This window comes from Actinia tenebrosa, unplaced genomic scaffold (genome assembly GCF_029948245.1).
Source record: "Actinia tenebrosa isolate PJP-AT-01 unplaced genomic scaffold, QUT_ActTen_1.0 PGA_scaffold0__85_contigs__length_37466705, whole genome shotgun sequence".
Lineage (NCBI taxonomy): Eukaryota > Metazoa > Cnidaria > Anthozoa > Actiniaria > Actiniidae > Actinia > Actinia tenebrosa.
In genome coordinates, this window is record NW_028292569.1 from 4,803,606 (window position 1) to 4,865,096 (window position 61,491).

The following is a 61,491-nucleotide window of genomic DNA, read 5'->3' on the forward strand; positions in this document are numbered from 1 at the left end:
AATATTAAAAACATTTCCAAACGCCAATTTACTGACAAAAAAAAAGTATTTTGTATTTGCATTGCATTTTGCGTTATTTTCTATTTTGCCTTAGTTGTTCTTGTCAAGTATAAATGAATGTAAACTTATTAGTTTTTCAAAAACTTAACCAAGATGAAAACTGGTAAAATTGAATTTTCAAAATACTGTAAGCTTATGTTTTCAAGCTTCTCGAAAAAGAGTTAAGACTTTTATGAATGAAAATACGGTTCTTGTAAAAACATAAAACTTTTGATGCGGATAATTAACCAAACATCGTTATTAGTGTATAAGAAGTAAAAGTAAGCTTATGTATTTTGCTCACCTTTTTTTTTATACCAGTTTTCAAGTCTGTTTCATAGTCTTGATTTGTCCATAAAAGTTCGGAAATCTCCAAAATTTCGATTTCAATGAAAGACATCCGAGGTAAATTTAACTAAACCTGATATTGTATTGGATTATTTGTAGTTATCTTTCGTTTTATAAGTAAAATTAATCAGGAATTTAAAGCTTAAAAAATGTCGGCCATGGAAAACTTTGTCGAAGAATCTTCCAAGAAAAAACTAGCCCCTGGGGGGTGGTGAGTTGTGTCCAAAATTCATATAAGTGGGATCGGGAGAGTAATTGTCGCGCAAAGAAAAAGATGTAGTGCATTTTGATTCGTTTTCAGTGCATGTCTTTTTATTATGGGAGACATTATCTTAATATTGAATTTAAAAAATTGAAGATTTTTTTCCCGATTTTAATTTTATCTTTTACATTCATTCAAATTGGGCTCCCTGTGACTTGTGTATCGGGAGCTCCGCTTTTAGGCAGTGCCTAAATATATTTAATACTATATCATTTATGTTACAGATTTAATATGGGAGCAATGCACAGATGATCTTTTTGAGCCAGAAGTAAATGGAATGGTTCTGATCAACCATTCGTTCCGCTTGCTTAGAGCAGAAATGCCGATTCTTTGTTTATTTGTATGTAAATCGAACAAAGACTGTGTTTCGTTCAATATTGCTCCTTCCAATGAAACCGAAGGATGGTTTTCTTGTGAGCTTAATCAGGCCGACAGATATATTGCCTCACAAGATTTTCGAGAAAGAAAAGGATTCTCGTACAGAGGGATAAAGGTTAGTTACAACTGGTTATTTTTGTATTGCATACTAAGATTTCCGGCTGATCCTTGCACAAATTTTCGAGATTTAATGAACAAAAAAAAGATTGTTCATATGTGTATACGTCGTCGCATATCAAATCACAATTAAGTCATTTAACTCATTCTCAGCTTAGCGCGAGCCAAAGCTAAGTCTGTTATCATTATGTATATAGTATATATTACCACGAACAATCCTGGAAGCTCCCTCTTTCGGTTTTCACGATATATTTTACTACTAGTGTAGATAGCTTTGTCAGTTCGTATTGATAACATGATACTTTTTTGTCTATTATAGAATCCATGTTTGAATAACGGTCTTTGCGAAGGAAACAAGACTTGTACACGGCTAGGGTACGACCTAACGAAGTACACTTGTCTCTGCCCAAATGGATATTTTGGCCAGAACTGTGAAAAGGGTAAGGAATAATTCATATTAGCAGTAATTTATATATCCATGCAATTCAAACGTTTATCAATCCGTGCATTTCTCCTTCTCTCATTCACTTAATTCCAACGACCAATTCATCCATCAATCCATTATTCAAACATCCAACTCTCTCCCCTCTCTCCATCATTTATCCAGGCGTGCATATAAACAAACAACAGTTTTACGCACTTCTCTACACAGAGATTTATTTAGCATATTTTTATTTCTTGTTTTTCAAGATATTGATGAATGTGCTACCAGTAATCTGCATAATTGCACACTCGAAAACCCAGGTGTCAAGTGTAATAATACCCCTGGGTCTTTCAAGTGCATTTGTGCAGAAGGACACGTCGGTGATGGAATCAACTGTAAGAGTAAGTATTATTTTATCAAATGATCTATGCAAGGATCCAACCATAAGGCCAGATAATCATGCAACCATCACTCTGTTTATCTAATCCTTCCATCTTTCCATTTATCCTTCCACTAATCTATCCATTAATTCAATCCCTCCATTTTTTCCATAATCCATCAATTCATCCATCCATCCATCCATCCATCCATCCATCCATCCATCCATCCATCCATCCATCCATCCATCCATTCGTTCCTTCATCCATCCATCCATCCATCCATTCATTCATTCATTCATTCATTCATTCCTTCCTTCCTTCCTTCCTTCATTCATTCATTCATTCATTCATTCATTCATTCATTCATACATACATTCATTATTTCTTTCCTTATTTATTACCACGTTATGACAAAGTATTTGTGGAATACTTTAGTAATATAATTGTACATCCAATCCATCCCTTTTTTCGTCCAATTATCCATTTATCCATCCATCTTTCTATGCTTTCATCCATCCATCCACAATCCATCCATCCACAATCCATCCATCCACAATCCATCCATCCGTTCGTCCATTCACCTAGTGTGCAAATTTTGACGAGGCTCTGTTTGGAACAAATTACTTGAAGAAGCCTAGGGTAAATTTTCCCCCCTCTGCATTTTAATTTCAAGAATTGAACTAATAAGACATCAATGGTTCTTTCACAGTTAACCAACTCTCTTGCTGAAGTTTAATTTGTGGGTATGAGACCAACTTCGCGTTGGACTATAATGATTTTTTTCTTTCTTTTTGTCTTCTTTAGAAATGGTATCATGGATCAAGATAAATATAGATCCAGTTTGCGTTGGTGAAAAAAATGAAAGCTATGGGACGGTTTCTGTCCATTTTGAAGTAAACGTAAAACAGTTCAAGCTCGTTCATCTCTCGGGGGGAGTCTCTCATTTGAATAGCCCGGTAACGGCCCAAAACTGGGGAGATAATAGGTTTCCAAACGCACTCTATGTGGTAATTACTGACGAGAATAACATTGTAATTGCACCTTATCCTGGCTATCCAAAATTTTTCAAATCATTTTTCTTCATTGACAGCATAACCGTGGAAAGTCCAGAGTTAATTTATCCTATTTTTGATCCTCCATTGCCACTAAAAAAGGATGATAAACTCAGAGTCTGGTTTTCTCGAGATCTTCTCGGTTTAATGGCAAGTGGCACTTACGGTAAAACCTGCACTGATGTGTATGTTAAATTTTAAGACATACGGTTTTAGACGTAAGGCTTTATAAGAGATAGAGTATGCTGGAAAAAAATACATCGAAAAATCAAACCAAGGGGCACTAAAAGTGTATGCGCAATTTACAAAGAATTGCATATGATTAATCGTTATAGTGCTACTATGACGAAAATCGCTCAAACTTGGATTCAGCTGAAACTTCCTAAGAATACTCTTTAAGGTCCAGTAATCACTGTATGAAGTGTTTTCTCGATATTCAGGACGAAAGTATGATATTTTTACGATTATTTTTTGGAGTCTGTGACGTCATACACTCAACATCAAACATTGCTACATATATTTCTTTGTATATAAATCCTTAATTTATTTTATTCCTATGAAGCCCAAAGGGTGGCTAATTTGCTTATTTCACATTACTTGTGACTATAATTTATATTTTGAGGTGTTTGGGTATTTCTTTCTCCCTTTTTACTACTGATATTTTGATCATAAACTACAAAGAAATGTATGGAGCGATGTTCGATGTTGAGTGTATGACGTAGCACTTTATATAATTGTAATATCAGTTTAAAGCTAGTCTCCCCCACAGCCGCTTTCAGTGTCGTCACGCAACGCTTTCTCCCCTGAGCTACTCAGGGGAGAAAGCGTTACGTGACGACACTGAAAGTGGCTGTGGGGGAGACTAGTTTAAAGCAAGTAACAGTCTGATTTAGTTACCCCATGGTTAAACTTCAATTTTGTTTTCCATAACACATAATTTGTAAGAAAGTCGTAATCGTGGTTCAAATTAAAGTTTTTTGTTGTTATTATTGTTGTTGTTTTTGTTAAGTCGGCCATTTCCTCCTGCCCCTCGGAATATAACAGGCTGCACAGGAGGGCCACGGCAACAATGTTTAAAATATAATCTATTATGCGTTTAGTCAAGAGACCATGAAAGACAAAGAGGGGCTCTCGCGCTATCCTTTGGATATCAGGATTCCCGAAAAGTTATTTTTATCGTGATTTACTCCTCAGGAAAACTCTCCCGTTTCCGGTTTAAAGCTGATGTACAGAGAGCCGATATCGAGAAATAAATAGTCAGATTATCGCACTTTTTAAAACCCAAATCGAAACCCTTTTATTCCGTTAATGATTCCCAACGATACGATACTTCAATTTGTCGTTGAAAAGATTAAATACATCATATTTTATGATTGAAAGAGTAAGAAAAGAGTTTGAAAATCACTGCGAAATTGAGGCAAGGGCTCGTGCACATCCCAAGGCCATTTTTCGCTTCTTTAGGAAATCTAAGAAATCCTTCATTGATTTTAAAACATTTTCAAGCATAACTTGTATTTAAAAAAGCATTATGTAGAAGACTTCAATTCTACCAAAGCTGCGAGTAAACCAATCTAGATTTTTGTACACGCCTTCACGAATCAATATTTTTTCCAAAAAAAAAAAGATTTTTTTTCTCATAAATTGAGGAGAAATCTCTATATTTTTCAATTATTGGACCACAAACCTAGCGTAAACAAAACGTTTTTTCATTTGTCTCAGAAGCACATCGTCAGATTTAAACTTAGATCTTATTAACCGAGCGGGAGGTTTGTACGGGATAATCTTGACCGAGGTCGGAATGTACAGACCGAGGTCAAGATTATCCCGTATAGACCGACCAAGCTCGGTTGATAAGAGTCTTATTATATCGCGATGCGCGATGCGATCTATCCAATCAGATTGCTCGATTTGCTATTTTACAATAACTTACAAATTTCTGGCGCGCTGATTGGTTATTTTTTATCATCAATAAGAGGACAGACAGATAAAGCTGACGTCAACGAGCGCGCGCTCTTTCCGTCGATTGTTTTGATCACTAAAAATGAGAAGTTTTTATCGTTTTTGTTATTGTAAAAAACAAATAGACATCAGTTTTTTATGTGTCTGTCCTCTTTTTGAAGATAAATTTCGTCATCACATTGTCAAAGTAGTGTGGATCCACTCGGCTACGCCTCGTGAATCCACACTACTTTGACAATGTGATGACGCAATTTATCGTCAATAACTTTCGCGAGGGGACGGAAGAGCGGACGTCTGTTTTTTTTGGTTTTTTTTCCAGGCTACTCAAAATGTTGCCATCATAATTCCTTTATTTTCCCTAGAGTATCTCTTATGAATCTCTACTTTAAAAAGATCATATTGACACAAGCGTAATAAAAAATGAGATTGTTTTAATCTAATATTGATATGCAAGATCTATTTACATGCACAAATCAAAATAAATATATAGAATCCAATCAAACCACTTATTGAATGTGCAGTAGAGTGCAATTAACAATTAATCCGTGAAACACTAATTATTAAATAGTACAAAATAGCGCTAATTAAACAATAGAAAATAATGGAATTTGCATAAAACTGTCCTATTTAGTATTGCTAAAGTTTCACGGATATCTTGTTTGCACTCTAGAGTGCAAACACTAGAGTGATCACAGTAAATCCGTGAAACACTAATTACTAAATAGTACAAAATAGTGGTAGTTAAACAATAGAAAACAATGGAATTTGCATAAAGATGTGCTATTTAGTGTTACTAAAGTTTCACGTATTTACTGTGGTCACTCTAAAAGCGTGAAACAGCACTAATTAGTAGTAAATCATGCTAGTAATTAAACAAAAAAGAAAAAAAGGATTTTGTGCCAATTAGTACTATTTAGTTTTTGTGCTATTTCATGGCTATAATGTTTGCACTCTAGTTAGAAATTACAAGCGGAAGGTACGTCTTTAGAGTGGTCTTCACAAAAGATTTATCATGAGGTAGAAGTCTATTTCACGGGTTTCTGAAAGCCACTCTATTGCAGATCAAACATTTTATTTTGAAGAGATCCGTGAATTCTTACTGAGTGAAGGGGGGGTGGGGGGTGACTACAACCATTTTTAAAAAGTTTACTGCAAATCCCCCCGCCCCAATAAAGATGTCTTTACGAAACTTGATCTCTGTATTGAAACAAGTGTTGTGTAAATTACGATGCTCAAGGTTCTTGTAACGTTTTCACGGTACGGTGGGCCAATCGCGTGCACGATATCACTGATCCTCTAGCCCGACCACGTGCTCGAATAATGAACTGGCAAAATCTTAATCAATACACTACAAGGCGTAGGTGAGGGTGGTGGGGATATCAATATCTTTTTCTAGCTTCCAAAACGCAAAACCTGTAATATTTACTATCGAATAATACAGGGTGCCAAGTGTTTAACACAGCAGTGCCTAGACCATTCGCTGCCTTTTGGCGCAACTCGTTTAGTGTCTAGTGTCCTGAATAGGAGATCATTTTGCCAGTGACAGTTGAAATATTATTTGTATTGTTTATACAATCTTTATATAACCATCTACTGCATAGCAAAGGTTTCATGTTCTAATTAATAAGAGCCAAAATATTTACAGTAAATTAAATTAAGGGATGTTAATAGAATGCTACGGTATGCAATAAATTTCTTTTGCATTTCTTTTCGAACTTCTGAATCACTTCGTCGATTTCGTCTTCAACGTCATCAAGTTCTTGTATCTGAAAGTGAATGAGAGAGCAAAAAAATTGAAAAAAGGGCAGTTGTAATTTCTATTATAAAATAATTGAGATACTACGCGCGCTATGATTGGTCGAAAACCATGTTTGATGAGAGTATCAAAACACGCTATCGTCATTTTTAATCTATCGTGCGCGCTCATTGGTCAGTTTGAATAAGACTGCACGTAGGGAGAATTTACTTAGACTTTGCGTTTTCTCGATCTTTTCGCGCGTTTATTTTATACGCGTCGTGGTTTCCTACGCTCCTCTTGTGTTCTCTCAACATCCCGCGTGTTTTGATCAGAGTATCAAACACGGAAAACTGTTTTTGATCTGTTAATTCATAGTTCTTCTCCTGACAATTATCGTGTTCTGCAACCCCGCGTGCTTTAGGACTGCACACAGCACGCGCGCGCGTTTTCTATTTCTTCATTAGTAAACTCAGGGAAGGAAGCCTTTGAATTTTAGTGGTCATCCTGAGAAGAAGTCTCAAGTAATAGAGAAGATCTATATAGGAGAGCCTTCAAGATGTTAAAAATAAACAGATGATCCCGAAAAAAAAGGGATACTAATGAGGGTTTGGTTTGGATTTCACCCTATAACACTCTAACTCTTTTGTGTCCTATTGTGTTTATATGACTATTACTCTCTATTACTCTCTATTACTCTAGTGCCCTTTGTTTCATGGGTTTATCAAAACCCCGGCTCTATGCTTACAATTTTTTACGGGTCAAGTATAAAATCATTCTATCAGTATGCAGCTAGCAGATATGTTGATCCAATGTTTTGTCTATACTTACATCTTTACAAATTTCGCATATGAGGAAAGCTCCTATTGTAGCCTCTTCGTGGTTATCTTGAATGTCAATATTTATTACATGTACAGGAGTGTAAGACTGTTGTCCAATGCTTTCCAGGTCTAAATAAAGCACACAAAAAGATCCCAAAATTAGTCATTCATAGTAGTAATTTTGGATGTAAATCTATATTTATGAAGATTGGCATTGAGAACATTGTGGTCTAGCTTTGGTACAAACAGTCATCTTTTGTTTACCATAACTTACATGGTGTCGTTTGCACCCAAGTTATACCACAATGCATCATGTTTATTGAAGTAAGAAAAAGCATATGCAACATGACATTTGCTACAGAAACAAGATATTTTCACCATTATCCAAGGCTTGGGTAGGCTTTCATTAACATCCAACAGATTTGTAAGAACATTATGAAAGCCAATGAAGCTTAAAACATAAAGACTTTGATTGCTGCATGGAAGCCCACCCCATATTACTCTTGAAATTGGTTTTACAAGAAAACAAAACGTATTTCAAATAAACTATTATTTCAGGAGAATATAAAGAAATTAGTTGTCTCTGACACATATTCTACAAGTTTTTGTTGCATTTCATTTATATTTTGATGTTAGCCTTGAATTCAAGACAATATTAAGAAGGGTCCTGTATATGTTCACCCCTATACTTTAAAGTGCACATGAACCCTTTGACAATACTTTCAGTACTGATTCTACACGAAGTAAATAGTTGAATGGTAAAATATTTCTTGATTTGAGTGATGCGTTTCTAAGTTATGAAGGTTTATACTTCCAATATGCTAATGAGTGTGACGTCTATCAAGGCTTAATCAAATATACAAAATCGAACTGGTTCATAGAAACAGTATTTAAAAAGCATCATTATTTTACTCATGGTTTACATGAAAGCTATTTACAATTTTTATTTTCAAAATGGCCAGCATTTAGTATTACTAGTTACAACAAAAACACTCAAATACCTTACCTGACGTCATCATCATTAACATATTGGAAGTATAAACCTTCATAACTTAGAGATGCATCACTCAAATCAAGAAATATTTTACCAATCAACTATTTACTTTATGCAGAACCAGTACTGAATGTATTGTCAAAGGGTTCATTTGCACTTTAAGGCCGACACACACAAGGGAGCTTGCTCCCGCAATATGCATCTGGGTAATCCTGGGTCATGGGAACTAGTTATAAATCCAACAAATAAGCCAATTTGATTGGCCAACTGGAGAAAGGTTGTTGCGCGGCAATAAAAGTTTCAGTACACACGAGGGAGCTTTGCTCCCGAAACACGATTCTGCAACAGATTTGCTCCTCAACCTGTCTCATCATATTTAACCATTTTGACATGAGGGAGCAAAACCCGGGAGCAAAAGTTTTGTTGCTCAACATTTTTTTCGTGTGAAATCGTTGGTACAGATGAGGGAGCTTTGCTCCGGGGGCGTGTTGCGGGAGCAAGCTCCCTCGTGTGTGCCGGCCTTTTATGATAAAACGGAGCATTCATTTCTTAGGAGGGGGTGGGCCAGAAGAATCTCTATAAACAGTAATGTAAAATCTTTAGTCCCCCCTTTCTTCTGTCTGGATAAAAAAGTTACCCTCCCCTCCCCCTTATGTAGTAATAAATATTTGATGCCCCCCTTTTTGACCAAGTAGAAATTTAAAGGCTCTTCCATGTATTTTCTTTGGCCCACCCTCCCTCCTAAAAATGAATGTTCCCTTAGTCTCACGTTTTAATTCTGCATATAAGTTTAACACTCTAAACTCACGTTCAATAACTTGATCAAACACTCGTTCTTCAGCTGTGATGATAAGGTCAAACTCATCTGTTGTGTCCTGGAATCTCTCTGGGTTGGCTTTTATTCTTTTATTTCTGTCCAGCATGTGTAGAATTCCATTTTGTGTATATCTAGTTGTCTAAGTTAAGGCTTTCTCAGAAGTATGATTGGAACATTTTAGCATGTTAAAATATTATATTAACACTATCAATTAATTATCAAATAATATTAATAATATTAATATATAATATACACCAATTTTTAAAAAATGCTGGGTTGAAATGGTAGCAAAATACAGAAGGGTATTTTGGGTATAGTGTCAATAGCCTGGGCATATGAATTCTTTGCATACAGAAACATGCATAAGAGAGCCAAAATTCTTTGTTTGGTATTTTAAATCTCTGTTTGAAACTACAAAACTGCAACATACATACTATTAGTTTTATTAACTGCTTACTCAAAACAACATTTGCTCTAAGCTTATTAGATTATTTACCTTTATCAACTCAAGGTTTCTTCAATTTGGCGTTCATGCACATATTCATAAATAAATTAGTATTCACTACACAAGTTATACAATGGTTTTGAGCGACATACCATGAAATATCCCACAACACCTTGTATTTTCTAGCAAAGACATGCGCCTTCCGGCAAGTGTTTACTAAGAAGATACATGTGATGAATGAGATATTCCATTGTTCTATGAGAAAGCATTGTATAACTATTTTATTCCACACTATTGAAAATACATCAGCATTTTGTCAAGAAATTGAAACCATAACAATGCCAGATGGAAAGAAACAACACTTATAAAAATTCAGGCCGGTCGCTAGGACCTTGAAATGTGAGGTTCGTTTTTCTTCCAAGCTCACTACCAACAACGCCATTTCTTGAAAAACTAAAACAGTGCTAAACTCCTACAAAGGTGAAGGGAGGGTTAGTTCAAACCATCCGTAGCGACGGGCCTGAACTTTCCTACATTCTGCTTGGCTGTATTTTTATAGTATGGGATAGATATATACATGTATACACACACATGTATAGCATATTTCTTTAGTCTATAAAGAATTTTAGTAAAGGCAGGCAGTTCCAGGCAAACAGTATAAAATAACATGTTCCACATCCTGAGGTATATTTTTTCAAAGGCACATGTTTTTGAAGAGATAGTGAAAAGGAGGATAAGAGCATTTTTAAAATAGTAAATAAAATTTAAAAATCTAGTTGTTCTAGTGCTTTCAGACTAATTGGGACACTTTTAAACGCACATTACCCCTACATTCAAGGTTCATGCATGAAACTCAACTGACATGTCGATTTTTAGAGAAGCAGGGGAAAAGACAGGAGAACAGCACATCAAACAAACTCAACATATTCTAGCTTAGGCATGGGACTTAAACGCAGGTCTAGTGCACTCTGAAAGATTTTGATGCAAATTAGCAGTGTAGACTATTCACAAGTTCAATTCTCATTTTTTCATAAAAGTAGATCATTCAAAACCACACAAATTACAGATAAATTATTAATAGGTAAATGAAAGTGGAGATCCACTACTTTTAAGAACTGCACTAAACTAAATTTAAACAATCTGAATTAGCCGGCTGCCTATTGATTGAGTTTAAATTCTTAAATAGAATGATGTTACTATTTGTTACTTGAACAACATGGACAAAAGCCAGTGAAGTAGACTCAGCAAAGTGAGAAAGACTAAAATGGAACTCCATCTGCAAAGGGTAGCATAGACAAAAAAGTGTCTACTGATCAACTACCTATTCAAATGACCCTTCAATGCTTACAAAGATGGTCAATGCAATGTTAGCCATGTTAACCTGTACATTTTGGGGACTGTCCATTTTTTATCAGGGAGGGGAAGTGGAATTCACCTGTTAACCCATATGAGAAATCTGCTCCCCCCAATTGTTGCATAGAAAAATACCCCTCCCTTGTTTATTCATTTTAATTAATGAAAAATTGCTGTGCAACTCGGTTTCATGCCACCCCTCAAGCCCAAAATGTTTTAATGTACCCCAATTTGTTTCAATGACCCCCACAATAAAAAATCATACTGCCTCCCCTACCTTGTAAAAAATGAAATGTCCCTTTTAATAATTAGTCTTCTAATTTTGTAGTGATGCTAACTCAATTAAGTCTTATGCAACATTTTAATTATAACACTAGGCTGATTTCTTTTATCTATCTACTTTTGGAGAGCTACTTCACCACCTTATTTTCCCGAAAATAAGGACCATGGTTACTGTTTGCTTTAAGTTAATAACTTGTATAGATGCCAGTATTAGTATAATAGAAATTAGTAAGCGCAGTCTTGAGAAAGACTGTTTTTGGTGGTGACTGACATTTCTACAACCTGAGCGGAAGTCATCTTCAGAGTCGTGACGAAACGAGAGAAACTAGTAAAGTACTTTAAATTTCAGTTACTCTCTGCACACTTTATGATTAATACTAAGGTTACCTACCCTAAAATCATAACTTGATATATTGCCCTATAACACTATGTCACAAACAAAACAGTCTATTGTTTTAACGCTAAGGATTAGGGTCGCTATAGGTGGACAGAATGTCAACACAAATAAAAAACATGATAAGACTGCATTTACAAAACAGAGAAACGACAAATACCATTAATATTGAAAGATAAACATTGAAAAAACATATATGGAAACTAGACGGTGTGAAAGCAAACTTTTGAAGAGAAAGACTTAGTCGAATTGTTCATTGTTTATCAAATCTGTCCCACACTGTAAACGTTTTATCACACTCATGTATGTTATAATCTTATTCAACCATCACTAAATCAAAAAAAAGAAAAACAAAAACACACACAATGAAAATATTATAACTGAGACAATTACCTCTCATTAAAACTTGAATGCAAAATCAAATTATGTACCCGAATGTTGAAATAGCTTACAACATTATGTGTTGTATTAGATTTAGGATCACTCGTCTCCATAAACATACCATATTCTTGTGTATTTAAATCTGATGCCTTTACCACTCCTGGGTGGGCAGCTTAATGCCTAACAGGTCTTGTGACCCAATTGATAAAGCAGCCGGTAGATCGAATTAGAATTTAGTTGTTTTTTTTTTGGAGGGAGGAAAACCCGGAGGAAAAACCCTCGAAGCACAGGAGATAACCAACAAACAACTCTACTCACATGCGGCACCGAGACCAGCAGAGCTTAACCCGGGTTGCATTGGTGAGAGGCAGTGCATTAGTAGCCCATGCCACCGTGCTTCCCTGGTAGCATTCTTCGAAAAGTTTCAAATCAAGCTGAATAACATTCCTCAAATTAACTCCAAAAAGCAATAAGATTTCTTTGGCAGTTAATTTCCTTTCTTAAAAATATTAACTTGCACAATGTCAATAGATTACCAACATCTTATAAACCCCTGGAAGACAGCGCCATAGACCAAGATAGATGAGCAAGTCCTGAAAATGGGTTAATAGAAGGCTTATGTCATTGTCGCACCCAAGCAAATCTCCTTTTATTAGGGGAATTCCAGACGGAAATCAGTCCCTATGTCGGTCAATATTATATCATGTCTGGTTTCTTTAAGAACTCTTCAGCTTAGCTCAAGTTCTTTGTATATTGCTCTACCTTAGGATTAGGTTCCTACAATTCCAAAATTAAAGTTTCTACATACAAATCCATATTTAAAAAATTCAAGATGTACCAAATTTGTCTGCATTTGTCCAGGTTTTGAGGGATCTTTTTGAGGGCTCATTGGCAAATTTCATACATTGTTTCCATCAGCAACTGAATATTGCATTTGATTGGTCCAAAGCGTACAAATGTCATCAAGTCATTCCAAGAACTTGTTGCAACACTATTCTTCTCTGTAGCATCTTTATCTTCACATTTTTTTTATTATACAGAGCAGATATGTGCCCTGGTCTAGCGACAATGAATACCACTGTTCCTCTGTATTAATGTGCAATAATTCTCAAAACTTTGATCAGCAGATTCTTTCATAGCACTGGACTGAAGAACAAGGCCTGGCATACCAATAATTAGCATATTCAATTAAAACTTGGGCAAAACTGGAGCAGCTGCTCTGTCGATGGCAGGATCAAAAGGACCAGGTTTGTTTATTGTAACCAACCACTAGCTGGCACTGTTGACTGGGATTAGTGGCAACTATCCACTGTACCGATTGTTCTACAACTGGGGATCCAGAATTGTGTTGAGAATTTGGAAAATACTTCATAGACATCTGGATTTATTTTTTATATCCCAAAAAATTAAAACCACTTGTTTCAAAAGTAAAATTACTAGCTTCAAGTTCAAGGAAAAGTAGTTTCCACTTGAAGATAAATTTGGCCAGACACAGCAGAAAAAAGGAGCAATCTTCAAACTTCTCTTGCCAACACTACATCTATACTAAGACTGTTCAAATTTGCCTCAACCTGACATATTTGTTTACTCTCAATCAAGGTAAATAGGGCATTGTTAGGATAAAATCTTGAATTCTTCTTAAGAAAAAGTTCAATGTAAATAGAACCCCAAACGATATCCAAGATGAAGCACGCATCATGCAATAACTGTTGAACTCGGAAGCCATCTGTCAAGAATCTTTACTTATCTTATGCTCACTGGGAAAATTGGTTTTCATCTTTCACAAGCATTAGCAAAGTTTACTTCAATGATTTACTGCATTGTTCGATTTCGTCCATATGTAAATTTAATGGTTTTGGATAGAAATCCCTTGTTGAATATGCTTTTTGAACCTATCACAGCACACCTCATTGTTTAATCCAGACTTCACTATAATCATTTTCTCTCCAATAAGTTTTCAAAACACCTACAGGATCACTAGTTGACTAACAGTTTAACTCTTACTTAGATATTGAAATACTCATTTTCTCTCAGAAACCTTACGCATTTTTCTCCTGTTTAATCAATTTCCGTCTTAGCTCACATCCACCAGTCAAGTTATTCAACCATCCCATTTACCAGCTATTGAAACACTTATTTAACTGCATTCAATAGCGGAAAAAAAGTGAATAAAGACCCAATTGTATTTTCCAATTGCCATTTCCACAGGCATTTTTTTAAAAATCTCCTTTGATATTTGATTGATCTAGCTCATAAACATTTGGGACATTTTCCCCTCATGAAACTAAAATATTTAATTAGATTTCCAACTTTTTTCAAAAGTCCAATAAGTCAACTGCTTTGTCAATGTTGTTTTGCCCAATGAGAAAGGGTACTTGTTTCAATTCCCTTCAAACATCTGTCCCTCATGAATAATTCATCTTATTAATGCTTGCCAATGGAGACAGACAAGAGCCGTTTCAGTCCCAAGGGAATGGCATCACAATATTTTGGGTGTGCGTTATTTGATTATGGGACTCTTTAGAAACTTATTTCCCAAAATACAAGCCAGGGGTATGTTAGGGTTTCGAGAAAGAGTGTAGATGAAGACGTTAGTTTTGGTACTGTATTAGTAAAGCATTCACAAACACACAAGTGTGTGGCACTAGATATATTTATTTTGTGCCACATTAAACATGAATTCATGATACAAATCAATTACTGAATCCTATTACCTTTGAACACTAGATCCGCTGCTTGTTGGTCATCATTCCTAAAACTATTCTAAAGGCATCTAAATAGAAATTGTTTTTCTTTCCATGCTCTTTCCCAAAGGAATCACTTTTCTTCTGGTCCTCTCTGGGCAGACAACCTTTCTTGAACTTCAAGGGCTGAAGATTGAAAGTTATCATTTTTGGGGGAGGGGAGGGTGAATGGGTGGTTTGGTGAAATTTTTGTAGGCAAAGGCATTATCTGAAGTAGCCAAATAAAAAATGTGACTTTTTTGCTTATAAGTTCAAGTCTGCAAGGTCTTTTTTTTACAACTTTACATGGTCTGTTTGCATCTGTAAATGTCAATAAATTGTAAGTCAGTGGCAGCTAAGGCTGCAACATTGCATAAGAACAGAAATTGTTTTGCTTGCGAAGCTCCCTTGATGAACATTCCCTCAATGAAACAACCGGATCAATGGTCCAGGAGAATTTCACCTTTTTCCCATACTTACACAAAAACCTTTTACACAATACTGCCTCAGGATGTTAGAAAAAATATGTTACATTAATCATTATAACTATTGCCTGGAATGTAAAAAGAATATTTTGATTTTTGTACCACCTTTTCACGGCTTTCGAAAGACATCATTACCATGCCGTCATGTATGGACCTGCCTTTCTTTAGAGCGAAGAAATCCGTTAGAAAGAATGAAATTTTATGCCTGGATACAAGTTTGAGTCTCTTCGCAATAAATCTTTATACATTTCTTCGTATGTAGTATCGAATGTATAAACGTTGGGTTTGTCTGGAGCTGATCCTGGTAACTTTACGTGTGTTCCTGAGCCATAAGATTTCACATCGAATCCTCTCTTGCTGTAAGAAATATAAAATTTAAACATGTTGAAAACGCCACTACCCTACAAATTTCACTTTGATAAAAATCCTGGTACACCCTGGAATTTTATCAAGACCTTTTTCTCTCATTTCTTGTAGATTTTCTCCACTTTACCTTAGGAAATTATGAGCTTCCATACTTCGGTTTTGATTACTTGAACAAACGACTGCTATTCTCAACTTGTGAACCATAATTATGATATATAATGGGAATTTGGGGTATAAAAAAATAGAATAATAGAATAATAAGGGTTTCAACTATAAACTTTTGATAAATTGACCGACAGAAACGCTTTTTTCTGGCCGATGTAAACGGATAACCTTTGGATAACTTCAAAAATTCAGGAGTACAAAAACAGGGACGACGACTTCTTGTTTGAAATCTTTCCTGCGTCATAGATCATGATGTAATCATCCGGGACATCAACACTATCTCAGGCTCTTTTCGGTCTTGGAAAGACGAGAGGGACTGATACTAGTAGAATTTTCAAAATGGCGGACGAAAGTCAACTTTTGGAGGTAAAAATATTTAAGACAATTTTAAGCCTCATTTTCTCTTAAGCTTTTTATTACTATGTTGAATAATCGTAAGGAACTGTGGAGAGCAAGCAGCGTGAGAGGCTATAGGCCCCTATTTTTGCTAATATCTACTAATTTATCCAAAACCTTTTCACTTTTTGCCAGTTCTAGTGCCTTGAGTTCCTCGATCATGCGAGTTCAACGTGCTCTTTACGTAAAATTTAGAATGCCAGTACCCTTCCTTTTCAAATAATAAGATTTTATTGAGATTAAGTGTTGAAATTAGTGAGAATCTTGCATAAGCGAAGAGTAATGAAAATCCCACATGGAGCCCAACTAAGAAGTTAAAGTGAAAATAAAATCAGAAAATCCTTGTCAGTTGTCAGTGACGATGAACGGTCAAATTAGTCTTAGCTTGGCCATACCTTGTTTTTGGCTGAACATTACTGATCAAAATGACCAGCAAGGCAAAGATTTTACCCGAGAGAAGTTCTAATTCTAGCCAGAGATTGTTCAATGACCAACCATCATACACAACATTATATATTCTTATTATTATCTGGCTTGGCCCAGGATATAAATGACCTCTCCTGTAGTCTACCCCTGTGTCTTAGATAGCTCAGGTAGTTGCAAACGTCATTGGTTCAAATCCTGTTCAAAGCCAGTTTTTTTTCCATTCTTCAGCTCTATCTATTAGGCTGTATTCACTTACTTATTCTCTAACCATTATAGGCCTGCAAAATAGTTAGCAAAAATATCTATAATAATCATTATTTTTTCCCCTCATTTAGACTCAAGAGAAGAGTGAGAAAAGAAAAGAGTTAGAAAGCTGGTTAAACAAACTACTGCGGATCAAAATAACTGATGGCCGTACATTGATAGGATCATTTTTATGTACAGACAAAGATATGAATATTATTCTTGGTTCCTGCCAGGAGTATGTTGGACAGCCAGGTTTGTATGTTGTGTATTTTATGCTTTGGAATTCAAATTTTAAGAAATTTTGAAAAGCCCTTGGGAAAGGAAATTGGGAGGAAAATGTCTTAGAGTGTAATGATATACAGCTCCTTGAAAACCCCTGACCCATTAATTTTTTCCAACCTTGAAACAACCTCTGGGCTGTTCAAAGTCAGGGCACAGCTAACTCACAGATTGAACACTGAAACAACATCTGAGCTGATCTAAGTCAGGGCATGGATATCTCACTATAGAACCCTGAAACAACCTATGGGCTTATCTAAGTCAGGGCACAGCTAACTCATAGATTGAACCCTGTAATAACCTCTGGGCTGATCAAAATCAGATATGACAGGGCGAACTCATATATCAAGGCCTGAAACAATCTCTGGGCTGGTTTAAGGCACAGCTAACTCTAATAACATCAGGACTAGCCACAATGTATCTAACTTGTGGCCCTCACAGTCAGGGCACAGCCCCACAATCCCTTAATTAAAGGGAATTAGGGAAAACAGTCCTAAATATAGGAAACCCATATTCACAGTGGTCAAGCTTTACACGCTGCTTATCCCATCTCTTCACCTCAATCACTCACTAGCTAATACACACCACCTACTAGTGATATCCCTGCATTCTTTTATTTTCTTTTCGCTGTTGATTGCGGAGCAAGCATGCAGTATTTCTATCTCTGCCTGTAGCCCGGTATCCTGACGTACTGTAAGGCTAACATTATCCAAGTGCTCACATGAGATAGAAGATTGAGAAAACAAAGCAAATTTCAAAACAAGTGGAAAAATAAATAGGAAAAGATAAATAAGTTATTTATAGGCTTAAAGTCAGTTTGGAAAGGAAAAATTGTTAACTGTTTATTATTATTTATTTCTATATTTTTTTATTCATTTATTTATTTTATTTTATTTTATTTTATTTTATTTTGTTTTATTTTATTTTGTTTTATTTTATTTTGTTTTATTTTATTTATTTATTTATTATTTTTTACTTGTTTATTTTTATTTCTATTTTTTATTTTTTTACTTTTTCTTAATTAAAAAAAACTGATCTCGGCTTGACTGCCTTTTTCCATATTTTCAAGACCTCAAGCACAGGTTTTCCCTATCCAACCACAGGCAGCCCAAGCAATATATTTGGGCTGCCTTTGATCTGACTCTCCTGGCCAGAAATACTTTAATGAGATGTCATATTTTTAGGGGTTGATAAAGAAGATCCCAGGATACTAGGACTTGCTATGATACCAGGAAGACACATCAGATCTATTGAAATCGATATGGACAAACAATATAATAAATTTGGAGAGTTTATTTAATGCATTGAATCAGACAAGAATCCAGGGCTACCCCAAGAGCTTTTGCGAGGTTATTTTTGTTTTCTTTGGTGTCAACCGGTTTATGTAATTTTTTTGTAATAATATTTCTATAGACCTCTTCGGCTTGGGGTAATGTTGTCCCATTTCAGACCACATGTCATTCCCTTGAGAATAAGATTCTTTGTTTGAGCTGTATCCATATTCATGTGTCTTCTCATGTGCAACCGAGTGCAAACCTTAAACAAAGAAATGATACTCTAGGGAATGACACATGGTCTGTAATGGGAAAACATTACGTCAGAGGCAAAGAGGTCTATTAATAATTATACTAGAGTGCAAACAGTATATCTGTGAAACACTATTGTTCGAAATAGTGCTAGTTAAACAAAAGAAAACAATAGAATTAGCATCAAATAGTGTAAGTTAGTATTACTAATATTTCACAGATATTTTTTTTTTTTTTGCACTCTAATAGAGTGCTCGCACTAAACCCGTGAAACAAATACTAAATTTTAGTACTAAATAGTGATAATCAAACAATAGGAAACAAAGGATTCTGTATGAATTACTACTAATTAGTACTAAATATTCATGGGTTTAGTGCATGCACTCCACTAAGATATCACTTTACCACTTGACAAAGGCACATTCAACTAATTTGGCAAATAAAAGTTAAAGTTAGTTGTAGGATCTGTGCTAAACCTGCAAGTACAGTACTCCAAAATACTCCTGTGAGACCAGAGTTTTGAGAAGTATTTTGAAATATCATGGAGAAGTTAGAAAATAGATAATGCTAAAGGTATGACATACACTGTAATTAAGTATAATTGATTTTTCCCAATTTCGTTAATAAATATTAATTTTATCTGTATGAATGAAAACAGGGGAGGATCCAGGATTTTGTTCAGGGAGGGGTGCAAATCAAAAGGAAAAAACAATATTTGTTATCTTTGAAGTAGGGGCACAAATTGGAACCAGGGAGGGGTGCGCACCCACTGCACCCCTCCCCTGGATCCGCCCCTGGGAAAAGTGTTTTATCTTACTCACAATGCTCACCATTGAATAGTCGAGTGCCTTTACATAATAGTTCCATTGACATTCGTACATGAATGTTAGCCTGATTGAATAGCAAATTTATGTAAATTTATGTAAAGAATGTGTAGGTTGAGCAACACCCTTGTTTTGAACTCTCACACACTTAATAATATACAGTAATGGTATTTGTGAATAGCTGTCAGACTTGTAAATGAGGATTTAAGCCAAAGGAATTCCTTCTGTAGTATTCAAAAACAATGGTTAATGCAAATGAATGTAAAACTGGTGTACACGTGTAGATCATACACATCAGCTCAAGAGAGATTCAAGACATTGTCACTGACTTTTACATGTAAATAAAGATTAAAGCAATATTGTTAAACTCAAACTCATTTTTAGATTTGTTTCAGGGTTCAAAAATTCAGTTTATTCTTACCTATCTACCATTATCTACCAAGGGGTCTTACCTATTTACCAACCACAGTTGCTATATGGAAAATAATAAAAGCTCCAAGACGTTTTTCTTATGTTTTGAGCTCATTTGTGAAATGGATTATTTTCTGATGTGTGATGACATCATCCCCGGGGGGGGGGGGGGGTACTCCCCTATATTTGTTATACGGGTATGTGCCGCCCTATAGGGTATGGTTTTTCGGCTTTTGGGTCTGGGGTAGGGTATCATTTTTTGACATTTTGTCTGGGATAGGGTATCATTTTAGTCTGGGATAGGGTTAACGATTTGGTCATTTTTGTCTGGTGAATAGGCTACGCTTTCTGCCGACACAAAAACAATAAAAACGTTGATTGCAATCGCTTGTAAGACCGTATATTCCGTCTTTTAGTCTGGGATAGGGTGTACAATTCTTAGTTTTAGTCTGGGGTAGGGTATGTAAAATCAAAATTTTAGGTCTGGGATAGGGTCAGGGTTTTGAGGTCCTGGCGGCACACCCCTACCCAAGTTGGGGTGGTAGTACCCCCCCTGGGACATCATCACGCCGTAATTCTTCATCATATTTCTTAAAGTGCCTATGACCCTTAGCTCAATGTTTTCAGCATTGATTCTACATGAAAATTCAAGTTAAGTAGTAAAATATTTTTATATGATTTGAGTGATGCATCTTGGAGATATCAAGGTTTATACTTCCAGTATGCTAATGAGTGTGATGTCATAGGAGGCATTATTAAATATACCAAAAATGTACTGGGGTAGTAAAATATCCTGTATAAAACATAATTATCTTACTCAGGGTTTATAGAAAGGTTATTACGAATTTGTTTCCCCAATCATTGTAATCAGTGTTTTGATCTAAAAATGATGACAAATAAACCCAAACGCCTACTATGACACGTCACACTCATTAGCATACTGGAAGTATAAACCTTGATATCTCCAACATGCATCACTCAAATCATATAAACATATTTTACTATTTAACTTTTAACTTCATGTAGAATCAATGCTGAAAACATTGAGTTAGGGGTCATAGGCACTTTAAAAAATTAAAAAAACAAGCATGCTAAAAAATGTGCTAAATTATAAGGTATCTATTTTCTCAAGCAGTAAAACCCCACGTATAAGAACCTAGATTTTTGCAAGTCAGCCTGAAGAGGTTCTTTTATAAATGGTGCTTAACTTGAAATCAGGCTATATAGGTTCTTAAATGGGTTCTTAATTTTTGGTAAAAAAGAGTACTTGTATTGGTGGGCGTGGCATTTCATACATTAAATAATTCACACATAATTTTCATGCTAGCTAAATGGAATCATAGTTAATGGAGCGGAACAGAAGTTAACTATGATGAAATATATATTGTAGAACATTAAAAGCACATAAATCATACAAAATAGTGCACGTTATTGTTTTCTATTGTTTTGCAAAGTACAGACCCTTTTTCTAACATACAGAGTATACTGTATTTTATTATTTACAAGAAAATAAAACAGATTTGACTAATTTATATTTGGAAATTAATTAGACTTTGAAATTTCAGCCTGACAGGTTCTTGAATTAGGCTCCTATACCCGGGGTTTTACTGTATCAGAAGTATAAAATTGGATGGTTTTCAGATTCTAACTCTGAAACAGGGCATGAATTTCAGGCTTTTTACTCTGGAACAGGCCTGTCGGGGAGGAGGGGGGGTCAGAAGGCTCAGGGGCACATCCCTGGGGCTAAGTTCAAATTATTTCCTTCTTTCTGATGGGGCTGACATTGCTAAATCTCTAATTTTTATTGTGTGACCGTGTAGAGTACAAACACTATAAGTGCGTAACATAAACACCACTAAATTATGCTAATCCTATTGTTTTCTATTGTTTAATTAGCACTATTTACTACTAAATAGTGCAAAGTGTTGCACACTTTCAGTGTTTATACTCCTAGTAGAACAACAACAGTGCATGTAGCCTTCACTCTCAGCTAAAGGAAGATATATTTTATATTAATAATTGAAATTCAGACATACTTAGTTTTTATTTATTTTTTGGAAATTTCTGAACAATGTACATGGGAGGCTTAATTATAAGTTTTTAGGTAGACTGTAATAATTCAACATTTAATATTAAAATGAAAAAATCGTTGTCTAAATACCATTGAAGCATGCACTACTAAGAGTGAAGGTATTTAACCCGTGAAATGAAAAATACATTGTCAACGTGTAATAGTCAAATAGACTATAATTAGGGGCTACTAAATTGTATTAATCAAATATCTATTTCACGGGTTTAATGACTTCACTCTAGGTAACTCATGACTGTATGAAGGCAAATGATTGAATTGAGAATGACGTATTTGTGAGGATCTAGCTATGCTTTCACTAACTTCATCTACATTCATTAACAGCTGATATGAAATGTGTAGGAATGATAACACTACGAAACTGAGGCATCATGATCAGGAAGCCAGAAATTTGACCAAAAAAATGAAAACATCCCCTTCATTACAATAAAAATTACATAAAACTCATTAATTATAGACAATTTGAAAAACGAGTTTAACACTGGGAATAAGCACCATGAACAATATTATTTAATGATATCAAAACTATATTTTCATAAGAAAGACCATGTCTAAATTATTAACAATTTCAGAACGTTCTGTTGTCTTATCATATATTAAATCCCTGAAGATTTATAAGCATTTGAAATGTACTGAAAACATGATAGCAAGGCTGGTAGGTCCTTGGTTGTTGCCCCCACGTCAGGATCATGGTCAAACCATGGTTAAACATGATTAAAACATGTTAGAACATGGTCAATCAAACATGGTTGACCATGGTTTGCATACAAACTTTTCTAATTTCAAACAGCTGTAGCTTTGAATCATTTGTTACTATAATGAATTTTGGAAGATCACTAATTTCGATATACTTTCTAATGAAAGCATTGTTGCTTCCTATAACTGATAAACTGAGGCACACCCTCTTTCATATAGTCTATAAGAGCTTGAGGAAAAGTGACACAGTTGGCAAACTTTTTTGAGTCCGATTTTCTCAGATCAGCTGGATGGTATTGTCTTTTTTACTTTTATTTCATTAACTCTTTTTTTACTTTATTAAAAACAATCTTTTTGGCAGAAATGATGTGTTTTCAGGAAGTATTTTCAGACATATTCCTAGTTCAATCTCCACCAAGGACTAAACTGTAATACATCAGTGTAGACTGTATATCTTGGGGTAGGCGGGGTGGGGAGGGGTAAGTGCATTCTGCACCACATTTCTTGGGATGACTGTGGGTATGCATTGTGTGGGAGGGGGGGTAGGAGACGTAATCTTTGCCCTTTGTGGAGAAGGTCTGACTTTGACTGGAAAATAGGTCCCTTGCAGTAATGGTCACATGTCTGTACTAACGTATAACTGGTGAGAAAAATTTTATTTATTTATTTTTTATTATTTTTTTAAATTTTATTTTGATTCTTTTAGGTTGTAGAAATTTTGTTTGCTCACCAGTATATTTCACCCATGGGAATCAAGATGTTCATTCATTAATTGCTCTCAGTGAATTAATCAGCACGTGATTACTGAGCTGCAAAGGGCTTATTAATGCACATTCATTCAGTCCTTTCAAATAGGACGTGAGGTATTACCACTATCAGAATCTTTAGACTCCTACAAATAATTGTTACATAAATTGAATAGCAAAATGGTAGGCGGTCCCTTCATAACATTTTTCTTCGAGTCCCCAATGTTCCTTAATGTACTTTAGGGGGTTTTCATTTTTCATTCATTAGCCCATTGGGGGGTGGGGAGGGGGGATCACATAGAAAGCTTTACAAACATAAGCCAACCACCGCGTGGTAGAAGCAACAATAGCGACCTTTAGATATGACGACGAGTACGAAATCAAGTACGAGTACCAGTTTTAAAATTGGTCCTGTACACGTAGTTAACACTAAATCGTAGTCGATTTCCAATTTTTTACAATTTAAAGTTTTAATCTACGTACACAACCACGAATACGAAATGACAGTGCCAATCTTGAAAAGTTAGAAACTCATACTCATACTTGTTTTTTTACTTGTCGTCAGATCTAAAGGTCTCTAATGTAATAACCCCCCCCCCCCTTTATCACCCTGTCAAAAAGCTCACAACAACACTCACAACAACATGAAATTTTCCTAAACTTTGTCTGCATATTTTTCTGGCATAATTTCTTCTGTGCTTACATTATTTAATAGAGCGCATGCAGTAAAACCATAAAATAAAAACAAAGTTGATACTGACAAATAGTACACTGTAGCTAGAGTGATTTTCATATGACCGTGAAAGAAAATAGACCATTTAGTTTGTAATAGTTGATAAAGAACAAAAGAAAATCATTGGTTTAGAGTCTACTACTAACTATTAGTTTGCCTATTCTTTCATGGTCATATGAAAACGACTCTACTGTATTAGTGAGTAATAGTTGCTAGCACTCAACCAGAACATTTATTAAACAAGACACAAATGGTCTCTTGTGTATTTGTCTTTGTACGATGATGTTCTGGTTGAGTGATAGAAACTTACTATTAGTCACTAAATAGCTACTACTTGTCAATATCAACTTTGTTACTTTTTATTTCATGGTTGTACTGCATGCGCTCTACATTTATGAATAATTATTACTGTTTGAACATTTCAAGCTAGCTTAGTAAGCAACATGCAACAAAATATTTATAACCTTTTCTGAAATAGATGTATTTATGTTGAAAGACTGGCAAAAGAAAGTATGCAAAGCATTCTGGTAGTGGTGGTATATGACTGTCACAGTGTGCTATTAGCTTGAACATATTGTTTTCAGACCATGCTTCATTCTCTCGAGAATAAGTTGTTTTTTTTAAGTAGTGTCTGACTTCACTTGCACAACCATTAAAGAAAGAAACGGTACACTAGAGAATGACATGATCTGAAATGGGAAAACATTACACCCATGAGCTCATCACACATACTTTTATTTAAGAATTTAAAATATTTTTACGTCCTTAATAAAGTCCTGTTAACTACTATGTATACTATCACTATATACCTATACTAGACACACAGTTGTGCTGCAGATTCCTACGATACATGACTGAATGGAACTGTCTTTACATTGGTAGTAGACTATCATCATCAGGCGGTGCTGTATCATCAGATAAGGCATCTTCTACAGGCTACAATACAATACAGTATGATAGACTTAAATTAACTAGTGAAAAGACACATTAACACATTAAAACATTACCATGAACATTAAATTATAGTCATCTCGATGGATCTCAATGCCATTGGCAAAGCCACCACAGCGTGACCTTGACATGATAAATGTATTATCTGTAGGTTTTCCTACAGATAAAACATTTATCATGTCGAGTTCACACAATATCAGGGGGCTGAGGGCTCTCGACCAATCAGAATTAATATACTAGTAAAATGATCGTATAATTATCGTAACGGTCTATTGCCTGTCCCCAACTGTCCTATACCAACATATTACTGTACATCAAGAGACTGGTAGTCATAATTTCCTCCTGTAAAAGTTTCATTTCATTCTAACTCTGTCAAAAGAATACAAACAACTCTGTTTCTGGCAGATAGGGGCATCATGTATTGCTATGACACTGTCTTTCAGTGCTGTGTAGTTCATGCTTAGGGATACTCATTAGAGTCTATACTGGACTGCATAATATTATGTTAGTTGAGATTATTTGTGCTGTTATTCTTTCCCTTATTTTTCCCTTTTCCCTTATCCTCCCACAACTGCTTATCATCAACGACCTGGGCTCGTCCCACCAGGCTCGATGTTTTATGTGAGAGATATTCTAGTTGGTTCTCTCCTGTGCTTTAAGAGTTTTTCTCCTGGTTCTCTGTTTTTCCAACCTCCACAAAAATCAACATGCGAGTCGAGTGTTGTGTGCAGTATATATCAAACGTAGTGGTTAACGAAGGTGTGTGCGGAGCAAACCTCACCAACTACCCCTGTACAAGTAGTGATGGTCATAAAATAATAATAATAATAATAATAATAATAATAATGTGTTTGTACTGTTACAGAACACTTTGTTTGATAAAAAATGTTAAAATAATAATAATAATAATAATAATAACTAATGATAAAATATAAAAATATAATGTAAATATTCTTTTATTATTATTTTTTTTTTAATGATTTACAAACTTATTATTATTATTACATTATTGTTAATATAAAAATATAATAATAATAATAATAATAATTATTATTATTAGAATATTAAAATATTAGTAAAATATATATTAATATATATAAGACGTTATCATACCTTGTATCTTGGGGAGCGTCTAACTTCTGCACAACGACAAATAAAATTGCATCCATCCTAGAACATGGGAAAAGAAAATTTCATACATTGTGGTTCAAAAGCTCTGTTTCTCAATGGTGTATAATCATTTTAAAAACTCATTAATAATTCATGAAGGAAACACAATAGAAATCATGACCATGAAGGAGGTTTTATATCTGATATAGATTCGTCTTTATTTGCATAAACTTTAACTTGGATTTTCTCTATCAAACTTGGTTCATTTCGTAAAGAATTCGGTAAAGTATGAGAACATACATCAGGAGTTTTTTAAGCCATTTAATAAACCCACAGATCGTGTTTTATCGGGTCTAAAACCACTCGGCTACGCCTTGTGTTTTATACCCGATAAAACACTCCTGCTCATTTATTAAACAGTACATATCTCATCATCTACATTATCCTTTATGCCTGTGTAGCATGTAGGGCAAACATCAAGGCCAGCTATAATTTGTGTATACTTTAATCTTAATTCAAGAAACTTGAAATGCAATGATGTAATATAAGAAGTTCTGAGAGTAGGGTTGGCGAAATGTCTGTCTCCATTATTATAAAAGAACACTAACTCATATCCATGATATTATTCTAGATTTACTTACTGCTTGCAAGTTTCCAAATGCTCTCCACATGTTAAAGTTCGGTATTTGCTCAAATCCCTTTGCTCCAGCGACAAAACGCTGATATAGGAAGCCAAGCACAAGGTAGACAGATACCACAATAAGGAAACTGGAAAAAGAGAAAACCATATTTATTGATGTCTTTTAAGTATAATCACTATTTTTTTAACAGAAATAGTGCAAATCTCCAAAAAGAAGTCTTTGGCTTGTAACAGTATATGATCTCAAAGGTATTTTTATGGATCATGGGATTGTAGTATGTTAGAAGAAGGCTCATTTTTAGTAAGAGCTGGTTTATGGGGTAAAACTTTTGTTAAAAATACCCTGGGGCAATTTTTAGATTGCATTTTGTGACTTATGTAAAATACCATATTTAGCATTGTGAACTCTGTAACCAGCAAAGAACTGTTCTATTTGAGCTTTAAATCTCTCTACCAAAGAGCTTTAGTTGTGATATTACTGCTTTTTCATAACATGCAAACTTGAATTGGTAGTTGCGATATGCCCATTGGGATTTAATTTTTTACTGCCATCAGTCAAAAATATGAAAGGTACTGACCGATTATTTTGATTAATGGTAGCAAAAAACAAATTTCAGCATGCAGCTCGCTATGAAATTCGCATGTTTATGTAAAAAGCATTTGCATCATTGTTCACAACTAAAACTAAATATGCTTAAATATATAAGACCCCCAAAAAGGTAAATCTTGGAAAAACACTTTGCATTCTTGGTTTGACCTGTTGCCCTCATCAAAAGTTGGAATACTAATTTAGAAGCTGATCTTTGTGACAGGAGGAAAACCAGGGTACCAGGAGAAATACTCTAAGGGGTACCCTCTGAAACACAGGAGAGAACAAACTATAGAGACTCCCTTCACAGTGACATTGATGAGAGGCAAAACATTTAAAAAAATAATTGACTAGAGCAGCAGTAAGGGGGACTCGCGAAGCGCCGGCATTGCCAAAAATCACATATCGAAAAACACCAGGGGGGGTGGGGTTTTTGGAGCAGTGACGAGGCCCTACAGGGGGTCTTGCGCGATCGGGTGGCAGCGCGATAAGTCCCTTACTGCTGCTCTGTTGGGTACCGCAAACGGAGGTTAAGATATTTGTCGGATATACGATGCATGAATGCACCAATGACTTCTGTGTGATTTGCCTAAGATTCAAAGTTAATATTCCAAAACCCAAGGGTTTCTGGTGTTGTGGTAAAAAAATGCAAATAGAAGACGACACGTCAGCACAGTGTTACGAGTGTGGTAAGAATATTCGTAATGCCGTACCAAATGCTACCAAAGAGCAGTATTACGCAAACGGAGGTCGTACGAAGACCCCATACAAGAGAATAAAATACTTCCGAGACTGGATGAGTCATATCCAAGGTTTACATCCGGTATATTTAGGCGATGAAGTAAGGCAGAAAATCATAGACCACTTAGAAGAGTCAACCCCGCGAAGTCTACGAAAGACATTGAAAAAATTAAAGCTAGGAAAATATTACAAAGCTATTCCCTATCTTTTGTCTGAAATTACCGGTAAGTCTATTCCCGGGGTTTCTGATATGAGCAGAGCCGAGTGGATGTTTTGTCGTCTGGATAAGGATATTCCTTATTACCCTGACGTAATCTACGAAATATTCCAGCAAATTGACTCCAATCACCCGCTGTTAGAATGGATTCCGAGAAGATGAAATGTGCAGCCGAAATCCCCCTACGTTCTTTTCAAAGCAAATGTCTACTGAGCGAGTTTTCTTTGCAGCTCCTCTTTTGCCTCCTGATAGATCTTTTTGCGAGATTCCTCGGAAAGATCTTTCACGATGGTTTTTTTATTGCCCGACTTTAATTCGCCGTATTTCTTTTCCTCCGCGAGGATCAAAGAGAACTCCGTGTCGTCTATGCGGCGGTCCCGCAGAGCTTGGGAGACTAAGTCGGCGATGGTGTTAGCCTTTGCTCTTGCTAGGGCTATGTGTGTGTCGTGCTTGGATATCTTACCGGACAATTGCTTTATAATACCTGTCGTAACAGCGGAAACGATGCCACAGACGGCTCCAACGCTGGCCAAAGGAACGCCAACGACTATTCCAGGTCCGGTGAGTGAGGTAGCAACGCCAGTGCCTGTTAACGCCACGGACATGGAGCCGGAAGTTATTGCGATTTTATGTAGTATGCTTCGGGCTCTAGCATACTTTTTTCTAACCTCTTCGTAGTGTTTCGCTTGCCCTTCCAAGTAAGCCAGTATTAAGTTTGCTTTATTCAGACGAAAGTTCTCGGCATTTAATTCGTTGGGGCCCTCCTTAGGAAGTTCAGGATAAAGTGGAGGTGCTGATGGTATAACATCCATTATATATACTAATGTACGACGCCTTTGGGAATAACGTAGAGGAGCAGCCGCATCACGACAACCGGGATTACTGGAACTGGAGGGCCTTTAGGAAGATGTTTCCACATGCAGACCCCAGTAAGTTTGAAAGAAGACCCGATGGGATTTACTATAACGGCGAAAGAATGTACAGTAATGAGGATTTGAAACCTACGCTGGTTAATCAGATAGACAATCAGTTGAAGAATCCTGGTTACGTTAAACCCACGCCTACGGTATCTGTGCAGCATCCCACGGTAACGCAAGGTTGGTCAAAGGAATTATTGCTTGGTACCAGTACTTATCCGATACCCGCGGTTCCATTTGACAAGCACCCAAGCTTGGACCTAACGTTAAACATGCGGATCTCTAACGAGCATTCCTTTCCGTTAAAGGTGCGAGATATCTTCAAAGACGTACCCATTAATCATACCACCGCTAAGGAATCTCATGAATGGTTAAGTGGTCCTAACATGCGTTATTGGCCGCAGCAGTTGAACTTTGCGGTTTGGTGCGCCACTAGCGGCTGTGGGGTAAGCGCAAACTTGATGAAGAATTCAATATTTATGTTTCACTTTCACTTCACGGTTAGAAGAATACTGCATGAAATGGGGGTGGTTGCATTACCGGGAGATGCCACGTTTTATCCTAGAGATAACAAATACAGCGTGCCGGCTTATGATAGACTTTGTAAGGAGTTTGGCGTTGTAGGGAAGGATTTTAGATGTACCGCGGGTGCTAACAATGGTCTGGGACATATTTGGGCTTATTGGGGGATTGGTGGACATGTGCTAAGTGATAAGGAAGTTCATTCGCTGCAGTTGCGATGGAACACTGGGTATCACAAAGAAACTCACGACAGTAGCACCTTCTTTGAACCAAATGCTAAGACCACTAAGGAAGTTAGAGACGGACCTCTGTTCAAAGACGAGGGTGGTAAGTATGCAGGGGCCAATCCGCTGATTATCAAAATTACCAACGACGAGCAAACGAAGCAATACTTTAACTTTATACCCCCAGAAGGTAAAGGACTAACCAAAGCTGGCCTTGCCCGTTTAAACCGCAGCATAGAAGCTTACGTGTATTCCATTTTGGGAGCTCAGGTAAACACCCGATCCAGCATAATCGGAAATACGGGCGCCGCAGAAGAGACGCGAGCCGAAGCTTTGATCTTATTCGAAAGTTCGATCTTGGAGGGCGACATTAGCAAGGGCGTACAGCGTTACCAACTAGCTATACAAAATTCTAAGGCGAGGTTGGACTATGCAGTAGCCCCTGGTTGTTGGTTAATGCCTAGTAATTTATCTATAAATACTGGTTCTGTAGTAGGATACAACAACAAACTTCAACGAGCTACTAAGGATATGAAGTTTGGGGTAAATGACGTGAACTCTGACACCATCAGGAGGCACTTAGTTGAACAGCCTAAAAAAGTGCACCAACCACCTAAAAAAGAACCATACCGAGCGCCTAAAAAAGAACCATACCGAGCGCCTAAAAAGGAGGAGGAATATGACCACAACCTACTAAAGGCCGGCTTAACAGCTGCAAGCATTGGTCTGAGCTATTATATATGGCGATGAACAACCCCTACGTAGCTGGAGTAGATTGTGTTTATACGACTTACACAGGTGAGAAAAAATACAACCAAGCAGCTTGGGTTGATGTCACTGGGATGTCTGTGAATTTGAACTACTCGGGAAAGAAGTTAATCCTTTGTAGTATTTGCATTGGCACGAGTAGCCATGCCAACGTGGGCTTTAGGTTCCTGGATGACAACGGCATACTGCAGCCTATGCGCGCGAAGACAAACAACAGGGAGCCTGTACATTTCTCCGTAGAACCAAATGCTAGTAGCGCCGAGAATTTATCGGTTTGGACTTTTCATATGGTTACCGATTGCCATGGGAAGGTAAAATTACAAATACGCGTAGATGATACCGGGAGCGTTTGCGTAAATAGTATAGAAAATCAAAGGGATGAAAGATATAATCACGCAACTATTAGCACTTTATCGGTAATGAGTCTCTAGTATATATGAACCCACACGCGAAGGAAGATTGGTTTCTTTATTATTTGAAGGAAAAGGTGTACTTACACAATGACGATTGGGTTGACACTGGATTGTGGGTGGAGGCTGGAGGTTTAGCATTGATTATATGTAATATTCACGTTAGCGTGAAGGAGGAACACGCCATTGGGTTTAGAATTGTTGATGAGGATAACCACCCATTACTACCTTACAGGGTAAAAAAGAATAATAGGGATCCAGCTCATTTTTCATACGAACCCGGAGATACTCTAGATGACATGGCGTTGATAACTTTTCATATGATAGTTAATTGTCGATACGCAAAGCTTCAGATTAATACTTACGCAGAAAGCAATTTTAACATTCACATTTTGATAAATGCTGTTGCATCACAATCTTCTGTACCGGGTAATTCTGCTTATAATCATAAACCCATTTCTACTATGACTGCCATACCCCTAGTTCCGCATTATCAAGGCGGTGCGAATACTATCTTTACTTATCCCCAGTCTAGAACACCTCGGGCGCCCGACGACGATAAGCCACCAGTAACGTACCCAGATAAGATTAACCCTTCATCTTCTTCAGGAGTACCACCCCAATAGCGACAACCAAGATCCAAATGTTATTCCCCACGAACTTCAACAGTTCTCCGCCGGCCCTAAGTGCCAAGGAAACAACCGAACCCAGCAGCCCAGGCAAGCCGGCTGCCATCTTTTTTCCCAAGTCCGTCAGCCCATTGCCTAATTTCTTTACGCCAGCGCCTGTAGCCTTAAGCGTGGACAAGATTACTCCTACTACGCTCGAAATAGCGATCGCAAATGCCAGCGGCACGCCATACTTCAAAAGGGCTCTTTTTATCTTTTCCTTGGTGGTAAGCCCCAGCTCCTTTTCCTTACCTTCTATTTGCGTTTGTAATTCCGCCAGTTTTTCCTGAAGGGTTTCTATTTCCTTTTGGGCTGCCTCCCTTTCTTCTTCAGGGCGAGTTTGATCTTCGATTATTTCCCGTTGTCGATCTATTTCGTACTCCAAGTCTTCGACGGCCTGTTGAAGTTGCCGCATTTGTTCCTCCGCCACTGCCTTGTCCAGCATTACTTGCCTTTCTCTGTCAACAGACTCCATTAATTCTTGTCCTAAGCGCTGTAGTTCCGTGTCTTTTCCTGCCGCTTCATTCAAAGCAGCCTTTAACTTATTCCTTGCGTCGCTTTTTTCGTCCAATGCCTTAGAAAGTCTATTCCTAAAGTCTACGATTTCGTCTGCATGGCTTTTAGTAGTTAGTTCATTTTGTTTAATGAATTCGTCTTCCAATTCTCTTATACGTTCCTGCAATGCTATGTTATCCTCCTTAAAATCGTCAAGTAGCTTAGTGATACCGCCTTCTTCCTTGGTTACGTAGTCGAGTTGTCGCGTAAGGTCATCGATGGTTATGTTATTTTCCTGTATTTCCTTCTTAAGTGCACTTATTCTCTGCAAGTAACTCATTGAGCCTCCGGCCGCATCGCTTTCTTCAAGTCGTTTAAGTTCTTCCTGGCACTCCTCTTGCAGTCTGATTGCGGATCTGAGGGCAACTTCGCTACCCGGCAGTGAAAGGCGACTAACAAAGGCCTCCCTGGCAACTTCTGTATTCCCTTTGAGTCAAAGTGCTTAGCATCGTCAAGTTGGGCGTTCCAAGCGCATTTGTAACTCCTTTTGGAAGCTGGTTGTTAAGCAGGCTGGAATTCTTCCTTTGATACAGGTTGTACCATTTTTCCCTACCCGATTCTCTAACTTGGACCTGCCCTTTGTCTCCTATTTGGATGTCTAAGAGAGCCAGGTTTAGGCTTGGGAATCGCTCTCTTAGGTCCTCGATGAGGTCCGCCATTAAGTCCGACCGCACGCCAAGGGATTCCATTTCTAAGTATTCTGGAATGGGCGTGTGGGGGTTCTTAGACCTGAATTTATCTCTCAAGGAACGCATAGCATCGCGAGCCCTGCTGCCATACTTACTACTTAATTTCTCAAAGAGACTTCGTCCGTCTACGTTGTCATTAGGAAGTAAAGACTCGTATTCTTCGTCATTAATATCAACTTGACCTTCTTCGGTAAGGGGATCGAAATCCGTTCCTTCTACTTCCATTATATATGATAAGCTCAAAGTTAAATCCCAACGCATTGCCTAAGCAGGTTGGCGGGCTGAAAGCAGAACGCACCTTTCACCGGGTCACATTCACACCTTCTAGCGCTAAACCTGGAGAAACCTTGTACGTAGGCGTTCCCCGCCTAACGGATAACCTAGTATTGGTTCCTGGCACCTTGGCGCTAAGGTTTGACCTAGCAATACAACCAAGCACCAAGGACAAGCGATATACCGTCAATAACGTGGGTAGGAACCTCGTCTCTAAGATGAGAATCAAGTTCGCAGGGGAATCCCTCTTGGATTTGAATAGGTACGATTTGTACACCACGTATAAGGATCTGTGGCTAACAGCCTTTGACCGTGCACAAAAGATAGAGCAGGGAATTGGAAGTGTTATTCTTCGTAAGCTTCGCAGCGATACTAACCCCGCGCCTACCGATTCCAGTGGAGCAACCGCAGTAGCAGACGCGACGAGGGTAAAGACCGCCTATGGTAGCAAGTACGTTATCCCTTTGGATTTCGAAGTGATTACGAACCATGGCGTGTATTACCCCAGGCAGTTATCCGAGTTACAGTTTGAAGTAACCTTGGCGGACACTACGAACGTCATAGGAGGAATGGACAGCGCAATCAGTGGAGCCGCGGATCCCTATTCTATCACCAACTTAGAGCTGCAGTATGAGACCGTGTACAGCGAAGATTTAGCACGTAGCGCTGGCATGGAATATAGCGCCGGAAAGGCATTCTTATACGACCACGTAGTAATGTATAAGACATTTAGTTTCCTAGATAAGACGGATGAGGTTATTAACCAAAGTATTAACATCCCCCGAAGAAGTCTCACGGGGTTGATGTTGGTGTTTGCCAAACCCTACGAAGCCGGTAAGCGCGACTCCGAAGCGTTCCACAACCCCAACATTATTAACGTCGGCGTGAACATAAACGGCGTTCCAAACAAGGTTTACTCCCAGGGGATAAAGCCCGCAGACGTGTACAGGGAGGCAAAGCGTAAGTTTGGCGACCAAATTAGCCCCGAGGAATTCTTTAATGATAAGTACGCGCTGTGGATTGACATGCGCACCATTAACGACGAAGACCTACATGGTCAGGGTTTACGTTTAGTAAATACGCAGGATGGCATAACATTGGAGATCAAACGCACCAAGAACGCCTCCGCGGGCGACGGCGACAAAATAAACTGCTACGTCTTCGTCGTGTCTGACGCGCAACTGAGCGTAGAAATGAACCAACTTAAAAGTGTTGCATATTAAGGTTAAAATATTTCTTAGATATACAATGCTTCGCGTATTCGAAAACAACGACGCCAAACTGCAATGCATAGTGCAAGGCGAAACTTTGTACTTCAAAGCAAAGGAAGTGGCAGCTGCGTTAGGATATGAGCGCCCTAGAGATGCAATTAAGGATCACGTCTCTGATAAATACAAGAAAAGGTTGGATGAGCTAAGGGGGGCTCCAAATCACCGCTCCCTTGCTAACGCACAGCCACATTCCGTGTTCATTTCCGAACCTGGTTTGTACGAACTGATATTTAGTTCTAAGCTACCCAAAGCTGTGGAGTTTCGCGATTGGGTCTTCGAAGAAGTCCTTCCCGCATTAAGAAAAACAGGTAAATATGAAAGGCGGTTTGACGGTCCAAACAAGTTGGTATTCAAAATAGAAAATGAATTTGACCTACATAAAAAGGTGGTGGACTACATCCGCAGGTTTTACCCTAAGATACTTTTAGCCCCTGGTCTAGGTGAACTGCAGGATTCAGACGGCAAACGTATAAAGTGCTGGCAGAAAGGATATCAACGCGGTCAACCCGACTTAATGATCTTGAATGCGCATACGCATTACTGTGGATTCTGCATAGAGCTAAAGACCCCAAAAGGCAACGGCAGGTTATCTGAGGATCAGCAACTACTCTTACAGAGGTATGAAGAAAACGGCTATAAGGTGCTCATAAGCAGCGACTACGATGTCATTTGCAGGGAGATCACTGCGTATGCTGAACACCTACGAATTCCCTGCAGGTGGTGTTGTAAGGGCTTTAAAACCTCGGAGACTTTGGCAACACACTTAAAGATATTTCATAGAATATATGGACAAGGATAAATTTAACGAGTTAAAGTTCATACAAACGCACTGGAGGGATTTGCAGGTGGGGGAGATTTACGAGATAAAGAATTACGTGGTCTTTGAAGACTTGGACCGCCTGCGCTTGGTCTTAAAGAATAAAAAAAGAACATACACCCTTTGGGCGCCCGATAGGATAAGGTACGCCATCGAAGGGCAGGACGTTACCCATGTTATGAGTCATGGTAAAAAGGATGGCAGGTGGGTATTTGACGTGGTTAATTGGGAGCCGGAGAGTCCTCTGCATTCGTAAGGACGTCCCGCTGCGCTTTAGGATCCGCGGAGCACCAATGCCCCACAAAGGATTCTTCCAGGAATGCACTGCCGCAATGAAGGCAGGTGTATTTTTTACGCGGCGTAATGCAATCGGCTGGTAGTTCGCACGTAATACAGTCCATATATTGAAAGGGTGATTAGAATGCCTCCCAGAAAGGCAGCTGCGTAGGCTAGCATATACCTTTAAAGGGGGTCCTTATTTTTTATTCATTATTCTTAAGAATAATAAATACAAATAAGAATGGGATTTGAGACTCTTTGCGCAAACCCCATTCTAAAAGGGTCTCAGAATGTTGAGTATAAGGTTGTTATATTGTTAAGGACGTTTATTTGTTAAGGCAGTTGAAGATATGTTCCTCTTCTCTGATGCAACCACAGCGGTCGCACTCTTGCCTCCAATACTCCCTTTTAGTCCACGGAACGCCTTCGGCGCGTTCAAAAGAGGGGAAAGTACGGACTATCTTCTTATGGTAATCTATGCGATTCCTTAAGTAATCCTCTTTATGCGGGCAGCGACTCATCATATCCGCACATTGGTAGCAATCCACGCCTTCCAAGTCGTAGCTCCCAAAGAGAAATCGATAGTTGACTTCGTGTGTTTTCCGATGCGTCTGTAAACGTTGACGACTGCTTAGTATCTTATTACAGAAACTACACTGTCTGCTTTCTTTACAGACGCCCCTTTTCAGGTGCTCGGAGGTGTTAGGAAATTCCTTATTACAGCCCTTGCAAAGCCCACAAATGCGTTTGTCTTGATGTTGTCGCATCTTTTGAACGGTACTGAATTCTTTACCACAATCCTTACAAACTTTACTAATTGGTTTCTTTGTGCAAACGCCACGACGAACGTGGTATTGTAGTCTTTGCTTGGTGCTGAACACCTTTTTACACATTGAACAGTTCATTTATACTTAAGTGTACCTTAAGCACAATATAACGTATTTTTAACTTTATTGTTAACATTCTTAGGTGTCATTTAAGACAGGTCTGCAGGAGCATACAGCTGCGTTTAAAAGACACCTAAGAATGTTGAGTATAAGGTTGTTAAATTGTTAAGTATGTATGCATGAGTCGTTTAAAAGACACCTTAGAATGTTAAAGATAAGGTTGTTAAATTGTTAAGTATGTCTGCGTGTGTCATTTAAAAGACACCTTAGAATGTTAAGTATAAGGTTGTTAAATTGTTAAGGATATACCTAAGAATAAGGTTATTTCTTTCTTTAAGGAAAGTAACATCCTTAACAATTTAACAACCTTATCTTTAACATTCTAAGACATCTTTTTTTTCTTAGAAGTAACGTCCTTAACAATATAACAACCTTATACTCAACATTCTTAGGTATCTTTTAAATGACTTACACAATTTACATAGGATATCGCGCATGAGTCATTTAAAAGATACCTAAGAATGTTGAGTATAAGGTTGTTATATTGTTAAGACTACTATTTTAAGAGATGTCTCAGAATAAGGTTTGTGTAAATCCCATTCTTAATGAAAACAGCACATCTTTAACAATATAACAACCTTATACTCAACATTCTTAGGTATCTTTTTTTTTCTTAGGAGTAACATCCTTAACAATTTAACAACCTTATACTTAACATTCTGAAGTGTCTTTTAAACAGCACATGCAGACATCTTTAACAATTTAACAACCTTATACTCAACATTCTAAGACATCTTTTAAATGACTCATGTGTATATCTTTAACAATTTAACAACCATACACTTAACATTCTGAAGTGTCTTTTAAAGCAGCACTACAGCGGATATCGCATAAAGTCCTGCACGCTTTCTTTTGCCCAACCGGCCATCGTCAACAAGGCGCCAAACCTTTCCGCTCGCTTCAGACCGCACATTTCGTCATACAATTCCTGCACGCGCTCCCGCAGCCAATCGATCTCCTCCCTTTGCATTTCTATGGTGTCTCTTTTATCTTTTGCGTCGCCGGCAATCCTTCTTACTGCGTCCACTGGGTCCATCGTATGTATAATGGATCCGAACCATATTCCCTGCAATGCTCTGATAGTAGGACCCACCAGCTGCGGCAAAACGCAGTTCGTGGTGGAGCAGCTATTAGGACCCTTTAGATACCGTTTCGACTACATAGTGCTGCTTTGTCCCACCTATGTGAACAACCGCACCTGGGAAGGCATAGGAGTGAAAGATGACGACTTCTTTGTGGATATCTTAGACCCTAATGAGTTATCCAGCCATTTGAAGTTCTGGCATAAGCAATTCCCCAAGGATACGCAAACACTCCTCATACTGGACGACATTGCCTGTGGGGACGACGTAAAAAGGCGCACTTCCGAATTAGTGAAGCTCGCTTTCAGCGGCAGACATGACAATATTAGCGTTTGGTTGCTCTCGCAGCAGCTTACCAGCGTCTCTAAGCCCTTCAGGGAAAACATAGGCTCCCTCGTAGTATTTTATACTCCAAGTAAGTCTGACCTGGAAACCATCTTAAGCGACTACGGCGGTGAGATAAGCAAGGAACAGTTGCATGAATACATGCGGCATTTAAAAACGCACCAACATTCCAAGATGATCTTCTCTTTGAGGTTTCCCTACACGGTTGGAATCTATGATTCCTAACATATATGGATATTGAGCAGCTGATAGATGAAGTCCCCACACAGCTAGATGAAAGTAACCTTAAGGAACAACTTAACGTCCTTGTGTCTTCGGGAAAGTGTAAAGAAATGATAGGTAAGGACCTCAACCATGAGCAAGTTAATAAGTTGTCAGAAGAGGAAGTCAAAAAGTTCCATAAGAGGTATGAGGCTGCCCTTGCAAGTAAGACCACGGACGCCGTAGCAGACTCCGCTATCCGACTTGCGACTAAATTGCTTGGACTTGCGCTGCCCATAGACGACGTGGAGCAACTGCGGAAGGACATAAGCGAGGACTATGTCATCGCCCAAGAACTTAAGATAACCTGCGGGTGGTTGTCTTTGAAGTGCGGTAAGTTAATGGCAGTCGCCTCTGTGGCTTTGCACGTAGCTCAGCACGTCGACTTGAAGGAGGTACTAGGTTCCTTCGGAACATCTTGGAAGGACTTCAAGAAGGACAGAGAAGTCGAAAAGGTCTTCCAGGCAGCACTTACTGAGGTACCTGATCAAGTCGCCTCAAGTACTTAGTCAAGTTATCCTTAAGTACTTAGTCAAGTCACCTCAAGTACTTACTTAAGTCGTTGTCAAGTACTTACTTAGGTCATTCTCAAGTCGTCATCAAGTACTTACTTAAGTCATTCTCAAGTCATTGTCAAGTCGTCCTTAAGTCATTGTCAAGTCCTTCAAGTCCTTAGATATAAGATGAGTGGCACCGAAGAACAACCACCCGTAGAAGATACCAAGATTACCAAGGCTAAATCTCCAGGCAGAGTTGCCGCGGGAAAGAAGCTCGCAGAGATGAATAAAAAGAACAAAGCCAAAAAGGAAGAAAAGGCGGAGGATGAAAGCGAATCCTTTTGGAATCCAGGCTACGTCATTGGCGCGATAGGAATTGCTATAGCAGCAGGCAGCCTCTACTTACAATGGCGGGCTACGAAGCCAAAGGTAAAGTGGGAGGCCCCAACATATCACGCGCCCGTGCAGGAACAGGCTGTTAGAAAAAGTAAGATCCCTGAAATGGAATAACCTTCTCGCTTTGTAATATAATGTCGACCGCGTTGTTGAAAACTGTTGAAGAAGCAGCTATCATTACTTCCATCGTTGCGGGTATTGGTTGGGTAGGTAAGAAAGTGCTCAAAGAAGACTTTACTGAAGACCCAAGCAAGAGCTTCGCTAATTTTGCTAAAATGACCGCTGCCGTAGGCGGGGCTATCATGCTAAAGGATTACCTACGAAAGGAAAAGTACCTGCCTACGGCGTAATATATAATGGCTAGCGTGGTCGCAGGCGGAATTGTTGCAGCTTTAGCATTCACTGGAGCTAATTATGGTGGTCAGTATTTGGATAGATTAGTTAGAGGCGACAAAAGCGGAGATTTGGCCGCTGAGAGGAAGAGACACGATTTGGCGCTGGAGAAATATCAAAGGGACGTGGCAGCTTGGAATGAAAAAAGACAAGCTTACAGGGATTGGTTGGACAAGAACTACCAAGACAAAATGCAGGCGGATAAGAACTTTGAAAACACAGACTACGCCTTTAAACTTTATGCACAGGCGCACCCCGCGGCATCGACGGGGTTGAAAAGGCCTCAGTTTAAGAATTACTACCAGCCTTCTAAGAAACAAAAAGACAATGAGCTGGTATTCGTAGGAGTTGCAGGGCTGGCAGGAGGCGCGGCTTTGTCGTATCTAATATAATGATCGTCTTTTTGGAAAGCGATAAGAATGACTTTACTACTTATCTGAATCCCCCCATCCGCGCGGAAAGGGTCCGGCTGGTTAGTTGCTCTTTGTACAATTCTTGGTATAATTTGATTGGCGGCTTTGTCGTCGTGACTTCCACCAAACCAAAGTTGCCAGATTCCCATTACACCCCTATAACACTGGCTAAGGAGCTAGCAAAGCATGGATATACTCTTACCACAGGATTACCCCATGAAATGAAATTCAAGAAAAATAGTGGAAGCGCCAATCTAAAGGACAGTTCATTGGTAGAACTCCTGGGCCTTACTAGTACCACGATAAATCGTCAACTTGACGTGAAATGGAAAGTCGCATCCTCTTATGAAGTCTATTGCGACTTGGTCCATAGTTACAACAATGGAGAAAAGTCTTCTCTTATGTCTAAGTTTCTGCCCAAAGGTGATCCGTTCGATCTGGTAGAATACACTCCCATTTCTTTAAGCTATGACTTGTCTAATTTGGTAGAAAGCATAAACATCACCATTAAGGTGGACGGAAAGACGGTGGATTTTAACGGACGAAAGATCAATCTTGTTTTGGAATTCATATAATGGGCCGCCTGGAGGATAAACTCAAAAGGATTTACTATGGGCCTGAGGGCTATTGGAGAGGAGCGTCGGCTATTAAGAAACTCGCGACCGCGGCCAGGGTATCAGATGAAACGGCTAAGAACTGGTTAAGAAAACAAACCCTCTGGCAGGTTTATCTTCCCGTGCCCAAGTACATTCCCAGGCCCAGCTTTACCGTAAATACCCCTAATGAAGTTCATCAGGCGGACTTGCTTTTCTTGCCGCACGACAAGATAAGAAAAAAGACCTATAGGTACGCTTTGACCGTAGTTGATATCGCAAGCAGATACAAGGACGCCGAACCCATAACCAGCAAGGATTCTGGAGAAGTCGCAGAAGCCCTAGGTAGGATTTATAAGCGCGTTTTGAAATGGCCTAAGCTGCTGCAGGTGGATGCGGGAACGGAGTTCATGGGCGTGGTTACCAAAACATTGAAAGACCACGACACTAAAATTAGGAGAGCCGAAGCAGAGTACCACAGGGGTCAGAGCATTGTTGAAAGATTTAATAAGACCCTGGCCGAGCGTCTCTTTGGGTACCAGTATTGGAAAGAGCTGGAAGATCCCTCCAAACGCAACAGGGAATGGACTCAGAGGCTCCCCCAGGTCATTGTGGCTTTGAACAACGAGGCGGCCAGGGCTACGGGAATAAAACCCAGGGATGCTATGAAGAAGAAACACGTGGAGCACAAGTCCTACGTCAGAAGTTCAAGGGCGGTCGGACTGAAGGAAAAAAAGCTCCCCCGCGACATAGTGGTCAGATACCTCTATCAGCCGGGGGAACTCGAAGGTGGCAGTAAGAGAGCCACGGATCCTAACTGGTCTTTGGAAACGTATGAGATTTCAAAGTCCGTCACCAAGGAAGGGCAACCTGTGTTGTATTACCTAAATGGCCCAAGTCGTGGATTCGTCATGGAAGAGCTGCTCATAGTTCCTAAAGACTCAGAGTAGCGCAGCACCGCGCGCCCGATTACACTCTAGGCATGTCAGTCTTACGTTACCTCTGCAATGCCCGCGTTTATTATTTATACGATCCACGGAGAACTGTTGATCGTCATTCGGGTCAAACCTCCATAGTAGAGGTATGTTACATTTGGCACACCGCGCCCCTTTCTTATAGACGTCGTCCACGCATAGGTCGAACGTCATATTTTTTTCTTCGTCGTGCCGCTTGTAGCGAAGGAGTTTCTTAGCAATGTTCTCCTTAGCTATGTCCTCTGGCGTTTTATCGTAACGCAGTTGCGGACCCCAGGCTCTTTTCAACTGTTTGGCATACTCCACGCGGCTTACGGCGGTGTAGATAAGGTTGCTCCAACACAGCCGCTGGTCTATGATCCATAAGGTTTCTTTTATGGTAAGCCCTTGCGCGCTGTGGACTGTCATGCAGTAACCCAAGCGCCAGTCTGGATGGGAGGTAATTCTTTCCACCTTTTCTATGGGTACCCAGGCTTTATCATGCGTTACTGCGTTCTGCAGTTGAACATTCGTGCCTGGTACCCAGACATCTTTTCTTTGCATGCGGGTGTCGTGGGGTTTATAGCAAATGGGCACCAAATGACTAGGGAAGCGCTCTCGGTGTATATTTAACAAATCCTTTTGTATGCGAGACTGTGCTGCGCGTTTGCTGCTCAGCACCAGATCCTTTGGATGCCATGCGTAAAGGAAGTCCTCGTAGGACTTCGCTCGTACACGTTTGCGCAGTGTTTTGCATTGGTCGGCGTCACTGAGGCCCCTTAATTCCGCTTTCAGATTTCTTACTTGATCCTTACTGCGGTAGTCGGTGTTAATTTCCTCCGCATGGTCTACCATTTCTTTTAGCCATTCGTGGGGCATCTCTCCGGCTATAGGAGAAGGCTGGCAGGGATCTCCGGCAAATATTACTTGACATTTCCCGCGGAGGAATTCTACGAATTCTTTGAGGATTTCTAAAGGAACGGTGCAAATCTCATCCCAAAGTATTACCGGAGGTATGTCATGGATGGCTTCCGGCACCCACTTTTGGCCATTCCAGCGAAAGAAGCTGTGGTAGGTTTGTGCGTCGTGGCCCTGACTGCAGAGTTCCCTTTCCAAACGGTGCGTTGGCGTTAGCACTTTTAAGGACGGAAAGAGTTCCAAGACGCGCGTAGTCTTACCGCTGCCTCCCGTACCGTAAAGGTAAGAGAAGCGTTGGTAGGAAATGGGGTCCTTTACGGTTGGCATGGGCCTCATTGTGGGCATTACGACGCCCCAAGTATTTTCTCCGTGATATTCTACACGTTCTCTCCATGCTTTTATCTCCTCATCTTTAACGCGCCATTGACCACTTTCCGCCAACTCATCTTCGGTGTAGAATTCTTTCATCTTCTCTAACACTTCGGGCTTTACGTACAAGGAATCCGTAGCTACGCGCGGGATGTCCTCTTTGTCAAACCGCAAGAGCATCGCAAGTAGGTTAATGTGCGCATAGGCTAACATGCTGGCACGCAGGTGGTAATACTGCGGTCGATGGTCCTGGTAGTAACACAGCGCATTCCATTTGTGTGGTTTATCATCTACGAGGTAATCCCATTTCTCCACGGATACCATCGTTCCTTCATCATGTGCACGCTTTATAAGGAAGCTTAGCTCGCCGGCGTCCGTTATTAGGCGTCGCTGCATATGTTTTTCACCCTCCTTAGCGCCCTGCGTGAATTTACCTATGACCACACGCGCTGTGGGGTTATGCTCCGGTAACCATTGCGTAAAGGCGCTGTGACAAAGTATGGCTTCATGCGCAGTGTATTTTAAAAGTTTGCGCTCTTCAAAGAACTTCAATAGTGGTATGGGTATCCATTCTTTCTCCTGCAGGTGCTTTCCGTACCACGCATAGATTATTGGATGTAAGTCTTTTGTAAATTTCCAGCTGGTTAACCGTACGAATCCCGTTGCTGGGGCGTCGTAGTGACCATCCAACGCAACACGAAAGAACTGTGAATCTGGATGTCCGTAACGGTCGTAATATTCCTTACAATCTCCTAGGCCTTTAAAACTTGCGGGGTAACAATGTTTCATATCCAGCGACACGTACTCGTCTTCGTCGTACTCCATGTTCCACAGACCACCGTGACCGTGTTCTACGCAAGCTTTAGCTATATCTTTGAACTCCTCCGGTGTGGATTTCCAACCGTTTCTTTTCTTTGCGGCTAAGAAGTCCAAACTGCGGGAGCTAAGCACTTCGTCTGAGAAGTCTTCTCCTAAGGTCTCACAGGCGCTTTGAATGCGTTGGTGTTCAATTTCGGGGCGGTAAAGAGTACCATCCTGCGTCATAAACTGACTTCCCTCCGCGTCCATCAACCAAACGGAGTTTTCATGAACTAATTCTGTCAATGGTGAAGCTTTATAGACCTTAGTTTCCTTCTTTTTGGGGAACCTAAGTTCTCGCCAAGCGTGTCCATTGTGTTGGTAAATGATTATGGGGGCACCTCTACCTCCGTATTTGTGCGTACCTGGGTAAATGAACCCGTCAGTGATATCTTTTACGTGTATGCGGCGTTCTAAGGCAGTCTCTAACTTCTTGATGTTGTCTATGGTGGCTCCGGCCTTATGTGTGTCTTTTTCCCATTTCCTGATGGCTTCTCTTCTCTTTAAAGTTAACTTACCACCGCGGGTGGAGTCCTCAAAGAACTCTCTTACTAACTTCGCAACACAGTTACCTGGATGTCGCATTGGTTTGAGCTTCTTAACGTCGGGCTTCTTAATCTCGTAAGCACCGTAAATGACCACAGTAACTGGATAAGCGACCTCGTAAAACATCATGTCAATGCCTACCAATGCTCCCGGGCGCGTATTTTCACTTAAGACAAACAGGTCCTTCTTACCAGACGCCCGTATTGGATTGCGCCCCTTTTCTATCATCCACTCACCGTCTAAATACTTTATAAATGTTAACTCCAAACGGTATTCACCTTCGGGCATTAAGTTAATTATTCTTTCTGCTCTTTCTTCTGTCATCGTCTCATCTGTATCTCCCTCCATGAATGTTGTGAAGGCAAAGTCGGCGTCCAGGCGATCCAACACCTGAGTTCTTAGCTTACGCACAGTTTTGTTTCGTATGCTCTTGATGGCGTCCATCTATATCTAAGGAATATCTTAACCTCCGTTTGCGGTACCCAACAGAGCAGCAGTAAGGGACTTATCGCGCTGCCACCCCATCGCGCAAGACCCCCTGTAGGGCCTCGTCACTGCTCCAAAAACCCCACCCCCCCCCCCCTGGTGTTTTTCGATATGTGATTTTTGGCAATGCCGGCGCTTCGCGAGTCCCCCTTACTGCTGCTACTAGTGTGAGAAAAAAACAAACAATTGGTCAATTTTACTCTTTGACACCTACCAAGGCCACCCAGACAAATTTTCATACAAATTAACTGATTGAGCATTTAAACAATAGAATCTGTACAAATGTTCGAGTCATTTTCCCCTTTAAAATTACAGTATATATTTTGCTTTATACAAGTGTGTGTATGATTAGTAGTGAACAAGAAACAGCTTAAAATCAAGAATTCAATAATTTATCTGCTATGCAGCGTTAAAAATATGATTTGTGGAATTGATTCACAGTTTGTTTGGGTGGCCTTGACTGATGTGGACGCACTGTAAAATTTGACCATTGACTACAACATCTATTCTAGCTTTGCAAATGGGCTTAAAGTTTGGGAGGGAAGTACGTATCATACACTGCAGGAAAGGTGGGGGAAATTTAGGCAACTCTGGTAGGGCTTCAATTCAGAGGGACTTGTTTTTGGAAGTTTACAGACTCTGCATATAAAATGTGTGATTCCAGAAAATATCCCATCCCATACTACTCCACCATGGAGGATACCAGAAATTCCCTGTGGGTGGGTATCAGAGAAAAAACAAATTTCAAGGTTCGCGAGGAAGAAAATTGGAAATTCCAGAGGGGTGGGGGACCTTTTTTACAAATTCCCTACAATCCATGGTGGGGTAAGTGGAAATTTTCTGGAACCATATGATAATATCCCATCCCATACTATTCCACCATGGAGGAAATCAGAAATTCCCAAAGGGTGGGTATCAGAGAAAAAACAAAATTACAAGGTTTGTGAGGAAGAAAATTGGAAATTCCAGAGGGGTGGGGGACCTTATTTACAAATTCCCTCCTGTCCATGGTGGGATAAGTGGAAATTTTCTGGAACCATATGATGATGTACTGGATGACTTACATAATAAGAAGGATGGAGCCTGGACTGATTGTTTTTGGGGGTCCTACAGTGCAAGCTGCTTTGTGGTTCAGTTCAAACAGGTAATAACATGGATCTGTTGTATGAGTATCATTTGTCCTGTGTTCCTCAATCACTTTTAGTGTGCCCTTTGTAGGAAAAAAGAAACAAGGAAAGTTTAAAAAATACAGCATGGTCCTTGTGCTTGTTCATGATAAGACAACGCTAACTTGGCCTGTGTTGCTGGCGGTCTGTGTTTTTTTTTTTTTTAGGGGGGGGGGGGGGGGGGGGGGGGAAGGGAGATTTAGATTTAGAAAATTAGAATCCAAAAACTTTTTCAATATTCTTTTTTCCATCTTAAGCAGCCACCTTACAGCCATTCTCAATGAAACGCACCCTCTAGCGATTGTTTCTGTCGCGACAAAGAAGGTTTTGATGGATGTCAATCACAAGGCCTTTCCATAACATTGTTGGAAAACGCAAAGCTATAAGGGCACATGCCTATAGAATGTCATGAAAACGCCTTGATTGACTTCCACCAAAAGCTTCTTCATAGCGACAGAAACAATCGCTAGAGCAGCGCGTGTGATTGAGAATGGCTGTAACAATATGAGCATAATCCCCAACTATAAAGTAACATAATTTAAAGTGTGTATGACACGAAAACATTTCATCGTTTAAAATGTATAGTTTGTTAATAATAATAAATATGTTGTAATAAAATTTGTTTCAAAAGCTTATTTCTTGAGATATGTGAGAAAATTGAGCCTAATTTGTGACGTCATTTTGTTGACACGTACTCTAGATTCGGTAGTAATGCACTAAATATAAATTGTAATTCGTATAAAATAACAACAAAAGGCATATTCTATTCAGCTTTATTTGATAGCTTACGTAGTACTCTTCCAATGTTGGGAAATTGAAAAGTGTACTACTTGAAATTAAGACTCTACATTCAAACATATTTCGTGTATTTGCAACTAAATCTGGAGACTTGTAAACAAAATGACGTCACAACGCGTGCTAAATTTTCTTGAATTTCTAGAGAAGTACGTTTTTGGAACAAATTTAACCGTGATATTCTTATTAATGCCAATAAACTACACATTTTTAACATTAGAATTTTTTCGTGTCATATGCACTTTAATGAATACCGGTCTTTTCGAACCAAAGTCTTTTCGATCCAGGTCTTTTCGAACCAGGTCCAGGTCTTTTCGAACCACCTATATACACTTTCGATCCACATACATACACATTCGATCCAATATAGTTGTGAGATATTTTATAGATGTTTAGTGTTTTCTTTCAGAAATATTACAGAAATATCACAGAAGAAGTGAATTAATCCAACTGAGTGAACCAAGTATCGTGTGTGATCGTGTGTGATATGTGTTAGTATCGCTTACGAAGTCAATAAGTTAGCCCCCATAGTCACTTCCAACGTAAAGTCTTTAGCCAAGAAAAGATGTTTTCTCCTTCATTTACGTGAATATCCTATTGAATAAAGTGAAGGAATATTATGAAGAAGTCCAAAACTTTAGAAGCGAATGATTACTGTTGTGTGACAAGCGTGCATGACAATTAGCGTGTGTGTTGTTACTGACTCGTCAATGAAACCGGTAAATCTTCTATTTGGTAACGAGTTATTTATTGATTTTTGGAGTCTTCTTCAAAAACGTTTTTATATTCAAGATGCTTTAAAATACCTTTCAAACAAATAAAGTAGGGGAGCGAACATCGCGAATAAGTTAAAAAAAGTCTGTAAAAGACGCGAACGAATAGATGTTGTGTGATGTGTTACATGTGAAACTTGTCAATGAAACCGGCAAACTATCCGATTTATGTTAGAAATATTTGCTTGTTTGCCCAAATCTTTCTGCAAAAACTTTTTTTTTATTATCCAAGAAAAATACCTTTCAAATACCTGTCAAACGAATAAAAACAGAGAAACGTACATCACAAAAGAATAAAGAAAAAAACAATTCACGAATTAAAGGAGCGATACATAACACAACACATTTTATACATATACATTAGAAAAAGCAGTTCATGATAAACATAAGACCAGTCTTATTAAGCAAAAAAAGTTTTATATACGCATTTTATAATATATTTTATATTAAACTCACGGCAAATAAAGTAGGGGAAACATCGCGAAGGATTTAAAAATTTAAGACGCGAACAAAAATATGTGTGACAACAAGAGTGTTACATGTGAAACTCGTTAATGAAACCGGCAAACTAGAGTCACTCTATCCGATTTGTGTATTTGATTGAAATATATTGCTTGTTTGCCCAAATTTTGAGCACAAAAACACAGTTATTTTCTCCCATAATGTTTATGTTAAACTCATGGCAAATACATTAAGGGAAACACATGGCAAATGAGTTAAAACGTTGTGACAAATGTTTGTTGTTCGATTGCGAAGGACGCTAAGAAGTGGAGTTTCTTTCATCTCAACCGTTTGTATAAGTTTTTACTAATCAATAAATAGTTTCAGAAGTCAACAGTTTTCATTTTTATTTAGATGTTGATTAACTTTAGAAAAAAACTTTAATATTCAAGTATGTGAAACACATAAATAAGCTTAATCAATCAGAACTGAATGGCGTTTTGAATTCATTATTTCAATCCAAAACGATTTGATCGATTACAAAAACAGTTAGCATTTCATACGCTAAACTTAGCCACTGATATTTCCACTTTATGTTTATACAGTTATTAGGTACGATAAACAAGAATCTAAAACAATTTTCTACTATTCAAGACAGGTTAAAGGCGTTTGTTTGAAAAAGTCCGCGTGACACCGATGTGTCATCATGCCCAGCCAAATTCATAGTACAACGCGCATAGTTTTGATTTCTTTTTTGATCATAATCTTTTATCCGGTGCTCAAGACAACTTTTTAAACTATACTCTTTTAAATTAACTATGTACACAGCATATAGGACGTGTTATATGCTTTAGTTATATAGGTGGATCGAAAGTGTATATAGGTGGTTCGAAAAGACCTGGATCGAAAGGACTTTGGTTCGAAAAGACCGGTTACCAATTTAATAGTTCTTATTTATGCTTACTCTACTCTCATTTGGATCACAGATAATTAGAAGATCACTTTTTCTTGGTGCTTTTTGACAATGGCTTTGGTATTTTTCTCCTCCACCATAGGAAACCATTAACCAATCAGCTGCAATTCAAACAAATTGTTAGTCATTTTTAAAAGCATTTTACTGCAGGTTTCTATACCCTGCAAACTTGATTTGGTAGTTGCGAGTTGAACACTGAAGTTAGATTTTTTCTGAAATCAATATAATCAGGCAGCACCATTCATATTCTTGACCAGTGGCAGTAAAGACCCAAATTCACAAAATGACATTGAAATGTCAGAGTTTGCAGAATATCAAAAACCGTGGCAGTAAACACAGGGTTCGCAATGAGAAATCAAATGTAAAATTCAAGGATTCAAAAACAATATTTCAAGGAGTATTATCTTCCATTTTTGAGTTACTATGGCTTAGAGCACTTTTTACAATGAATCAAAGGCAACCTGTGTTGAACTTGTGGATATACAACCCAGGTGATCAGAGGAAAAATGATCAGCCAATCAAATCGCAAATCACTTTTTTGAAGAAAAAATATCAATCCCATGCATCTTTACGCGTCCTAATTCCTGATGTGTAGCAGAAAAGAAAATGGCTGGCAAGGAAAATACAAGTTAAGAGAAATATCATTTTACAGGGAGTTTAAGGCTTTAAAATGTTTCTGCTCTAAATAATATGTTCTCCAGATGAGACTAGAGACATTTACCTTCATCACTCAGGTTATTTTTCATTTTTCATTTAAAAAATTGAACCCTTATTCGCTCTTGAAGAAGCTGGTGAAAAACTTTCTCAATTCCTTAATAAGATTTTTTTGGACTCACGGTAAAGATTAGACCCAACTCTTGGTTTTTATACCATTGATTGACATCAATTCTTTCTACACAGTGAGCAACAAGCAACAAGTTCAGACCTCACTCTTGGTTTTTAGTCACTTGTCTGCATCATTATGCATCATGGCAAATCCATGAAAAAAATGACATGAAGTTGTGCCTTTCTTTTAATTTTTTTCTTATAAGTTTTGACTCACTAGGTTCTATGTATGAAATATTAGCCTCACATCATTCTCCATGAGCCAAGTATTCAGGAAAAAAACAAAGTAGGTCCCAGTTGTTCATCTATTTATGAGCTCGCAGGATAACCGTGCCAATATTTTCAATACTTTAATGAGTAAATGATGTATGACCTTTACACTAAAATTCCTTACAAACTCTCAGTTCTTTTAGATGATGCTGATTACATTTAAGCTGACCAAAGGCTTCATGATGCCCTCTAGCACTCTACAGATGGACAAAATGGCTCTGAAAATCTTCCATTTTCTAAATACAGCCTGTAGTGTATTCAAGCTGCAGTTGCATCAAACAAAAAAACGTTTCTTTGTTGGAATACTGTATCACACCACTGGTGAACTTTGTACCTCATTTCCATAAAAGGCTGACAATGTCAATTTCCAAATTCCAAATATGGTTTTGTTAGGGCTTGCAGAAAGATTAGGTCCAGAAAAACACTAAAAAACCTCAAAAATGCCTAGGAGTAAAAGGGTTGATCAAAAATCTTAACAGTATATCACTCGAGTGAAAGAGCATCCAAAAGTGAGTGAGCTGTTAAAGTTTAAATGCTGTGGCCTTTTTTTCTCACACTCACATGCATTTTACACATCTGTAGTAATCATAGAAGAATAACTTTTTTGCCCACGATTTTTTACTAAATCCTTATACAGTCAACTCTCGCCTTACGGACACCCTGCTATTATGGACACCTCGATGATACGGACAGGGAATAAATCCCCGGCGAAAAATACAAAGAAATGACTGAAAGTAATTAACTCCTGTTAATTATTACGGACTCTTGCTATTACGGAATTACGGACACTTTGTCTGGTCCCAATTGCATATTTTCATTGTTTAACTCTCGTTATAACGGACACATCCTGCAATTAAATACCGCAGTACATTAATAATTTAAGTGGTTTATTAAAAAATAACCACCAGGCAGATACAGTACAATTCTGTATTGAACTTTCTTGTTCAGCATGGGCTGACTACAATTACTAGTGAGTTTTCAAGTTTAAGCAATAAAGTAGCAGAAAGTGCACTCAAAAAACAATCACGCCAAAGCACAATCGATAGCTTTTTCAAATCTTAGAAGAGTCAGAGTAAAGTCTACTACAGTACTGTACCATGTAATTTTTAATTTTACGTTACTTTTTTATTCATAGTTTTCATACAATCTCATAAGGTTAAAGTTTGCTTAAGATATTAGGATACGTTTACGACCACTATGTGCGCAAACTTAAATAACGCACTGGCTTTATAGCATAACACAAACAAAGTATACATTTTCTGAAAGCTGAGTAAATATAGTTTATGAAGACATCTTCAAAATACGATTTTTTTAATTGTTGTTCACATTATTGTCCTCGAAGTGAAATTTGACCATGCCTTAGTGAAAACGTTAATGGACACGTACATTTTAAGCTATGTTTGCGAAAAATGTCTTAACATACTCAGGAGATAATAAGCTCAAAAAGGGTGTCCCAGATTTTTGATATCTGTTTTATATCTCTCGCTATTTTTGATCAAAGTTCGACGATTGCTTTTGGAGTGTTGTTTAGAGTAAAAAGCGTCATAACTTTGGAAAGAAATTAAATTTCAAAAATTGGAGACACCCTTTTTTGGATCATGAGTTACTTTATAAACTCTCCAAATTTTAGAAAAATCGAATGAAATCCAAGGGCCTTTTAGCTTTTTGAAGTTGAGGTTTTAGCGGCAAAAAAGATTCGAGAAAAATACATTTCTTTGTTTCCAGCCGGAAGCTGCAGGGAGCTACGATGGTGTTGGTCAAAACACCTTGAGCCTTCCATTTTGTCATCACTTGTCAAATTCTCTGTTGTTCTGGACGATCGCAATGTAGGATCTTTTTACAAGGACAAAGGAGCATTTGGACTCGACGTTATTGCAAGCGACGGGACATTTCCGGTCTTTATAAAGTCACGATTTTGATTTGCCTCAAAATTTTGGCTTTTCAAATCAAAAATTGCAAGAAATTTCACAAACATATGAAAGACAAAAATTTAAAGTTACGAAATTTCAAAAAAAATTTTTTTTCGAGCAAATCATCATTTTTCGTATCCTAATACCTTAATATCAGAATAATTGTCATAGTTTTGATTCTATGTTGCCTGTATTATGTGATTAACAATAGTGATAGTTGCTATATAATCAAATTAAACAATTTCAAGAAAAAAATGAGTGTTTTTTTCCCCGCACCCCGCTATTATACTGACTCTCGCTATTGCGGACACTAAATTACGGTCCCGAGGGTGTCCGTAATAGCAAGAGTTGACTGTATATATTATATTCTTTCCATTGGCATGAATTGAATGTGGTCTGAAATGAAAAACATTATGCCTAAACTAATAAATACAAAAGAGGTCTATCTTGCACTAAAAAGTACAAGAAAATCATTTTTTTTTTACTTACTTCCTCCTCTGATTGTTGCACTTTCATATGTTCCAGCATTATAAATCCTTTTAGAGCCTTTTTTTGCTTGTTTCACCGCAGTTGGGTCCTTCCCAGTTTGACAGATCAAGATTGAATAACTGTATTTATTAGAGTCATCGACACAGCTATATTGACTGAAAAAAAATTGAAAGGAACGTATGAATACTCCAGTTTACTGTAAAGTTCTGTGTAGCTCAGGGTTACCATCAACTTTGTGCAAGATATTCATGTCTTCCAGTGACGGTTGGTAAAATTTTAGCATTATTATTCAAGGTCTTAAAAAAATGTGTCTATCATTGCAAGCTCAGCGTTCGTCTTACTTCGATGCAAAGGCATGCCTACCTTTCAAGAAGGCACAGGGAGCTGTGAAAGGGACTATTGACAACTGGATATTAGAAAATGATTGTCCATGTACTGTAGCTGACAACCACAATTTTTGTTCCAAGTCTTTTTTTGGTGTTTTTTCGAATAAAAGAAAGAGAAGGTATACATAAGGTATACATGAAATTAAAATAATTAAATAATGTGAATGACTACCCAATAGGGAGTGTGCAAACAGAACTGAGTCCCATAAATGATAGGAAAAAAAGGAAAAGAAAGGAAAGGAAAGGAAAAAGTTTTCACTCAATCATTTTTGGATTTAGTCAGCAAAAAATTAACTACAGTGTATTTAAGAAAAAAAAGTATGAATAAGATGAATATGAATCTGGATCAAAAAAATCTAACACTAAGAAATAATGATTTAAGAATATATAATGATTTAATGGATATCCTCACTTAGAAAAAAAATGCAGTGGCAGGCAAGATTCGAACCCTGGACTTGTTATTACTATGCCTATCCCAACCCTAAACCTAATGCACTAGTCATTAAATAACTTTTGAATGTATTTCCACAGGGAGCCCAATTTAGATTAAAGTGAATGGTGGAAATAAAATCGTAAAATTAAATACTTATTTTTTTTTAAATTCAATAACAAGATAATGTCCTCCGTTTTCGCGCATGCCTTTGTTTTCCTATATAATTTCCCTATGGTATCTGATGTTGATCTTATGTATATATACTCTGACAAGGGAGGAAACTACAGTCGCCATATTTGAACAAACAACTCACTTTAAATCACGATTTCATCATCTTTTAAACCTCGAACTCCACAAAAAACTTGATCAAAATGATCTCTACGATGGGGGATTCATTTATTTAAGACTCGTTTGGCTCTTCCTACAAGATTTCTATGAGTGAAATTTTCATGCACAAAATGTTTCACTTGCAGAAAATTTTCTGCCATGTTATGTCAAAGTTACTACTTGCGTAGGACTCAGGCAAGAACGAATTTTGACCTTACTACTCTCCCGCACAGGATTTTTGTAACGTGTACACGACCCACCACCAGCCACTCCACAGGGCTAGTTTTGCTCTTGAAAAATCCTTCCACAATGATGATGCAGTTTTCTCCTGAAAAAGTCTGGAAATCTCCAAAATTTCAAGTTAAATGAAAGACATCCATTGTAATTTTCACTAAACCTGATATCATGTTGAATTATCTGTAGTTATCTTTCCTTTTTCAAAGTAAAACCAACCAAAAAAGCAAAAAAATGTCAACCATAGAGAACTTTTGTCCATTCACTTTAATCTAAATTGGGCTCCCTGTGGTATTTCCAGTCAAATGCCCTGCTATGTCCCGGCCGGGGGGGAGGGGGGGTGGGGGTTTACATTGACTAGTGCATAACACTTAGCCATGAAGTGAATTCCCTGGGATGCTTTCTGATTTTTGTCATATTTAGAACGATATCAAAATATATATTTAAATATCCATAGGAATAGAAATTGCAAGTCGGCATACGGTTACCGTACGAATAATTTCGGACTCTGTGTACAAGCATCCCTGCTTATCAGGTGCATGTCACATGACTGGCTTACAGCATACCTATACTATTCTGACCATCTGTAAGAATGATACCGAAACCAGCGTGGACAGCCATTAACGCTTCCTTCTAAACTAATCATTACTCTCATTGAATCAAAAAATCCCCAACATTGTTTAAAGTAGTTTTGTATTCCATGAAAAAAAATTTTGACTGTTCAAAACTTCTGTGGCGTAGTTTCGGTACTTAAGATTATAATTTAACTAGATATATATGGAGGAATCTATCCCTGCTTCTCTTCTTTATATCAACTCAAAGACAGATAGATAAAGTATTTGACGGGCTATAGTAACAAAAATATTATAATAACAAAGTTGAACTTACCGTTGGTCTTTCAGCATATCGATCCTATCATTCACGTTGTTTGGATCGTTGGCGTGGTGTGGGCAGCCACCACAATTAACCATCACAAATACACACGAGCAGAAGATAGTAACAAAAATATATATACTACCAAGATCTGCCATATTGATCTAGCTCAAAATAGATGGTGTTGGTCTACTGAGATATCAAACCAACTCCCCCAAAAAGAAGGAAGATAGATGCCTTGGTGACTAACGTCTGTAGAACAGTGAGTCAGATTACTACCTCATCACCATGACCTACGCAAGCCCAAGAACCAAAGGTAACCCAATAAGAATTTTAACTAATGGGAAATTCCACTGAGTGCAAACCATACATCCGTGAATTAGCTCAAGAACTAAATAGCACTAAACCCATCTATTTGTTTTGTTTTTAATTGTTTCATTGGTACTATTTTGTACTAATTAGTGAGTATAATGAATAATTTAATGACGCATTTGGCATTGGATGATCGAGTACAGTTCTCCTTCTATATAATATAAAATAAAATAGGGAAAGAAATTGATACAAGTGTAACATAAACGATTATTTTTATGTCGTGTGCAAGAAATACATTAACCCCCCCTCCCCCCTCCCCCCTCCCCCCTCCCCCCTCCCCCCTCCCCCTCCCCCCCTCCCCCCTCCCTCCTCTTTCTTTTTAAGGGGTTTTAGTTGAGTCATCAGCTCAACCGTGACGTCAATCAACATGCATGTGCCAAACGAACGCTCATGGGTCGTTTTCGACCCTTTGCAGAAATATTTCGTTGATGAGCTGAAATGATTTTTATGTCCCAGAAAACAAATTATATGTATAATGCCGCAACATTGGCAGTTTGTCCCGCTCTGGCGCTTCTCGTTCATAGGATTCCTTATACCTGTTTTTTATATTTTTTTAATCTAATTTTTTTAACGTGTTCCAGATCAATTCATTCTTCGAGTACTTGTCTTGGGGTTTCCTCAAAAACTATTTTAGTAGCAAAACTATCTTTTGACACGTATATATTGGGTTTGCCAACAGTTTTAAAGTCTTTTTATGTTTTGCACTGTTCTTTTCTCAATTTAGCCATAGCCGGTTTTAAAATTTGTTTTGGTAATATTAATGTAATGATTATTACGTATGAATTTCTGTCTGTCACCACTGAGGTGACCCGGGCTCACTCCAGGCCGGACTCGAAGTCGGTTTGAGCTAACTATATGGTTTGAGTAGAGTTGCTTGTTGGTTCTAACAAAACTTTAAAATATTAAGTGTAATATATGACTATAGTGAATGGTTATTGTATGGTACCTTTATTTAAACAGGGTGGCCCATTAAGCTAAAGGCTAGTATCCAAATGGGCCCTGTAGAGTGGTTTTTTTATAAACCCGGGAAATACTTACCAGCCTAATACCAATTAGTTGATCCTACCATAATTTTCTTTTGTTGTCATTTCACTATTACACAATAGCTAATGATATCTGTTTCACAGGTTTATGAAAATCAATCTATAACATAAATCTATATGATTAATAATGATAAAACATATGCTATGTACATGTAGAGATATATAAGAAAAACTATAAACTATCATGATAGACATAGAAAGAGAAGATTTATAATGAAATATATGGAAAAAAGTGATCTACAAATATTTATTATTAATCGAGGTGATTAAATAAAAATACTAGTCAACGTGTAATTACTGTTTTTTTTGTTTTTGTTTTTGTTTTTTTGTTTTTGTTTTTGTTTTTGTTTTGTTTTTGTTTTTTTGTTGTTTTTTTGTTGTTTTTTTTTGTTTTTTTTTGTTTTTTTTTTTTTTTTTTTTTTTTTTTTTTTTTTTTTTTTTTTTTTTTTTTTTTTTTTTTTTTTTTTTTGTTTTTGTTTTTTGTTTTGTTTTGTTTTTGTTTTGTTTTGTTTTTTTTTTTTGACTTGCTCGACTTTAGATTCTTAAACTTTAACAGATCAACCAAATTCCGACTTACAGTGTTCTTTAATACTGGTGTTCAGTCTTCTTGCAGTCTCCCGATGTATTCTGAATTGCGGCATTCTTCAAGAGTCCATCATTCGTGGTCTCTTGAGTCCTTACAATGAAAGTAGTATACCACCCCACATTTGTTCTTATCACACATTGGATTTATGGGCCGTACATTTTCTGTAACACAAAACCTTTTGATGTTCTGGACGCGCAAAATTAACTCAGGATGAATCGATAATCTTTATTGTACAAATATTATAAAAGCAGGTATTGTGAACATTAAAAAAACGTTTCTTTTCGGGAGTGTATTTTGATTGGTGCAAGACGCAAAGCATTATGGGGTATGCTAAGGTAGAGAATGTCAGGTAAGCCCTTTCTTACTAGTTGTCTCTCACTAGGTCATTTTTAAAGTCAATTAGATTATTTGAGTAAAAAAGCATTTTATTTACTTGATAAAGAATATTACACCGAGTAACAACGAAAAATTCACATGGAAAAAAATCCATTAAAAATAATAACATTTCTAACTCAAAGATAAATTGAATTCAAGTATAACAGCAATGCGCCGACTATTGTTTTACGTACATACATGTAGAAAGGCGATATTGTGCAGGGATTTGAACAAATGCAGTTGGTTTGCCTCCGTCGACCAAACCATCATAAAGATACCAGTTTTTACAGTAGCGAAAAATGCAGATGTAGTGTCTAGCAATTTCATTTAGTAAAGTGATGGCGTTGAGCTGATATCTGAAAGAAAGAACAAAAATATATTCGTTGCTGTTTTTTTGTAGACTGGAAAATCTAAAGAGACATCATCGGTCAAAGCTATTCGACTGCAAAATTAATGAGATTAATTTGTTATCCCTTTAATTGGTTAGTAGCTACTATGAAACTTCTCCCATTTCCATTTGTTTGCGAGTCTTGCGGGTAAGCACTCTGACGTTTGCATAAAGTAAACACCAGGGCCCCGGTTGGACGAAGCCTGGATATCGCTATCCGGCGGATAAATCCTTATCCAGTGGATAAGTCGATGCTGTTATCCAATAAATTTATCCACTGCTATCCACTTCGTACAACCGGGCCCTGCTTAATTCGAAATCAGTCATACTATGGTTGGCGTAGCAGTGAGAGCGCTCGCCTCTCACCAATGCGACCCAGGATCGATTATCGGGCTGACGTCATATGTGAGTAAAGCTATTTTGCTTGTTCTCTCCTGTGTTTCTAGGGTTTTTCTCCGGCTCCTCCGGTTTTCCTCCCCCCGCAAAAATCAACTTGTAAATTCTAATTCGATCTACAAAGGGCCTAGATGAAAATTACTTTGGTAATTTAAGTTACCACTAGCAAATTATGTTTTTCTTTAAATTTGTCTGCTAAGTAGTTCAAAAATATCTGATGTCTTGTCGGAGAGTATGCGCTTCATGTTTTCCATTTTCAATAGATGGACATGTATATTTTTGTCCTCATACAGTCATACAAGCCCCAAACTTACCTCGTCTTGAAAACCTCAATGTTTTCAGGCAGATCTTTCTTTTCAAGAGGTTTTAGTTGAGACATCAGCTCAACGTCAACCAACATTAATACTGGCATTTTGTATGAGCCAAAAGATTCGCTCATGGATTGTTTTCAGTCCTTTGCATGAATATTTCGTTGATGAGCTGAAATGTTAAGATAAACATACAATCAAATATCCCTTCAAATATCATACTTGAAGCATGATTCTTTCTTAAAGATAAAATTCGCTCAAGACCCATTCCTTCATGTAGGATTAGTTCTTGCCTTCCTTATCAAGTCAAGGCAAAATGTTTTGTGGGATTTGAAAACAATACCAATATAACCTCCACGAATAAGTTGTCAAGTATTCCCTCTGCCGTAACCCATCAAGTACTACGCGGGAGCTAAGGGTGGTCAGTAGGTTTTAAACCGAAGCTTTTTCTTATGTCAGGGTTCGTGCTACTCCTTGAAATCCTTGAAAAGCCCTGGAATTGAAAACACATTTTCAAGTGCACTTGAAAAGCCCTTGAAAACAGCAAAGCTGCTGGATAATCCTGGAATACTCCTTGAAATTGTAACATATTTCGATTGTAAAGTTCTAGCTTGTAGCTCAAATAACAGCAAGGCATTGGTAACTCATGTTCAGCTTAATTTACATTACAAGTCGATGTTACTGAGCTCCAAATTAAAAAGTCATTGTTAAAATAAAGCCATTAAATAATGGTTTTTTGTCTCCATAAATTGTTTAAAAAAATAAAATTCACAAACAAAATGGTCATTGAAAACCGTAATTTTGGGCCTTGAAAAGTCCTTAAAAAGTCCTTGAATTTTGTGTTTTGAGATGTAGCACGGACCCTGTTATATACTTCAATAGATTCTTACCCCTGGCTTGAAACAACTACTGGTGCTTCTTGTGGGGGCGCTGTATTGAATTCTTGGCCGCAAAAAGTGACTTCCTTTTCAGGCTCGAACCAAGATTGTATTTCTTCAGATAACGTGGCTTCAGTGTTTGCCCACGTGATGCAGCTACTGCTCTGCAGCCGTCTTTCTCTCGCAGGACAGTATCTTGAAGAGCAGGTAACAACTGTGTGTTTTGGGAAAATATCTGGAGGTGCTTCAGGTAAAAGTTCCACTCATTTCCGAAAGAAATCAACCAAGCCCCGAAAGTGCTGCATCCCATGCACCTCCATGAGTCGTAATTTTACTCTGTTAAATTGCCCAGCGCAATAAAGGCCTTCTAATTCTTTCAGAAGTCGAGCATCTTCCCTTTGAATTCTTTCTTTGACATTTTTGTTTTCCAAGCACACATAATGAAAGATTACCATCCAGTTGTCAATGGGGGCAGGTATTCTTAAAGGCATAACCTCCAATGCTCCTCTCCCCCCTTGGGAAATTCCATCAGCTAGCAATTTCGAAGGGAAGGTCTTCGTCAGCTTGTTTCCACTGGTGTTCCAGTGAGAAGTGTATTGTATCTTGCCATAAGGTGGTAGCGTAGCACACGAAGGTTTCCAACTGCTGATGGAACGGTCCACCTTTGTATAAAATTTGTGGGAAAAAACAATTGGTGTCCATTATTTATTTAACTACTTACTACTTGGATTACCATATTTTACTACTTACCTTGACACATATCTGTTTTCGGAGGACAGTGCTTGGTCCCTGTGTTTTCAACTCTACCGTTTCATATGAACTTTAATCGGGGGTCCTCTCTGGCAGAGGTGACTCTAGTTGCTGACGAGTTTGGCGTGTGCACTAATAGCTTTTGATTGAACTGGGTGCCAATTACGAATTTTCAAATGCAACTTTTGACGTCACTTTTGCATGTGGGTGGTTACAGATGTAAAAGATGCACAAGTGTTACTTGCCCTTGTTTGCACTTATGTTCACGAACGTATCTTTTGTTCGTATTCGTAGGGAGTGTTTTTGAGCCATTTTCTATTTGTGAGGGACTTTGATTCCAGAATCAGTGCATTTGGTTACCGGAAGCACAAAAGGCATGGTATCTGAATCGATCTTTGATGCGTGGACTATCGTGTATGGAAGTGGTTTCCCTTTATAACGTGTTACTAATGATGTCATTACAGTTTTACTTCGATCTGCGTTGTCGGTGTAAAACCCTGATCTTTGATGCGGTTTGATTATGGTATTTAGATGGAAGTTCGAGAAGCCACTTTTTATAAGGGGTGGTCCTTTGCGTTGTTAATGCATTTTCTTCGTCCTGGTGGCGGGGTTATTTATTGGTCCTTGCTCGGTCGCTCTTCTTTTACGTTTGTTTTCTTTGTAGCTGCATTGTTGGAATTTTGAACAGCGTTGGCCACGATATGATAATCTTTATCGGATTGGCCGGTGGGTTGTACCTTGTGTATTGTTCACATCTTCCACCAAGATTGGAGGAGAAGTTCTTTCTGGGTTCCTGCCGCCCAGAGGACGTCGTAAGATCTTCATCTGCAGCAGCGGAATCCTCATTAGATAAGAGGAGGACATGCCCAGCATTGGACGTCCTGGCCACATTGACGTCAAAATTGTTCATTTACATCCAGGGGACATCTGGCAAGATGGAAGAAGCCTGTGTTTGCCTTGGATTGCTCATCTGCAGCAGGCCACATCCTCTCAAAGATTGGAAGGAGAATGTCCTCCTTGTCTTCCTGGCACTTAGGGACGTAGGATTGTTATCTGCAGCAGACACACTCCTCTCCAAGATTGAGAGGGAGATGTTCGTCATTGTCTTCCTGAATACTCGGGACTTCCGATGGTTCATCTGCAGAAGACAGACACATTCTCACAAGAATTGGGGAGGCTTGTATCCTTGTGTTCCTGGGACCCTGGGACGTTCGAGGTTTATCTGCAGCAGACACATCCTCAATAGAATGGCAAGCAGAAGACTGTTATCCCTTGATTCTGGCCGCTAGGGAACGTAGATTGTTATATGCTACAGGCCTCCTGGCAACGACCCGAGGAAGACTGTTTGTCCTTGGCTTGCTGGCAACCGGGGATATCCGATGTTTATATGCAGGAAGAAATCTCTCCAAGTTTGGCAGAAGACTGTTCTTCCTTGCTTCCTGGACACTTGAGGCGTTCGGATTGTTTATCTGCAGCAGGAAATCTCCCAAGATTGCAGGGAAGACTGTTC

General features: G+C 38.2%; 4 protein-coding genes across 4 annotated transcripts in view; 2 read left to right on the forward strand and 2 right to left on the reverse strand.

Annotated features, from left to right (window-relative positions):
- LOC116287819 (uncharacterized) overlaps nt 1-3,596 on the forward strand; it is a 16,128-nt gene extending 12,532 nt beyond the window's left edge. Inside the window, exons 3-6 of the mRNA XM_089026046.1 lie at nt 874-1,142; nt 1,464-1,584; nt 1,835-1,969; nt 2,753-3,596. Coding sequence (XP_088882172.1) covers nt 874-1,142; nt 1,464-1,584; nt 1,835-1,969; nt 2,753-3,201 — 974 coding nt within the window. The 3' untranslated portion in view covers nt 3,202-3,596. The remainder of the gene's footprint in view (nt 1-873; nt 1,143-1,463; nt 1,585-1,834; nt 1,970-2,752) is intronic.
- A 1,774-nt stretch (nt 3,597-5,370) lies between these two features.
- Nucleotides 5,371-16,148, reverse strand: LOC116287820 (RNA polymerase II subunit A C-terminal domain phosphatase SSU72). Its single transcript, XM_031694517.2, has 5 exons — nt 15,883-16,148; nt 15,603-15,746; nt 9,318-9,457; nt 7,526-7,644; nt 5,371-6,725 (listed from the first exon to the last, which is right to left on the reverse strand). The coding sequence occupies exons 1-5, from the start codon at nt 15,957-15,959 to the stop codon at nt 6,624-6,626; spliced, it is 582 nt and encodes a 193-aa protein (XP_031550377.1). The 5' UTR covers nt 15,960-16,148; the 3' UTR covers nt 5,371-6,623.
- Nucleotides 16,149-16,258: 110 nt separating this feature from the next.
- Nucleotides 16,259-19,990, forward strand: LOC148913318 (N-alpha-acetyltransferase 38, NatC auxiliary subunit-like). The gene is made up of 3 exons (XM_089026659.1): nt 16,259-16,286; nt 17,078-17,240; nt 18,452-19,990. The coding sequence occupies exons 1-3, from the start codon at nt 16,260-16,262 to the stop codon at nt 18,565-18,567; spliced, it is 306 nt and encodes a 101-aa protein (XP_088882785.1). The 5' UTR covers nt 16,259; the 3' UTR covers nt 18,568-19,990.
- A 5,021-nt stretch (nt 19,991-25,011) lies between these two features.
- On the reverse strand, nt 25,012-55,156 carry LOC116286837 (cation-dependent mannose-6-phosphate receptor). The gene is made up of 7 exons (XM_089026666.1): nt 54,901-55,156; nt 52,633-52,787; nt 49,130-49,239; nt 46,055-46,200; nt 26,995-27,121; nt 26,357-26,413; nt 25,012-25,228 (listed from the first exon to the last, which is right to left on the reverse strand). The coding sequence occupies exons 1-7, from the start codon at nt 55,041-55,043 to the stop codon at nt 25,163-25,165; spliced, it is 804 nt and encodes a 267-aa protein (XP_088882792.1). The 5' UTR covers nt 55,044-55,156; the 3' UTR covers nt 25,012-25,162.
- Nucleotides 55,157-61,491: the final 6,335 nt, after the last annotated feature.

Excerpts from the sequence above, each read along its gene's own strand:
- LOC116287820 (XM_031694517.2), bottom strand. The coding sequence starts at position 15,959 with ATGGTTCACAAGTTGAGAATAGCAGTCGTTTGTTCAAGTAATCAAAAC. Across the intron at positions 9,458-15,602 it reads TTGCGAAGAGACTCAAACTT|ATATACACAAAATGGAATTC; the intron begins GTATCCAGGCAT and ends TTAGACAACTAG. Across the intron at positions 6,726-7,525 it reads TATGCGAAATTTGTAAAGAT|ATACAAGAACTTGATGACGT; the intron begins GTAAGTATAGAC and ends ATTCACTTTCAG.
- LOC116286837 (XM_089026666.1), bottom strand. The coding sequence starts at position 55,043 with ATGGCAGATCTTGGTAGTATATATATTTTTGTTACTATCTTCTGCTCG. Across the intron at positions 49,240-52,632 it reads TGCAACAATCAGAGGAGGAA|CTGATTGGTTAATGGTTTCC; the intron begins GTAAGTAAAAAA and ends TTTGAATTGCAG. Across the intron at positions 46,201-49,129 it reads GTGATCCAAATGAGAGTAGA|GGCACACTAAAAGTGATTGA; the intron begins GTAAGCATAAAT and ends TTTCCTACAAAG.
- LOC148913318 (XM_089026659.1), top strand. The coding sequence starts at position 16,260 with ATGGCGGACGAAAGTCAACTTTTGGAG. Across the intron at positions 16,287-17,077 it reads ACGAAAGTCAACTTTTGGAG|ACTCAAGAGAAGAGTGAGAA; the intron begins GTAAAAATATTT and ends CCCCTCATTTAG. Across the intron at positions 17,241-18,451 it reads GGAGTATGTTGGACAGCCAG|GGGTTGATAAAGAAGATCCC; the intron begins GTTTGTATGTTG and ends TCATATTTTTAG.